Consider the following 72,089-nt stretch of genomic DNA (forward strand, 5'->3'; position numbering starts at 1 on the left):
TAGTGATCTGACAAATTTTACACTGGATGTCAGCTATCTAACGCAAACCCTCCTCCTTTACCCGGACTTGAGACTGGCTGTGTGTGAAAAAATTAGGACATTAAGTGCATCACATGCAGAGTTTACTAATACGAGGTATAGTTCATTGTAAATTCTAATTATGTAGGGTCTCACACCACTTCAGCGAGTCCCAAAATATTACTATAACTTTTTATAATTGATATGTTTCAAGTAAACTATTCGATTCGTTACAAGTCTTTTTTTGGTATTTTGAAATATTTTTGAGTTTTAAAAACTGCAACAAACATTTTGACAATTAAGAAGACAAGACATTTTCTCCTGTTATTTATTGTATAACCTTGACCAATTTTATTGAGGACTATGATCTTATACTTGCTTCAAAAAAATTATTATTGTTTTTTGTCATTAAAGATTTATATTTTCCTAATTATACAATAAAAAACAACTTACCTCTCATATTTTATCCTTTTCCACCCTTGCTCCTCCATTTTCCCATATGAGCATGGTTAAACATTTTTTTGATTGATTCAATGCACAATTAAGCACTTTATTTTGAAAATGAAATTTAGCTCTCACATAATAATGCCCTCTCTTTGAAATGGCAAGTGAGATAAGTGGCATAAAAAGGTTTTACAATTTGCCATTTTCTGCAGAGTAATTGTATTGTCTATTTTATTTTACTCACCCTTTTTCTATCATATGGATCCATAATTTAATATTTTCCTTTTTTGTATGTATATTTTTATTTAATAATAATAATAATAATAACAACAACAATAATAATAATAATACATGTGAGAAAGAGAATTAGATTTTTTTTGGAAGTACTTCTATTTAGGAAAAACATACTAACACATTCAACTGATGTTTCCTTATAACTTTTTTTTTGCGAATCTTGGAGTTTATTGGGGACCACATTAATATTAAATTTTAAAAGTGATTTTTTTTTAAATTATTGTAAAAATTCTTAGATCTCGAAGATATTAGACTTAGACCTTTATGATTCTAAAAAGTCGTAATGCCTCATCCACAATAAACTTTTAAAGTGAAAATTATCTTTATGGTTTTAATTCTAAAGCGAGAATTACTTTTACAATTTTAAGAGGCCATAGGCCCCTTCTGTGTTAAACTTTTAGAGTAAGAAATGCTTTTATGATTATAAAAATCTTTCTTTATCAACAAAACACACATAAAATCTTATATATTTGTGTCATGTGCACAACACATTAGCAATTAATAGATTTTTAGATAAAAGTATAATATGTCGGCTATTTATTGAATAAAGAGGGGGCAAATTTAAAATGGTCCTTTTCGCTTATAATGTTCTAAAAAGTCCTATTTAAATAAAAATTTAAATAATGAGTATATTGATAAATATAACTCGGGCCTGATTACCGAGTATAGGAAATTGAAGAGTACCATTTAGAATTGTAAAGCATGCACATTGTGCACGTCCTAACTAGTATATAATAAACAAATCGAAAGGTCAGTAAATACTTTAGAATATTATTTATGAGAATTTTAAAAAATAATAATTTTATTTTATATGTTAAAAAATCTAGTAACATATAGACTCATAATCTTTAGCAAAATACGTAATTTATGCTAAGTTTTTTATACTAAAAAACAGATGACCAATGAATTATGACTACCTTTCTTTCTTGCGGGTTTCGCCTTTTTTCTTTATTATGATAATTTCGAGTTCGATTCTATTTTTTATTATTTAAAGAACTCATCATATGTAAAGTTAATTTCATATTTAAGAAAAATCTAGCAATTATTCATCTAGAAAAAAAATGTGTACATGCAGAATTAACATATATTTGCTAAGAAATTAACCTTCCTATAGCAAGGAAGGTTCCATTTTAAAATTTACCAAAGAGAGTAAAGTACAGCCTGTGTACTAACGATTTTCAAAATTTTCCACTGCACGCGTGGTGCAATCTGATTGGTGAGATGAGCAGAGCGCAGAGCAAGTCGGTGCAGGCAATGATAAAAGGGTCAAAATGGGACGGATGATCCGAACGTTTAAAACGGGTTTGGATTTTACACAATTCAACCCGTTTATAAATAAGTCAATCCGAAATCGATTCTTTTATAAACGGGTTAGACGGTTCGGGTCGGGTTGAAAGCCTGAAACCCCTGGCCTAGCACGCACGCGGCGCTGGCTCAGCACTTCTCCGGCTCCGCCTTTCCAGTTGTCACTGTTCTTGACCCTTCACCCAGACACCCCGCGCTCCTCTGCTTCCTTCTTCCTCTCCTCCGCAGCTGGCAGCCTCCCTCTCTTTCACGGACCGAACCAGCCCCAAAATATCCTTCTTCGCCGCACGCCGTTAATTCAATCTTCGAACCAAAAGCCAGATCTTGCCACTAGAAAACCGAAGGAGCACACAAAGCAAATCAAACCAAACGAAGGCCAGAACTCCGCACGCCATCTTAATATCTTCCAACAATCCAGCTTCCAAGTTCTGAAATTTGAAGCTCCTCCCTCACAGCTTTGCTTGAGTGCTCAGACCCTCAACTTCTTCTTCTTCTTCTTCAACCGAGAGGGAGATCCGTTCTTAATTTTAAATTTTAAAATAAATAAATTATTTTTTTAAACGGTAAACGGGCGGGTTAGGTTTACATGGTCGTGATCGGTTTAATTCCGACCCGTTTATGATTCGACCCGTTTACAATTCGATCCGTTAACGACTCGCCCATGAATCCCTTTTTCCACCTAGACGGATCATAATCTCTCCCGTCGTCTCGGCTCTAAGAATTTGAAATTCAAAAACAAAAATCACTGGTTGCCTTCAAACCCCGTCCCCCCTCATTATTAAAAAACAAAACCCTAACATCCGCTCTCCAACGGTCCACTTCCACAGAACTCTACCCCTCTCTCTCTCTCTCTCTCTCTCTCTCTCTCTCTCTCTTCAAATTTGGACGCCTTTCAAGAACACTCAAACTTCTCATTTTCAGAACAAAGCAGATCGCGCATCTGCCCCGGTTTCTACGAAAGAAATTGCTGGTTTTTGCCTTTGGGAAGGTGGGGAAACAGTTGTCGGATCTTTCTTTGAGGTTTGTTTTCCGATCTCTGTTTGGATTCTCCTTATGTTGGGCCCTGAGTGTGTTTATGTGTGTGTGTGTGTGTTTATTTATTTATTTATTATTATTATTATTATGAGGAAATCGTAGGAAAAAGAAGGAAATAAAGTGAAAGAAAGAGAGAGTTTTGATTCTCTTGTCCATTCTGTTTTGATTTTGAAACGTGGAAAAAAATATTAGCTCCCAGTTTGATTTTCTTTGGTAACACTGGCAAGGAAACGGAGCTTTGTGTTTTGTATTTGGAGTTAGTTTCTTGCTAGGGATTTAGGTTGGACTGGTTCAACTAATCAACTCAATTGAGCTTATCGGTGATTTAACTGAGTAATTTTTACTGAGCTTGTATTGTTTGTAATTAGATAATAAAATATAATGGAAGGATGTCATATTTAGCTTGTGTTGAAGTGAAATGTGTGCGCTTATGCTACATTTGGTTGTACAAAACTCGTTTGAGGAAATTTCAATTTTTGTTTGCAGTTTTAAAAGTTTGATTTGAAATTATTTTTATGGATTTGATATCTATGAATTAAAATGTAGGCTGCATTTTAATTGCAGAATTGAAATTGATCTGGAATTTGACTTAGTGGGATTCAACAAGATTTGCTTTAACTTGGATATTGTTTCAGTGGATCTACTTACAGAATTTGAAATGGATCGTACCTGAAAGCAACTTGAGAGTGAATGGTTTTCAAAGAATAAAATTAGAATATGGGCATCTGATTCGAATTTGAAGGCTCGGAGCCTAATTTTGAACTCTGTCCTTTTTGTCCTTTTTGAAATTGTCTTTATGGATTTGATATCCATGAATTTAAATGTAGGTTGCATTTTAATTGCAGAATTGAAATTGATCTGGAATTTGACTTAGTGGAATTCAACAAGATTTGCTTTAACTTTTATATTGTTAGCGGATCTGGTACCTATAGAATTTGAATTGGACCTTACCTGAAAGCATCTTGAGAATGAATGGATTTCAAATAATAAAATTAGAACAAGGGCCTCTGATCCAAATTTGAAGGCTCCAAGTCTATGCAACCAAACGCATTCATAATTTTGAACCCTGTCCATTTTGAAGAAATAAAACAATGGAATTGGAACTGGGGCATTTTAGATAATAGTATTTTCACAGAAAATTGGCTATTAGTTCATATTTCAAAACTTGTAGCCATGTTTTGCACATGGGCACCACCACAGTTATGTAATTTGCTTTGCTCTCTCTCTCTCTCTCCCTCTCTCACACACACATACACTCTCTCTCTCTCTCTCTCTCTCTCTCTCTCTCTCTCTCTCTCTCACTTTTGTGCATGTGTGAATGTTCACTCAAAAAAAAAAAAGGAATGAATTTTTCCTGCATCCTCCCTGCATTACGTAAGCTGCTGTGATAACGCATATTAATAAATCGTGTAGCACATATTTAAAGGAAGATATTTGCTTTAGAGAAACTACATTAGGATTTCTCAAGGTATTCAGGATTCCTGAGTACCAGTGCATATTTCTTTGTTCAAGGCTTTTGTAATAGTTTTTTACATATGCTTTTCTTATGTGATTTTTTATGCATTTTTTGTTAATTTTTTGGTTCAGCAAACTGTCTTGTTTTTAAACGTATAGTTCCTTATGTGTAGGTTTCAAATTTCATCATTCTGGGAAATATTTATTGTTTTATGAATTATGAAATTTTGACTGTATTTGTTGCTATGGTTTTGTCATGATTTACTTTTTGAAACAATCTGAACCATACAAATTTTATCATGCATATAGTTTTAGGATGTTTTACAGTGATATTTTTTTTGACAGGTACAAACAGCTTCATTATGTCCAATACCCAAAATGATCCCCTTCTCCAAGTAGAAACAACATGTGGATCTCTTTTATATGAACTTCAGGTTTTATAAAGATCTTTCATATTTATTTTTATTTTGTTATCCTTGCCTTCATGAATGCATTTTACAAATTGCCTCATTAGTTGTGGGCAGTAATCTTGTTGACAGTTATCTTATTATTTTTTCCTGGTTTGCCACAATCAGATAATATGGGATGAAGTTGGAGAGTCAGATGCGGCAAGAGACAAAATGTTGCTAGAGCTTGAGCAGGAGTGTTTGGAAGTATATAGAAGAAGGGTAGATCAGGCAAACAGGAGTAGAGCTCAACTGCGACAGGCAATTGCTGATTCAGAGGCTGAGCTTGCAGCCATTTGTTCTGCAATGGGAGAGCTACCAGTTCACATCAGACAGGTTTGGACTGGGATAATACTAAACTAGATCCAATGACTGCAAATTTGTACTTAGTATTTAAAATATTGCCTTGGTGGTGATCTTAAAGTTTGGTTTGGTGTACCTTAGGTCATTGAAAAAGTGAAGGCAGTTTGTGGAAGTTCTAACTTCTCAAAGACTGAAAAACTATAGGATTAGAGGATGACTAATGACCAATTGTTACTAAAAAAGTAACCTAAGGAAAAAGTAAACTAAGGAACAAGAGCACAAAGCACTAGGGAGAATCAAAGCAGGCGCAAGAGCAAGAGCAAGAGCATGAGCATGGGAACTGTAAATTTTGAAATATTACAAGCTTGATATTGATAGTGCCCCTCAGAACCCTTTCATAAGGCATAAGTATAGTGTAGCAGCCTAGCAGGTGTTTTGTGGCCAAATGCCTTTAGTTGCTTTCAATATAGCAAAGTAGGGAAACAGTTGGAACAAGTTCCTGCACCCTAATGGGTGTTATGCTTGACAGCAATCAAGTTCCACACCCATTAAAGAAAATTAGGGTAGTTCACAACGGTTAAGTCTTAAGAAAAAAAAAATCTGTACTGAAAAATTGAATAAAGGAACACAGCTATAATTAAGTACGATATACAATTAGAGAAATAGGGTGAAATTTTGAAATTTGTTTCTAAATTTCAGTTACCTAAGAAGCATAAGAACAGTTTACAGGGCATCTTTTCTGTTTTTCAGTCCGATAAAAAATCTGGAAGTTTGAAAGAAGAACTCAAGGTCATTCTTCCTCAACTAGAGGAGATGAGGAAGAGGAAATGTGACAGAAGAAAGCAATTTCTCGAAGTTCTGGATGAGATACAGAAGGTCTCACATGAGCTCTATGGATCTGCCGAGTATGCATCTTCCATGACAGTGGTGGATGAAACTGACTTGTCTTTAAGAAGGCTCGAAGAACTGCAGAGACAGCTACAGGCACTTCAAAAAGAGAAGGTTTAATAGTTCGCTTCATTTTTTAGAATTAGCTTTAAATAGTGTCTGATTGTTTCTCTTTAAATGTTTTTTTGTCAATGATTTTATTTTAATTTCTTTTACATGCAGAGTGATCGTATAAAGGAGGTTTTGGACCAGTTGCACACTATGAACTCACTTTGCTTGGTGCTTGGTATGGATTTTAAGCAAACAGCGGGTGCTGTTCATCCTAGTTTAGGTGACCCTGAAGGGAATATAAGTAATGGTACAACTGAGCAGTTGGCGGTTGAAATACAAAGACTGAGAGAGATTAAGATACAGAGGATGCATCGGGTATGTTAAATTTTTGATTTGTTGAATGTTTGGTATGCTTTTTCGGGCATGTCCTTGATGACCTGTATAATTGTGGCAGCTTCAAGATCTTGCAACTACATTGTTGGAGCTGTGGAATTTGATGGATACACCAATTGAAGAGCAGCAGATGTTTCAAAATGTTACCCGTAATGTAGCTGCCTCAGAACATGAAATAAATGAACCTAACACACTTTCAATGGACTTCATTAATTATGTGAGTCAGAGTAGTTTGACATGTGTTTAGCACCAAGGGCATGGATTTGGTTCTATAGATCTTCATTTGTTGCTTAGCTATTTCAATGATCTGATTCAAATGGGGTGTCCTATCCCCATTCCCTATTATGTTTCATTATGCTTATATCTCCAAGCTACAAAAGGATATTTTTGGGGGGGAGTAAAAAATATGCAAATTAATTTTGCAGGTTGAAGTGGAAGTGTCTCGGCTGGAAGAGCTTAAAGCAAGCAAAATGAAGGAGCTTGTTCTGAAGAAGAGGTCAGAGCTGGAGGATATTTGCAGGCGGACACATTTGGTTTTAGAGGCAGATGGTACCATGGAATATGCAATTGAAGCTATGGAGTCTGGTATGAGAATTGTATTGTGCACAAATACTGTTTAACACACCGACGACTGCTTGGATGTTTTATGTTTGATTACTTATGATGCAGGCACTATAGATGCTGCTTATGTCCTTGAACAAATTGAGCTTCATATTGCTAAAATTAAGGAGGAGGCATTTAGCAGGAAAGAAATACTGGAAAAGGTTGAGAAATGGTTAGGTGCATGTGAAGAAGAGTCTTGGCTTGAGGAGTATAACAGGGTATGGTTTCTTCATATTTTAATTAATTTTTTGTTCAATTATATCTGCAATCTCTTAACTGCTACTTCTGATATTTACTCAGGATGATAACAGATACAATGCTGGAAGAGGTGCTCATCTCACTCTCAAGCGTGCTGAGAAGGCACGTTCTTTGGTTAATAAACTTCCAGGTATTAGGTTATTGACTGCTCTTCTTTGACATGCTGTTACAACAGAAGCCTTTATTTGGGGCATTTGGGGGCTATTGGCCTATTCTGATTGGGATTAAAATAGAGAAAGACTTGTAAGGAATGGGTAGGATTTAGAACCCATCAATTGCAGGATGCCATGTTATCAATTGGACCCATACATGGGAGAGGTATGGTTTTTGGTGTGGGTCCCAATGATAGGTGCCAAAGTACTTTAATGGGTCTAAATATTAATATAACATCTTGCGATTGGAAGGTTCTAAATCCCACATGGAGAAACCGTTTCTTGCAAGTATTTCTCATTAGAATAACTGAATTGCAACTTAAATTAGTGAATAGCTGCATTTGTTAAAAACTTAAAGCATAAAGTGTTCAAATTTTGTTGGTTTATTGTAAAACTGTTGAACATTGGAAACAAAATTGTCAACTTTAAGTTAAGGAGTGTTGTTTTCTTCCCAATTAACAATTATTATAATGAAGATTGTATATTTTAGCTACTGAGAATGCTAGAAGAGCTTTGTTGTGTGTGCCATCTTCTGCTATTATTTTCCTTTTTGTTTTAAATTTCTTGCTATCAAATTGCTTCCTTTGCTTACAATGTCTTGGTTTGCTATCTTGTTGGGATAGCAATGGTGGAGGCATTGGCTTCAAAGGTTACAGCATGGGAGAAAGAGAGGGGCACTGAGTTCACATATGATGGGGTAAGTACTTACCTCTGGGGGTTTAAGCTTCTTACAGGTTGATCCCAAATATAGCTTGCTCTGTGTTCCTTAATTCTGTGCAAATTCATTTTTAATTATTTGCTATTATTTCTGTTTTCTAGAGTTCTCTTCTTTCTATGCTTGAAGACTATACTATTTTGCGGCAAGAGAAAGAGCAAGAACGAAAGAGGCAGAGGGTATAGACCTGTTGTTTTACTTGATTGTGGATTCAATATGAGTGCTTTCTTAGGAGAAAATGTATGTTTATGACCTGTTTACATATTGTTTCTCTATTCAGGACCAGAAGAAACTTCAGGGGCAATTAATAGCGGAGCAAGAGGCTCTATTTGGGTCAAAACCAAGCCCCTCAAAGCCCCAGAGTGTCAAAAAAGCTACAAGAGTTTCAACTGGAAGTGCAAACTCTAGAAGGCTCTCACTGGGAGGAGCAATGCTTCAAACTCCTAAACCTGATCCACTGCACTCCACAAAGGCTACTCCCCATTCACGTCCAATCAAGAAGAATGATCGTTTGCACCAAAATGATCATCATCAACAGGATGATGAATTTGCAGCTTTATCAGCTGGTTAGTTTTCTCTTATAAGTAGTTTGAGACTACTTATTATAGTACTTTTCTCAGAAAAATATTTTTTAAAAAATACTTATTTTCCTTAAAAAAGTAATTTGGAAGAGTGAAATAAGTAATAAGTGTAAACCAAACACTATTTATTGGCACAAGTACTTAATTTAAGTACTTTCCATAATAAGTACTTATTTTTAAGAGGTTCCAAACGGGCTTTAATCTACTTTGTATATTTTAGTGCACATTTTTTTCCTTACGCACTGGAACCACCACCATAAGGACTATCTACACATTCCCCACAAATTTACAAATGTTGAAATTTAAAAAGGGTTTTTTTTTTTCTTGTTAAATGAATTTTTATATTTTTGGGCAAACAATGTGATCTTTAATCAACCTTAGGGGCATTTTTAGAAATGCTTCGTTATTTTCTTTTTCTTTTGTTTCATGAAAAATGCAAATAATAAAGAAAGAAACTGCATTTTCCCAAAAATTTACATTACACCATGCTTTCAAAAATAAAAATAAGAACGAAAAAAATTTCGTCAATTATGTTTCCTGGCACAATTTTTGATAACTTGAAAACAAAAAGGCGGGGAACAATTATTTTCCCAATCGCACCCTATATGAATATGAACAGCCTTCAAAGATGATCTTTGATTTTTTGGAATATTTGCATATCTTATATTCAAAATTTTTAGGTACACATTAGAGGACTGGACAATGTTGGCCTCTCTTTTAAAACTAGTGGAAAACTGATTTATGCACTTGGTGAACTGTACCGAGTATACTTGTTGCATGGCAGCGGCTGTTTTTCTGAAAGTTTGGTATCGCTCAGCGTTGCATTTATTTGATGCGTGTTGAGGCACAATTTAGACAGGAGCTGCAAATTTTATTTGGATTTGTGTTTTTCTTTAGGTAGGAGAGGCTTGGACATTGCTGTAGTTCCTGTCAAAAAGCATTCCTTTGGTGCTGTAAATGCTCGGGAGTTTGAATCGCCCATGATGCGGAAACCATTCTCGCCCATCTCTTCCACTGCATCATCTAAGGCCAATACTATAAACTCATTAGAAGATCTGAACAAGACAGAGTCTGATACATTTCAGAAAATACACCCAAGTAGCAATACCCCTATCAGTACTCCTTGCAAGGTAAGTTCCATTCCGGACGACGAGAACAGAACTCCCAAGACATTTCCGATTCCTGTGCCAACTACGCCTTCAACAGTGTCAGTTCCAATGCAGACAGCCATAACCCCGGCTCCTCCCACTGTTACTTGTGGATCTAGCACAGTTGAAGAGGTTCCTGAAGAGACTGAATACTCGTTCGAGGAAAGAAGAGCTGGCTTTGTGCTTCCCAAAACACAAATCAAGCCCGCGGTACAAGTTTGATTTATTAGAAAACTCTAGGCAAATCCGAAATTTCAAAGTGCTGTTACTGCTGGTGTTTGTTCTATTTTTGCGGTTTGGATTGGCGAGTGAGTAAAGTCAATTCTAATTGGCTTTTTCTAATTCCTGTACATAGTCTACGAGCATTGAACGTGGACTACTACTAAGGCTGCTGAAATTTTCCCCTTTGTCATTCTGAGCTCCTTTCCTTTGCAATATTCTTAAAAAGTGTAACCAGGGATATGGTGATGGCGGTTTTTGTACAGTGTCTATCAGCATAGTGCTTCCAAACTTAACTTTCTTTGTTTCCATGACTTTCAGTTTTTGGCGGACTTGAGTTCCAACTTTAAAGTAATCATTTTGTTCTTCTGATTTTAATTTTTTTACCCTACTTTTCATCATGGACCATTTCCTCCAGCCTACTTTGCTAGCATGGCTTGTGAACACTTTTATTTTTCTCTGTGCTGATTGGAGGAAGCAACTGTATCAAGTAATATTGCTTCTTTCATCCGTACCGCTTGGCTTCCATTTTTAAAGAATTGAAATTTAGGTTAGTGAGAGAGAAATTCAACTATGGTCTATTAAAGGAAACAATCGGCTTTAGAGTCTACTGAAAAAGATAGTCAAAAGAACCAGGCTTCGGTGGTTGGAAGCTTATCTCTTTTTGTGAGTTAGGTCTCCTAAATTTTGAATAACTTTTGCTTTTACATCTAATAGCAAGAAGTAGGAATTTCATGATTCGTCTTTCCTAAAGATGGTCAAAAAATATTGAACTGCAAATTTTCAAAAATTAACAGCGGGACAACTAAAGATCTAACTTAGTATTTTTATTCTTTTTTCTTTTATTACTATTTTAATGCAAAAGTTTGACATGTACCTAATTTTGGTGATACCTACTCAAATATAAAAATAATTGGTATCTTAAAATTTTGAAACTTCAAGTAGAGATTGGAAGAGGCCTTTTCACACTAAAAAAATGAAAAAATGAAATTACCGAACTTATGTCGTCGTGGTAAAAGACGTCTTCAAACTTTTATGAATGACATCGTCACTCGCTCTTTTTTCAGAACGTTAAGACGGACCCTTTTAATTTTATAAATAGATGAGGATTAAGAACTTATGTATCAGTAGTAGCGGGCTTCGGTTGAATTTTCTTAAACTAAATAAAATAATTGCAAAATCACAGATGGATGGATGGGTCTAGGGTTTTGGTTCTTGATCAAGATGAGAAGGGCGGGGGCTGGGGGGGTTGGTTGCCAACTCCTCTCCTGCAGAGCCAAGCAACCTCTGCACAGTGGCATGAACAGTAGATTCCAGAAAATAAAAGGGGCGTTTAAATTTTTGTAGTCAAACTTTAATTTACCTGAAAAGACAAAGAACAGGTCAGTGGTTGGAAAAATGGAATGGCTCCTACCTTAGCTTTACAGCTTTAAATAATTAAATGACAATTTTAAATTAAAAAGCAATTTTCTTTTCCCAAATTTCTTTATTTTTATATTCGAATTTTCTATCTCTGCCATTTATTAAATTCCTTTTATTAAATTTCCAAGACGGACGTGAACCATTTTCTTAACTAAAATCTATACTTTGAATTTTGCAGTTTAAAATATTAATTATTAATTAATTTTGCAATATTTTATCCATATTTTTCTTTTATTTTATTTTCCATTTTTCTACTTTTTATTTCCTTCTCCTCCTTTTCTGCAAAACCCTAAATTTCACAACCGCTTGAAGAAATTCTGAAATCAGATGAGAAATTTTGGTAATTTTTTTCAAAAATATTGAATAATTTTTTTGGGGTAATCTAGTGTCGCCATTGTAGCTCTGTTCATGCTCTGCAATGGCGAAAATTTAAGCCGGGAGTTTGGAGTCTGTTACATTAAGTGAATCCAACTCCAGAAGTTGCTGCAGTTAGCTCTAGAGTTATCCAGGTTCTTAAGCGGGTCTCTGAGTTCAGGTTTACTGGGTTCGAAGCAGAGTTTTTCGTTGTTGGGTTTTTGCTTTTGTGTTCGAATTCATTTTCCTTACGAGTATTGAATTTATTTTTTTGGTGTTTTTGTTGTAAGGAGGTGTTTTCGGTTCTTCTGAGTTTGATAAAAGTCTTAATCTTCTGTCCGTGGGTTTAGGGTTTTAGGTTCTGTTTCTGTTCATTCTTCTTCGTTCTTGAGTTTGAGGAGGCTTGGATCTTTGATGAGTGGGTTTTAGAGTTACTCTCTGTGGGGTTTACGTATGGAGGGGACAGAAGGGATGAGTTCTGGGGTTACGGTGAAGGGGGAGGAAGCTCCGGAGAGCTACCGGGTGGCGGCGAGGAGCGAAAACCCTACTCCATTTGTTGGATCAACAATGGCGGCTACGCCGCCGGTTAGTGTTCCTATGCCGAGCACAGAAGGGAAGAAGAAAAGAGGGAGGCCCAGAAAGTATGGCCCAGACGGTAGGGTCACACTGGCATTGTCTCCCATGCCGATTTCGTCGTCAATCCCACTGACCGGAGACTTCTCGGCCTGGGACCGGGGTAAAGGGCGGCCCTTCGAACCATCGTCGAAGAAGAAAAATAAGTTTGAGTTGGAGAGCTCAGGTAATGAATGGTTCCTGTTCTTGCTATCTGAAAATTTGAATTTCAGTTACTATATCTTCTTTTTTACTGTTACATTCCCGATCTGTTTCAGTAATTAGATTAGAGATGCGCTGTGATTGTGTTGGGTTTTGCTACAATTATTGATGGTTTCAGTGCTGCTTATGTTAAAAAGCTGGAGCTGATGGCCTGGATTCGAGGTGGGAGCTGCTGTTTGGGCTTTGGGGTTTGAGTTTTAGGCTTCTTAGGTTGTGTCATTTTGGCTTGAAGTGGGAGTGGGACCCTTACCTTAGATGTTCTCAGATCTGAAATTTATGGTAGCTGTGACAAACTAGGTTCCAACTGTTACTTGAAAACGAGTGACTCTCTTTCTCTCTCTGTCCCCCTCTCTCTCTCTCTCTCTCTACTTGCTAGAATCTGATACTTCTTGCCTTTCGTGGAGGAGAAAAGAGAAGATTGGGAAGAGAACTTGGTGTGGAAATTTATAACCTTGCCTGTTTGTTTACTTGGCTTATCCTCTTAGCTAACTGATGTGACTGTGTTTAGACCTGTCTTTACTGATAATAATCTATTAGGATCCTGCTGACCGTAGCTTGGGATACTTAGAAGCCAAGTACCTGATGATTTGCATGATATAAAGGGAGAAAAAAGAGATTTATACGATGTGGGAAATGAAAGAACACACTTACTAGCTACTAGTCTTCTTTTAATCTTTTATCTTTTTGGTAAAGGATATTTACTAGTCGGTTGTAGGATTTCGATTTAAAACAGATTGCACTTTTTTGAGATTATTTGTCTTTCTTGCGCTCTTGCTGACTCGAGTCTAGATTTTAATTCAACACTGAACACACCAAAAGGAAAAAAATTTAACTGAATACTTGAGAAATCTCTGCGCCTAACATTTCATACCTTCATGAAAATTTTATTTTAATTTTTTACAGAAATCAAACCTCAACACTCCTTCCTCTCTCTCCCTCTCTTTGAGAGGAAGAACAGACATGGTAATTATAGTAGATTAAAGGCTCATCCTTTTTGTGGAGATAGGGGTACTGTTGGACTGCTAATGTCTTGTGCTCTATGTTACTGTTTGATTGATTTACTTGTCATTTTCTGCTTCATTGGTTGAATAAATGTATTTTATGATGTTCTCTATGATTGTTAATAATGTTCATTGGCATAACCATGCCATTTGTATGCAACTTTGAGAATTGAGCGATGCTGATTTTTTTTTTCTATAAATATTATTAGGTGAGCGGATTGCGTACTCTGTTGGTGCAAATTTCACTCCTCATGTGATCACTGTCAATGCTGGTGAGGTATGCGTTTGAAACATATTTAGAAGTTAATTTCTGCAGGCCATTTTTTTTTAAAATGGGGAGGGCCTTTGGTCATAAGTTGACCACCTTGCTTTGGGAATCAATATCTCAACTTTGTTCAGCTTTAACCATTTTTATTTATTTTAAGTTTTCTGCGGCTATATTTTGGTCAGAATGTTCTCAAAGTTTAATGGAAAATATGATTTGAAACTCACTTTTCTTTTAAAACTTGGAGTTGTATACACATGCATGAACCATAGATTTTTTTTTCCCACGATGGAGTTGGATGGAAGTGGTGTTGGAAGGAGACATGGATATTAGAGAGAGAGAGAGAGAGAGAGAGAGATTGTGATGTGTGTGGAATCATAATCCTGTAGACAAAGGTGTAATTTAAATCTGGAATATACAACTTAATTCCTATAAAAATTGGATTGTAGCGTAAAATATCTTCTTAAAATGGAACAGGTGTCATACCAAAACACCTTGTCTCTTGATTAATTGAAGATGTTCAGTTTGAATTTCTCAGTATTTAGTTATTGGTCTTTTCTGTATATTTCTGTAATTATTGATTTTTCATCTGCTTGTTTTAGGACGTTACTATGAAGATTATATCATTTTCTCAACAAGGATCTCGAGCAATTTGCATTCTATCTGCTAATGGATCAATTTCAAATGTTACACTTCGTCAGCCTAATTCTTCAGGGGGCACTTTGACATATGAGGTGATTGATTTATTTTTGTATATTTGTGTTTTATGCAGTTTCTGAAGCACTATTGGATCTGCTTTTTTTTTAGTCTTTGTTCATTCCATTTGTGATTGCATGCTCTGTTTGTACGTGCTGTGTTTGTTTCTGAGGGTGTTGCAACTTGCAAGCTCTGTTAATGTACCTGGACTTGTAGAAAAAATAGAACTAGATTTAGTCTCTATAAATGAGACTTTCTATATATTCATTATCATTTAGAAAACTTAAAAATAGTCAACCAGAAAGAAACTATTTGTAAACGCTAGCTGGATAGCAGAAGCTGATTTGACATTTTGTGGTGTGCAAGTGCTTACTAATTTTAACCGCTTGAATTATTCCTTAATGTTAGATCTGTCTTTCTAGACTGTTAACACAGCCTAAAGAGATTTTCTTCTGAACAACATGGTATGTGTATGGAATGTTGGATGCATCCATACTTTGATATGCCAACTGGATGCAGGTATTTGTTAAGGTGAATGGTCCAGTGCATCTCTGTATGGATGCATATGCTTCTTTTTTGGATACAGGTTTGTTAAAATGCCCTAGTTATATCAGGATCAACATTGAAATTATGTATTCTTAATAGAATTTAGCGTGAATTTTGGGATGCACAGTGAGTTGGAAGTTATGATTATCAATAATTAAGCAACCGTGTGCCCCATCAAACCAAAAGCAGAAGCATATGTTTGAAAGGCTGGGTGATACGTATGGATTTCCTTTTCCCTGATCTGAATGGTATAAATTGAGCCTTTTAAACCAATCTCACCAACTGCTGTCAATGGTTTAGAGACTCTACTTACTAGAAAAAGGTCCAGTGATTCCTTGATTTAGTTAAATTCATAAATGTGCTATGTTGCTAGAGGCAAGATCTATGGGCCATTTGGTTCACAGAGTCTTTAAAGATTTGCGCTAATGTGATGCTCATCTCATCTCATTCCTACGTTTTTTAGAGCTGGATAGTGAAGTGACAGTTATTTCAAATTCCCTGGCAATGAAGGGTTCCACAAAACTTGGGAATCCCATTCTTATGCTTACCTATAGCTATCGTATGAAGTTGCATTCCCATTGGCATCCTATTATTTAAACATGCATGCCGCCTATGCTATCACACTCTATTATGATATTTATATTAATAAATTATCATCTCATTCCTACGTTTTTTAGAGCTGGATAGTGAAGTGACAGTTATTTCAAATTCCCTGGCAATGAAGGGTTCCACAAAACTTGGGAATCCCATTCTTATGCTTACCTATAGCTATCGTATGAAGTTGCATTCCCATTGGCATCCTATTATTTAAACATGCATGCCGCCTATGCTATCACACTCTATTATGATATTTATATTAATAAATTATATTATAATAAAAATGTTAAGTAATATTATTATGTTATAATAATCTACTATTAAATTATATTATAGTATATTACATTATTAATTACATACATTTGCTATTGTATCCATAAATGATACTTTATCCTATAATATATATATTTGTTACACACTATTATAATATATTGGGAAAAATACATTTACAGCCCCTAAACTATCTACCATATTACAAATTCACCCCCTTGACTCTTTAAATTGACAATTAAACTCCTTTAGCTATCTATTTAGTTAAACAAAGACCACTTCTATTAGCAAAAATGTTAAATCTAATGGACAAATAACATGTGCATGACTCATGTTTAATTTAATAAGTTTTTGGACAAAATTGCCCCCATAAGTTTTTGGAACATACAAATTAATTGATTTTAGAAAACATAAAGGACATTGAGACTTTTCGTTGAAATTTTCATATTTGGTTTTATTTTTGGACATTTTATGCATTTTGGTTGAATTGATGGGGGAATAATTGGAATTTGAGATTATTGGATTAGTATTTTTATTCCATAGAAATAAAAAAAAAAACAAGTCGGTGCAAGACATATCACGATAGGCTTCTCCACCACACTCATAGAAAAAATTTAATCTTGTGTTTGGGTGCATGGATTTTGAGGCTTGGATTTAGATTTGTGTGGCTTTTGACAGAATGTAGTATAAAATTTATCGAGTTTCTCTCAAATCCACACAAATCCAAATCCAAGGCCCAAAATTTGCATTTCAAAACACTACCTGAAGATACTCTTTCTTAGGCTTATAAGTGAAATTGTGTCCAAAAAATTTATTAGTCATACATGTGCCATTCACTTGATGTTAATTTGTTGGATTTAAAGATTTTTGCTAATAGAAGGGGTAGTTTGTAACTAAATAGATAGTTTAAGGAGTTTTAGTGTCACATTTAAACGTTAAGGAGGGCAATTGTAACATGGGCTGTGTGTACCAAATATATATAATATTAAATTAGTATAGTATTAATATATAAAATGATATTTTATTATGTTAAAAGAATAGAATATTATAATATTATAATATATATAATTATGATATCATATACTATTATGGTACTATAATATATACAACAACAGTACCATAATATATATAAATAATACAGCATAATATTATAATGTTAAAATAAATATCTTCATATATTATGAAAATGTGATTATTCTTTTTAATTGTTACATAGACAGGTCAAGTATATTTTGATAATCTTATTGAAATACAGGATAAGATTCTTATGTTGAACCAAATATAGATGTGAACCTCATATGTACAAATTGGGAAATCCTTTGATGCAAATCCAACAAAAATATTCCCTCGTGACATTACTATTCCCACGAATGTCATTCTTGAAGGCATCTTAGATCCCGTGAACCAATGATGTCTTAGGCTTGAGTTCTTTCTTTCATTTTATTAGATCTATTTATTTTAGAAACATCTTTCCTGCTTTACAATTTCAACTTTTAATAATTCAGTCATGAGTTCTAAAGTACATAAGTGCTAATTTTTTTTTTAAAGAAAAAAAGAAATCTGCTTTCATATTGACACCTATTCGCTTTCCTAACTTTTGTGTTATTTTTACCATGTCGTAACCAACTAGCTGTTGTTTGTGTCTTGTGACCTGCTGTGGTTTCTATGCATTTCTGGATATAAATGATTGCACAGTCATTCTTTTAATTTTTGCCATTCTGACATCTTTTGTATTGGCTGATTGGCATTCGCTCCTTAGTCTCTACTGCTCTGTGTTCAATGAACCAAAATCGATGATCTATTTGTGCTGCAACTTGGAAAAAAAATATTGATTTTTACCACATATTATGATGTGGGTCATGCAGTTTCCTCTTTGAAATATGAATTTCATGGAGAAGTTAGGCAAATCCTCTTACCTCTGGGATAAGAAGTTAGGAGAGCACTTCTCTTATATTTTTCAACTTTCTTGTTCTTTTATTTTTAGAGTGTCCCAGTCTGGGGCACAATAGCCTCAGCTGACTTAGTAAACGTATATGCATGGCTATTTTCTAAATGATTTTTCTTTCATTGTGTTTAGTGCTGCTTTCATTTTGTTTTTATTACTTTTAAATGCATTAGGGACTTTGTCTATTTTAAACATCTGAAGTGTTTGTGTTGGAAGGGGCATGTGCAGCTGAGAGAACATCCATCAATTCATTGTATTTTTTATGTGGTAGTGCTACTTTCTTAACAAAGTAAAAGGGAAACCTTGACGATGATATTCAATTGAAATGGACTCCACTTTGTGATAATTCATATATGTGTAGTATATGCAATGTTAAAAATCCTAGACTGGACTGAAGCAAGATGCAATTGGTTGAACTGTCAAACTGGAACTACATCAAGACTTGGATGGGGGATCGGAGATAGAACCTTGTGGTTTCAGACAACTAATCAATTAAAATTTTGGCTTTAATTGGGCATGCAATCTGCTGGAAGGACGGAGATTTAAGGGCTGTGAGAGACATTGCACACATTGTGAGAGACATTGCGGATAAATTTAGGACAGAAATTTAAGGGCTTTCATTGTGAGAGACACTGCATACAATGAACGGTGGTACTTGATTTGTTGAAATTGGATCTTTTAGTCAGAATTTGTTTGGAGTTGCACATTCTGTATGTCGGGTGACTTGGGTTTAAATTTGGAAGTGGGAAGACGGAGATTTAAGGGCTGTGGGAGACATTGCACACATTGTGAGAGACATTGCGCATAAATTTATCTAAGTCAGAAATTTAAGGGCTTTCATTGTGAGAGACACTGCATACAATGAATGGCGGTACTTCATTTTTAGAAATTGTATCTTTTAGTTAGAATTTGTTTGGAGTTGCACATTCCGTTTGTCGGGTGACTTGGGTTTAAATTTGGAAGTGGGAAGTTTATAGCCTTATAAGTCAGGCTGGTTTGATTGTATAATCATGGAGTTTTCGAATTGCGGCTAAAATTGTCGTAAAAGTATATTTATCCAGTGCTGCATATTCAATTCTTGATATGGTAAATTTGGGTTGTAAAAAATTTAGGGCTAGTTGGTAGGCTTGCTCCATTCCTAACTTGGCCCAAAAAATCCATCCTGTATTTTCTGGAATTCTGGCCATATTGTCTGTTAAAAACAGCCTCTAGTTTGTTTCACTTGAATCAAATTCTCTTTGGCAATCACAGTCTTTGAATTTACATGAGTCCCATCGATCCAGAGTGATTGACATACATGATTCAGTTTTAAACCCTAGGCAAATGTGGAGCTCGTTCGAGTGTTATTGCATGCAAGTCAGGTGATATTTTGATCAGGGGTGATCTCTAATAGGTGTGTTGTGGTTCTAAGAGATGCTTAGTAATCTGATGGAGTATGTATGATACCTTATGAGGATCAAAGTTTTTTTTTTTTTTTCCCTTTAGCAATACTATGATCATTTTTTTTTTTAAAAAATATTTTTCACAAAGATTTGGATTGTTTTGATATGTTTGAGTTTGAGGAAGCATCTGGAGACGCGACCATGGCATACAGAACCTGTAGAAGACAATGAAATATATAGAGTGCAAGTTGTACTCATAATTTGTGAAGGGTTTCCTTTTGTTGTGTTCTAGCTGGGGTTTGCTAGTAGCAAGATGCATGGTTGTTGGCATAGTTGTTTATGATGGATATGATTATATCTTGAAAAGGTTGAACGATGTAAAAAGCATTGATGTTTCCTTGACAGTGAATCATTGGATTGGCTTACTGTGAAGCAGCAAGGGCAGAATACCTTCCTGCAAAATTCTTCATAGTGACCAGTGTCAACATAGCACACGGGATCCCTAATGCAAAAGCCAACATGTGAATGAGAATGATCCTTTAAGGAGAAAAAGAAATGCTGGCTACAAACTGGAGATGAAATGCTTAGATAATTTTTTTTTTCTAATGTCAAAATGATGTGCTTAAAAAAAAGAAAAGAAAAGAAAAGAAAATACAGTATCAAAATGTTGCATCTGCTGTTGCTGGCAACAATTTGGTTGCTTTGTGCACAGGGTGTTATGTTCTCACTGCTAGGTTTTGATTGTAGTCAAATGTGTAATGAATTTCAGTGGGTTTTAATGATTGAAGTCAATTGTCTTAGAATCATTTAATTGTTTTTTCTGGCTTTTCCACTCTAAGGAATGCTTAAGCTTTTCCCCTTGTTCTTGCAGGGACGTTTTGAAATACTTTCTTTGACTGGTTCGTTCATGCCAACTGATAATGGAGGAACAAAGAGCAGATCTGGTGGGATGAGTGTTTCTTTGGCAGGGCCAGATGGCCGTGTTGTTGGGGGAGGACTTGCTGGTTTACTAGTAGCTGCAGGCCCTGTTCAGGTAAGGTTATATGGCGAGAAATCCAAAATAAAGTGTGACAACTAACAAAAAAAATATCCAAATTGGTTTTTAGTTATTTTAAGGGCTAACAGAATTATGGCATTTCACTAGAAGTAACTAATAATCTTGCGGTTATTCTCTATGTTTATGCATTTTCTATAAGTATGTTCTGGGGGCCATGAATCTCTCAGCACTTGCTTAAAATTCTTGTGTAATTCTAACAGGTGGTTGTAGGCAGTTTCCTACCTGGACATCAGCAGGAGCAAAAGCCCAAGAAACAGAGAACTGAGCCAGTGTCAGTTGCCACTCCAATTAGTGCCCACCCCATCCACAGAGAAGAAACAGAAGGTGGGTATGGAGGGCAAAAGCCAAGTATCACATCTCCTCGTGGAGATAACTGGGCTTCTTTGAACTCTGTGCAGGGCTCAACCAATCCTGCCACTGACAATAAAGCATCGTTCCCTGGAGGGGAATCTAGGGCACCCAACCATTCAAATTGCGATGCTTCTAGCTGATCTTTGCTGCTTGTCATCATTGTTTCTCCGGACTCAGGCAAGCATTTGGCCATACTCCCCTGTCTGACAGCTATATAGACTCATTGGCTATTTATTATTGCACGATGAACCAAGGATTAACACCATGCTGGTTTAAGAATTGTACTCTTTGTTAGGCACTAGGTAGGAGTTCTAATTAGTAGGTTTGTTCTGCAGCTGTTGTCATCATATATTTTATCGTGTTGTCTCACTTGTTGTTGTAGAATATTTAAATGTACCCTGGTTTGCTATTCTTCTTCTTATTATCTGTATTTGAAAGATTGTTTCTAAGTGGATATTGCTTTGATTGTGAGTTTCTTCCATGAAATTTAGCATATGTTTTTGTGGTACATTCTTTTCAGATACAAAATGCTACCTTCCTATTTATTTTGTGCACGTGACTTCTGAATCCATATAAAATTTTCGTCATTCTTCTTGCTGACTTAAGTTACTGGCATCTTTCTTGTTGAACCATGACAAAAAATTGAACTTGCTAGTTCTTCTCTTCAAATTTTGTTTTTTGATTATGCATTTTGTGAAACATTATGTTCATGCAAACCCTGAAAACCAGATCAATCTGCTTTGGCAACCTAAACAGTTATTTGGTTGGTTACACCCCTGTTCTACACTTTTACTCTCTTGTTGCTTTTTAGCAAGGCTTCGTGTCCCTCCTTTTGTTTTTTCTTTTACACTTTCCTTCCTGCAAATGCCCATAGGTATTAAACCACTTGTTGTACGTGAGAAAATTCAGGTTATTCTTGTCTCAATAGAAATGTTTTGCAAGATTGTGTTCCTTGTCAGCCCGCTGTTATCAATGGAGAAGGGAATTTGACATCCCAGTCCAAATGAAGTACTTTTCTATCCCCTCCAATGTTTGTGAATGACATCCTTTTTGGGGACAACTTATATATGTTTTTGGTAGAAAATATGTTGGGAAAAAAGAATAAAATGCAGTTGTGCCCTTTTTATGGGAGCTTTGATCAAATATATGTACAAAGAAAAAAAATAAAACAAGTAGAAGTTATTGTGCTGCTGCCAGTGCTCTTTTACTTTTTATTCCTCAACAACGTAAGTGTGAATCGAGGTCAAAAGTACAATTTTTAACATTTTAAAATTGAAAAATTTAAGAAGGCACTTTGCTCACTGTTCTCTTTTGAATTATTCAGTGTAATTTGTTTAATGTTTGATCAGAATAGCAATCCAATACATTAAGTTCAAACAAAAGTCCAGAAAATGATTTTATTTGCCATCAAGACTGACCGTCATAGCAAAGATCATTATTTTAAACTAATTTTTTTTTTTTTTTTTTTTTTTCTACAAGTAGCCCCCTCATTGTTACATGTACAAAAACTCTTCCTCATTATCACTAGAAAATTCATATTGGTTGCATACCAGTTCCCAGTTGAAAATTCTGTCTTTGGATTAAATGCGATGCCAACATTTCTGCCTTCCATGCTCTATTCACCTTTGCAATGAATTCTTCCACTCTTCTCCTCAGCTCATCTTCTTCTTCCCCGTTATTTTCATCATCATCCTCATCATCATTACCATCCCCAACATCATCGTGGTCACCCTCACCGTAACCATTATCATCAATCTGCATTTCTGTGTAATCTGAACCTCCAGCATTATTTTCATCATCATCCTCATCATCATTACCATCCCCAACATCATCATGATCACCCTCACCGTAACCATAATCATCAATCTGCGTTTCAGTGTAATCTGAACCTCCAGCAGCATCTGTCAAGACATTTTTCACATCACTGTTCACATGGATGAAATCATCTTCTGGAGTAGCCGCTTCTTTGTTCTTGTGTCCCATGCCCAGCATTGAGGAATGAGGAACAGCTGCGTCTTGCTCAAAGAGTGGAGCAAGTTTTGAGCCAACGAGGAGACTGACTATTATCAAATTGCAGAAACAGAACATAAAGAGTGAATTGGAAGCAGCCAGGATCATCAGCTCAAATGTGAACTCAAACATGGTTAATGCCTTGATAGAAACAGGAGAGAGAGAGAGAGAGAGAGAGAGAGAGAGAGAGAGAGAGAGAGAGAGTGAGAGAGAGAGATTTGAGTTGAGCAGAATGGGAGGGGTTGAACCCCTTTAAAGGTTTGGTTTGAAGAGGTTTGCAGGGGAAGCTTTGCTACAGAATGAGGTGAGTGTGAAAGCTAGAGAGAGTTGACATATGAGATGCCTCTATTTTATTCCGTGGTATATCAGTGTATGTGGGAAGCTTCTTCAGACAGGGGCTTCTAATCAATCACGAGTCCAACTACCATAGAGCCCTTCTCTCACATGGCAAACTCAGTCTTTTAATAACTAAATAACCTCTAAAGTCATCCCATTGACATCACCAAACCAAACTACCCATTTATTTATTATGCTTCCTCTTTTTCTCTCTCTTTAGATTGAAACATAGAGTGAGAGGGCATCTTGTGGGGCAAAATTTAATGTTAATTATTAGTTTGTGGAACACTTCGACCATGACAATGTTGCCTTTTGACTGGGCGAGGAGTACGCTGTTTCATTCATTTATTTGCAAGTTGTAATACGTGTGATGCATTTACGTTTGAAATTTGAAAAATATTAGAAAAAGAAAGGAAAATAGGGATAATTTTACTTTTTCATGTTTAGTTACCAAGAAAAGTGAAAAAGAAATTAAAATTTTACCAAATTTAGTCAACAAAATTTTAATTTTAAACATCCTTAACATTTAGTTTTTATTAATTTTTTAATCATATTTGAACAATTTTTAATTTTTAATGGTATTTGATATAGATAAAAAAGATAGGGAAAAGTAAATTTCATTCTTATTTCCCTTTCCTTTCCTTCCCTTCCCTTTCCTCAAGTAAATTTGTTACGCCCCGAACCCGGCAGGGGTCTCGGGTGCTATTTTCTAGAAATAGTTTACAGCGGAAGTAAATAAAAACCCCAAATATTTTATATACATAAGTACTAAATAAATTTAATACAACAATATCTCTAATATCAAAATTTATCCTTAAAAATTCTAAAATGCAAAAACACATTCTATTTATTCTAAATAGCTCCTTCAATCCAACTCACGCTTTCGCTATACCATTCTGATTTTCGATATGCTCCTCAAGGTATTTGTAATGTATGATAATAATTGGGGTGAAACGACGCTCAATAAGTAAAAAAATTTATTATCAGTGTGTGGCTAAGTTGAGCTTTACCGTGTAAAAATTAATGTAATAATTAATATTTTATATCGTAACTGTTAAAAACCCCATTTTTCATAACTTTACATCATTTATAAATTATTTTCATCCAAATAACCGTATGCAATATATATATATACTTCCCTTTATACTTTTCCTAAAAATCATCATTTTAGCCCTACTAAACGGGGTCTTGTTCACATATATAAATACGTATATACTTTCATTTATTGTAAATCATCGTGTAAGCCCTTTAAATGTGGCCCTGTATATATATGCATACTTTTCCTTCAAATTATCATATAGGCCTATTAAATGACCCTAATCACATAAATGTTGACTTTTTGAGTTCGATCCTGTTTTGATTATGGCAAACTACTCATATCTTATATGTGCATTCAATATGTGAACATGTTTACATTTCAGCACGGATATAAGATACTGGAAAATGGAAGCCATGAGGTGCAGAAAGCTTATATCATACACATGGCATATTCTATGAAGACAAAAGAGTAAAGAAGAAGAAGAAGAAGACATATATGTTCTTAAAATGTAATTGCATTTAAGTTTTGGGCTGTAATAATGCATATTATGCATGATGTGGATGAAAGCTCAGATGACCGTAGACAGACCTTAGGGGACCCAATCGTTAATCAAAAACCTTTTTCATAAAAGTTAAAATCATACAAAATTTTTAAAATTACTTTAGAGTAAAAAATAGGGCCAAACTTAGGTTTTATAAAGACCTTGGTCGACTAACCCTCTCATGTAGAGATCCGAAAAATTTAATTTATGAAAATAATAAAGGGAAGAGAAAGAAAAAGAAGAGGAAAAGAAATTTAAAAAGGGGCATCAGCAGGGACTCATCGATGAACCCATTGTCTTCGTCGACGAACGTCCTTCTTGGTCTCGTCGACGAGTACACGTGTCTCGCTGACGAGGAGATACTGAGAGCAGAGAATTTCAAATCATTAAGGGTTCGTCGACGAACCCATTATCTTCGTCAATGAACGCCCTTCTACGACTCGTCGACGAATACACGTGTCTCGTTGACGAGACCACGTGGACAACTATCTATATAAAGGTTCAAATAGGATTTTTAGCAAGAAAAACATATCTCCCTCACTTTCTCTCTCTAACTTTCAGTTCCTTCCTCCTTCTCTCTTCGATTTCGAATCCGTTTAGGCCCGTTTCGACGATCAGGAACCACCACGATGATTTAGGGGTGATTCTCTGCAAATTGATTGGAGCGGATTGTTGATTTGAGGTCCGTGGGCACCACTCTAAAATCAAGGTAAGTAAGTTATTTTAGGGTTTAAATGAATATTTCGAATATATAGACCCGGGAAATGTATTAGATGATAAATATACTGGGGTTAAGTTGACTAAACTAGGGATAATGCAATTTCATGGTTTGGAGTTCTGAACCCCGCGGGCGTGATTTAGGGGTTTTCAATAGGCTTCTCAGGAAACAGGTAAGGGGATAGATTAAGTCAGGTATTTTCAAAAAATTTATTATTGAATATACAACACTTGATTCAGAAATTTATATATGATTTAGTATAGTTTTTGGGAATACTTATGTTGAATTGAGAAACTTTTGAAAATAGATATAATATTATTTTGTCAACAAAATATGTTTTTCTCAGGCCAGATAATTTATTACAGCGTAGTACTCACTTGTGTGTGGCATGAGTATAAGTTTTACTGTAAATAATGGTATGTCAGAATATTATATGAATTCACAGTATAAACATGATTTGACGACAATTTTTAGAAAAACTATAAACCGTATAAAAATTATATTTTCAGTATATTATGATATTCAGCCAGCGCTGATGTTGTGATATTCAGCTAGCGTAGATGCCGTGATATTCATAAATATTATTATGACTAATTTTACACAGAATCATGAAATAGTATATACAACTACATATGAAATATACTATATGATAGTAGAATCCTGATGACTTAGTTTAGTTTTAGAGCACGATATTGTAGCTATTCAGTTTAGTTAGATAGTGCCACCACACGTCTCAGATAGACTGTTGGTGTATGGATAGTCGATTGAGCCCAGTATAGTAATGTGCCCCCCTGACAGTCTGGACTAGGCTGGGCAGGCCAATCGTACTTACAAACGAGTCAGTTTTGGCTTAGCATGGTAGGCCAACCATTATTAGGTCCTGCATATGAGCCGCACAACCCAGTCATGTGGGGGTAATACATAACATCAGCTAACTATCCATCCAAGGTATGATTTCAGTAATATACAGATATAACATATGCTTTGTATGTATATAGAAATTTAGTATGACACAGTATGTTATGTTGAAATATGATTTATTCAGACTTATACAAAACATTTTTACTTGACTTGTCAAATGCAGTTAAATTATGTATAAATTTTCCTTATTAGATACAGTTTATCACGAACAATATATGTTTATAACACAATAATACTTATGTTGTCACACACTGATATTAGTCTATCTCCTTTACTGAGAGGTGTCTCACCCTAGCAATACAAACATTTTAGAAAACCCAAATAGACGAGCGGAGCGAGTTTCGAGATAAAGGAGGTTGTTAGTGCTACCCTGGCTGAATGGTAAGTAGTTGGGTTGAGATCAAAATGAATTTTTGGGGTATGACCCTAGGATATTTATGGTCCTTTTTGGGATGCATATGTATTTTGGTTATAGTAAAACTCTGATATTGTATATAACGTTAAGTACATCATGGTTTCCACTGCATAGTTGGTATGTATGTATGAACAAGTTTATCCCTGGTACCCCTTTGGGTCTGGGTTGACTTTGATTATGTTTTATGGTATCACAGTAGAATTATTATTATCTTAAATTAAGAATAAGGACGTCAGGTTAATTGATGATATGAGATTTTATTTATATAAATATATTAGTTATGTTATGAAGATAGAGTCCTCAGACTATGTTTATTTTATTTTCAGGATGGACCCTAGGGGTAACAGTGCTCACGCCAGTGGTAATGATGGTATAGGGCCCTCTAGTATGGGCGGCGGTGATTCAGATGCTATTCTGCGACCACTGCAGACCAAGGCTGCACTATAGAGTAGTTCACCAAAATGAATCCTCCGACCTTTTCAGGTAGTATAGACTCAATTGCAGTAGAGAACTGGGTGCAGGAAATGGAAAATATATAGACTGTACTGCCTTGCACCGATAAGTAGAAAGTATTATATGCCACCTACAGACTGACAAGGTAGGCTAAGCATTGGTGGTCAACTGTGAGACTTCTGGAGGAGCAAAGACCGGTACCTGTAGCTCTGACCTGGAGCTAGTTTAAAGAGATATTCTTCGATCGATATTTTCCTGCCACTACTAGAGAAGCAAAAGTGGAGGAATTCTTGAATTTGAACCAGGGTGTAATAACTTGCTTATTTTACCATTTTTTTTCCATGATAATAAAACCGATATAAAATACCTAGCAGATCATAGTTAACTTGAACTCGTGGGTACCAGGGATACATCAGAAATACAGAACGGAAGCCTAAGCAGCAGGAAACATAAAATCATATATATCTCATAGTATCATTCAACACAATACCAGAGTTTACTACATACATCATAAAAATACACATAACACAAAAATGTCCAATAGAGGTGTAGGGTCACCACCCACAAAATCCATCTGACCCTAACAAAACACTTACCCTTCAGAAAGGGTAGATCAGTTATAACTACCTCTGCGGAGCTTTATCTGCTCTTCTATCTGGGGCTCCTGAAATATTCATATAATTTAGGGTGAGACATCTCTCAGTAAGGGATAATAAACTAATACCAGTGTGTGGCAACCTGAGTATTTTCGTATTATACATAAAACCATACATAAATATAATTAGTGAAACTGTCTATATCATGTCTGGGAAAAACATATTTAATCATATCATGATAGAACATACTGAATTTCCATAACATAATTCGTCTCGTATAATAATAATACAAAACAACCCTGAAAGGTTAACTGGCTGATGTCATGTCTTATCCCCACATGACTGGGTTGTATGGTCTGAAGGCGGGACCTGATAATGGCTGGCCGACCACTGCCAAGTTAAAGTAAATGTCTAAAATTATGATGGGTCTGCCAGACCTGGTCCATACACCAGGGGCGCCAACACTTCAATAAACCACACCGACTATCCATCCTCACGCTGCCCCGTATGACGGCGATAACACTGACATCATAATGATCATAATCACATAGCTACGGTACCGAACTTGTGTAAGCCTAAACCAAACCAACCAGGTTCTGATAACATATAACATATTTTCAAATTGTGATTCATTGATATTTCATATTAATAATTGTCAAATCAATATCATCATATCACATTTCATTCATAACATGAAAATCATCGGCTCTTACGCCGGCATTTCGTATTTTATTAATCACGGCCCGTACGACATATCAAATATCAAATAAATGGCTCGACCCATACGCCAACATATCACATAAACTCTCAGCCCGTACACCGATATATCATATAAAAAGGCTCGACCCGTACGCCGGAATATCACATAAATCCTCGGCCCGTACACTAGTATATCATATCAAAACTCTCAACCCATGCACTGGTATATCATAATAAAAACTCTCGGCTCGTACGCCGGTATATTATTATAAAACTCTCAACCCGTACACCGGTATCTCACAATTGGCTTATGGAAATGATATATTTTTAAATTATTATATGTATGTTGGGGAAAAACCAGGTATATGGATTTGAGTAAACCCTAGAAAAGATTATACCAATATTTTCAACAGAATAAAATAGTTTTCCAGGAAGATTATTATATAATGAAATATTTACTCAAATTGTGTGGCATAAGTAATGAAATTATGACAGAGTTATTTCAAAATTTTGATATGATAGATTTATACAGAAATTATGATATGACAGATTTATACGTGATTTACAAAATTATAGATTTATTTTCAAAATTCATGATATGATAAAACCTATACAGAATTCATGATATGACAGAATTATACTGAGTTATGAAATGACGACTTTAAGCCGAGTTATGATATGTTATGTCGGTTTTACACTTATACAGTTAAAATATGACCCTTTTTTTACCGATTATGATTTGACAAAATATGATGTGACAAAGAAAACATGATTTACACAAGTTTATGAAATAATGAGTATGAAATGAGATTACAATAACAATTATATTATAAATTGTACTATATGATATCAGAGCCCTGATGGACTAATTATGTTCAGAGCACGATAACGTAGCTAGCTAGTAAGGTACTATAGTGTAACCCTCCTGTGTCTGGCCCGAGAAGTATTTCGAAGAGTAGGATGGGTTTGGACCAGAATGGGTGTATAGATCAGTCAGTGCAACCACACTTCTCAGATAGAGTGTTGGTGTTGGATAGTCGATTGACCCGTGAAGTGTTACGGAGAGTAGGATACCCCTTGGGGCCGACTCGTGAAGTGTTGCGAAGAGTAGGATGGGTCCGGACTAGGCTGGGTAGGCAATCGTACTTATAGACTTTATGTTTGACTTAGCGTAGTAGGCCAGCCATTACTAAGTCCAGCTTACAGGCCATACAACCCAGTCATGTGGAGTTATTACATGACGAGATATATGAATGTCCCAGAAAAAGTGTTATGTATGTATAAATATATATCAAACGATTTACGTACACAGAGAAATCTATGATAAAGTATGTTTATGTAGGAAAGCATGTATGTTTCCAAATATATATATGGAAACAAATATATATATATATATATATATATGTATATGTATATGAGAATATATTACGTGATTTACCTGTTAGAGTTAATTACTTAAAGGTTATAAGTTATGCTTCATCATAACTCATGTTGCCACACAGTGACAATAATATATTCTGTCTTATTAAGAGGTGTCTAACTTCTATAATCTTTTAACATTTCAGGAAATCCAGGGAGCCGAACTTAGAGAGCTCCAGACAGGATTAGTTAGTGGGATTTGAAGATAGTGCTAGTAAGACACTAGTATGTATATGTATACGGATATGCTTTGTATTACCTTGGGTTGTAGTATTATTTGGTTTTGGGGAGAGATGTGTCTATATGATATGATGGTTCTAGTACTCTGGTATTGTATTCGGAGTTTATGTATATGTTTTCACTACATGTTTTATTTGAGATATGGACAGGTGTATGTGGTACCCATTGTGGGTTTTCGGGTTACTATAGTATGGTATTAGAGACATGTGTAGATAGGATAGCACACCGAGCCCCATCGGGTTCGGGGCGCTACAATTTATTTAGCAAAGAATCAAGGGTATCATGCTAGAACCAAGCATATTTTTGTGAGGTTCCATAGGGTTTGGGAGTTGATTACTTCAGGTGAACTTGTATTGGAGAAGGTTCACGAGTCTAAAAACGCAGCGGATATTTTGACAAAACCGGTTACTAGTGAAAAGTTCAAGCATTGCTTGAACTTACTCCATGCCTCCAAGTGATAGAAGGGAGACAAATCCAACCAAACGTTTCAAGATCAAGGTGGAGCAATTAGATATGTTTTTCAGGTTCTCCTAAGGGATGTATAATCGCTAAGGTGGAGATTTTTGTATTTGTATGTGTGGCTCTTATACTTGTTGGGGCTCATAAACAAAGAAAGAAGAAAAGCATATGGATTACATTGGTACTGCACAGCAGGAACTCGTCAACGAGTGTCCTGTACTCGTCGATGAGTAGATACCGAGAGGCTGGGAATTCCAGAGTTTTTCAAATACTGAGAGCAGGATATTAGAAATGTGAAGACTCACTGATGAGTGATCTTATTAGTCAACGAGTGGCTTTCTCTGTCTCGTCAACGAGTGCATTTGGGCTACAAGAAAGAATTTGAATTTTGAATTAGAATGTTGGGGTGGTTGGGTATTTGGAGGGAAACCTCCAAGGGGTTGTTATGTATACCCTTCCGGACATGTTTTGTATAGAGAGAAATCATTGTGTGAAGTGTATTGTGTACTTCCATATTTCTTAGTGAAATTCTTATGCCGATTGCTCTCATGGATGTAGGCTTTGCCGAACCACATATATTATCGTGTTGGTTTCTTTATTTGCTTTCCAAATTTTGGTTGTGTATGAATTGTGTCTTGTGGTATTTTGTCATTAGGTGCAAGCTTAATTATTCCGCTGCCCATCCTATACTTGATTTACACAACATGCCAAATTAAAATATGACCGTTAGATTATTTATACGATTCAAATCGCACGACTTGATTTTACAAAAAAATAAAGTGCTAAGTGCTTGTGCAAAAATTCATTGTGCTGCTGCTGCCAGTGCTCTTTCACTTATCCCCCAACAACGTAAGTGTGAATCAAGATCAAAAGTACAATTTTTAACATTCTAAATTTGAAAAATTTAAGAAGGCACTTTGCTCACTGTTCTCTTTTGAATTATTCAGTGTAATTTGTTTAATGTTTGATCGAAATAGCAATCCAATACGTTAAGTTCAAACAAAAGTCCAGAAAAAGATTTTATTTGCCATCAAGACTGACCGTCACGGCAAATATCATTATTTAAACCAAAATTTTTTTCTACAAGTAGTCCCCTCACTGTTACATGTACAAAAACTCTTCCTCATCATCACTAGAAAATTCATATTGGTTGCATACCAGTTCCCAGTTGAAAATTCTGTCCTTGGACAAAGTATGATGCCAACATTTCTGCCTTCCATGCTCTATTCACCTTTGCAATGAATTCTTCCACTCTTCTCCTCAGCTCATCTTCTTCTTCCCCGTTATTTTCATCATCATCCTCATCATCATGGCCATCCTCAACATCATCGTGATCAGCCTCACCGCAACCATTATCTTCAATCTGCGTTTCAGTGTAATCTGAATCTTCAGCAGCATCTGTCAAGACATTTTTCACATCATTGTTCACATTGCTCCACTCTTGGTCAAAGAGTGGAGCAAGTTTTGAGCCAACAAGGAGACTGACTATTATCAAATTGCAGAAACAGAACATAAAGAGTGAATTGGAAGCAGCCAGGATCATCAGCTCAAATGTGGACTCAAACATGGTTAATGCCTCAACGGAAACAGGAAACAGAGAGAGAGAGAGAGAGAGAGAGAGAGATTTGAGTTGAGCAGAATGGGAGGGGTTGAACCCTTTTAAAGGTTTGGTTTGAAGAGGTTTGCAGGGGAAGCTTTGCTACAGAATGAGGTGAGTGTGAAAGCCAGAGAGAGTTGACATATGAGATTCCTCTGTTTTTTTCCGTGGTATATCAGTGTATGTGGGAAGCTTCTTCAGACAGGGGCTTTTCATTATTTACTAATCAATCACCAGTCCAACAACCACGGAGCCCTTCTCTGTCTCTCCAAGTGCCTCACACGGCAAACTCCTTAGTTCTTTAATAACTAAATAACCTCTGAAATCATCACCAAACCAAACTACCTATTTATTTATTATGCTTGCCTTTTTCCCTCTCTTTAAATTGAAACACAGAGTGAAAGGGCATCTTGTCGGGCAAAATTTAATGTTAATTATTAATTTATAGAACACTAATCGACCATGACAATGTTGCCTTTTGACTGGGCGAGGAGTAGGCTGTTTCATTCATTTTTTTGCAAGTTGTAATACGTGTGATGCATTAAATAGTTTTTAAAAAATTATTACAGTCCGTTTGAAGCTTTAAAAATATAAGCAAGGAAAGGAAAATAGGGATAATTTTACTTTTTCATGTTTGGTTATCAAGAAAAGTGAGAAAGAAAATAAGAATTTTACCAAATTTAGTCAACAAAATTTTAATTTTAAACATCCTTAACAATTTTTTTTTTAATTTTTAATCATATTTAAACAATTTTTAGTTTTTAATGGTATTTGATATAGACAAAATAGAATGAAAAATGAATTTCATTCTTATTTTCCTTTCCCTTTCCTTCCCTTCCCTTTCCTCAAGTAAATCTTCATCCAAACTGGTCCAGTGAAAAATGATTCTTTAAATTGTTAGTAAAAAAAATAATAAAGGGCAAGTGGGGTGACAATAAATACACTAATTAAAAAATCATTTACAACAATAAAGTTTACATTTGGTTTGGGAATAGTATGAAATATAATAAGAATGTAATGAAATACTATTGGATGTATAATTAAGAAAGAGATCACTCATGAATAGGCACGTGCTACTCTTTCCAACACGGAATAACAAAGGAATAACTATTCTTATGATGAAATTTGAGAATTGTTACTTTTCGTAATAAATCATAAAAGTTACTATTTTCTTTATGATGACAATAGGTTTTTACGTGTAAACTATTAAATCTTTATATTATATTATAAATACTATGAACTATACAACAACAACAACAACAAAAGCAAGCGTTAGTCTCACTAAGTGGAATCGACTATATGAATCATTTTTTGCCAATTTATGCAATCATAAATCATTTTTTTTTATAAATTCAAGGATATTAAATTCTTACTCACTATTTCCTCCCAAGTTATTTTAGGTCTACCCCTACCCCTTCTACTGTCCCCCATAGTAATTAAGTTACTCTTCCTCACAAGAGCACCATGTGGCCTACGTTGCAAGTATCCATACCATCTGAATCGTCCCTCCCTTATCTTATCTTCTATAGGAGTTACACCTAACTTACCACGAATATGTTCAATCCTTAATTTATGTTTCAATGTTATACCACTCATCCATTTAAGTATTATCATCTCAACAACTTTTACTTTTTGGATATTATGTTTCTTCATCGCCTAACATTCCGATCCATATAACATAACTGGTCTTACAGCTATCCTATAAAAGTTTTCTTTCAATTTTAAGGGTATTCTACGATCACGGAATACACTTTAAGCACTTCTCCATTTTATCCAACCAACTTTAACTCTATGCCTTCAAACAATTTCTCCTTCAATTTGCATAATAGATCAAAGGTATCGAAATCTATAAGTGTTATTTATTTCTTCATCATCAAGTTTAACTTTGTTTCCAATATTCCTCCTATCATTACTAAAATTTCATTTCATATATTCTGTCTTATTTCTACTTATCCTAAAACATTTAGATTCCAAAGTTTCTTCCCATAATTCTAACTCAACCTCTACTCTGTTCCTAGTTTCATCAATTAATACAATATCATCTACAAACAGCATAAACCATGGAACCTCCTTTTGAATAATTTTAGTCAATTGGTCCATTACTAAAGCAAAAATATAAGGACTCAAAACAGATCCTTGATGTACATCTATGGTGATTGGAAATTTTATACTTTCTCCATTTATAGTCCTTACACTAGTCATTACTCCATTGTACATATCCTCAATGACATTGGTATATCTACTACATATACCTTTTTTTTTTTTTTTTTCTAAAACCCTATAGAACTTTCATGGGTATCCTATCATATGTTTTCTCAAAGTCAATAAATATCATTTACAAGTCTCTTTTCTTTTCCCTAAACTTTTCCATTAATCTTATTAAAAGATAAATAGCTTATGTGATAGATCTCTCAAGCTTAAAACCAAATTGATTTTTTGAGACCTTCGTTTCTAACCTTAATCTTTGTTCAACTACTATTTCTCATAGTTTCATCGTATGACCCATAAATTTAATTCCACGATAGTTATTACAATTTTTAATATCTCCTTTATTTTTGTATATAGGTATTAAAGTGTTTTTCCTCCATTCATCTGGCATTTTCTTAGTTTTTACAATTGTATTAAATAAATTAGTTAACCATATAATTCCGTTATCACCTAAGCATTTCCAAACTTTTATTGGGATGTTATCTGGTCCCATAGCTTTCCCATTTTTCATCTTTTTTAGTGCAAACTTAATTTCGTTAACTCCAGTTTTTCGAATAAATCTCATATTTTTAGTCTTTTCCTCATTTAAAAATTCTAAGTTTAAGCCTTTTATTTGGTTTTCATTAAACAACTTACTAAAGTAACTTCGCCATCTTTCTTTAATGTCTTCGTCCTTAACCAAGACAATATCATCCTCATTTTTTATACATTTTACATTTCCTAGTCCTTACTCTTCCTTTCTCTAACTTTAGCAAGTTTAAATATATCTCTCTCCCCTTCTTTTGTACATAATTTATCATACAAACTATTAAATGATCTATATTTAGCTTCACTAACGGCTTTTTTTTGCATTTTTTCTTGCCTCCTTATATTTTTCAAAGTTATCTATATTTTTACATTTTTACCACGTTTTATGCCAAATTCTTTTTTTCTTTATGATTTTTTGTACATCTTTATCCCACCACCAACTGTAGGAACCTGAACCAAGAAAAAGAAAAGAAAATAAAATAAATAAAAGAGAAGGAAAAGCAAAAAAGAATGGATATGGTTTGGTTCATCACCAAACCGTCGACAGCTTGAGGCCATCTTAGAAAACCGTCGACGATTACAATAACCGAGAGTTTTTTTTAAAAGAATCGCAGGGCCAAACCTTCGATGGTTCCAGGAAATTGTTGACGGTTTCGTGCAGGCCAGCTTGCTTATTAATAGAACTTAGGTCATTTTTCATTCAAAATTTCAAAACCTCTCTCTCTTTCTCTGTGCTAGGGTTTCGGTTCCCTCTCTCTCACGCGCGTCTCTCTCGCTCCTAAGGTCTCTCGAGGCTCCGGCTAGCTCTCCGATCATCTCACTCGTCTTTTTCGGCTTGCAGGCGGCCTTCTCCTTGCCGTATTTAGGAACCGGGGGATTATTCCAGGGTGCGGGATAAGCAGTTTTTTAGGAACAGGTAAAGGCAATAGATTATGTCAATTTTTTCTTAAATTTGAACCGATTAAACTTGAGTATATGAACTCGTGTATATTATATATGATTTTCTGAATGATTCAGCCATATGAAACAGATAGTTTTACTTATTATATGTATTTGGGGAAAAACCAAAGTGAGTAGGGATGATCATCTTCCTTTCCTTATTAAACAGGTATTTTGATTTGAGTAAAAATTATGAATTTTCAGCAAAAATGTATATTTTCCCGGGCAGTTCATTATATCATGATTTATCAATTTAAATTCGTGTGGCATGAGAATTATTTATATGCTACTGCACAATTTACGGTATTATACGATGGAAATGTGATTTATACTTATTGATGGAAATACTGGAAATGTGGTGGAAATGGTGAAAATTTGAAATGACGGCTGAATGCCGAGATTGATATGACGGCCAAGTGTCGGGTTTTGATATGATGGTTAAGTGCTAGGTTTTGATACGACATTTATATGCCGGGTTTTTATACGACAGGTTTTATACTGAGATATGAAATGAGCTATATAATAGTTTTTATTACTTAAATTGCATTATATGGTTTAAGAACCCTGAGGACCAAATGTGATGAGAGCACGGTACCGTAGCTAGTATGTGAGATAGTGCGACCACACTGTTCTGGATAGAAGTGTTGGTAATGAAACGTCGATTTGGCCACGAAAGTGTTGTGTATCCCCCTAGAGTCTAGACCAAGTTGGGTAGGCAAATTGGACTTGCAGACATGAAGTTTGACTTAACCTTGTGGTAAGCCAGCCAGGATTTGGTCCAGTCTTTGAACTACATAACCCGATCACGGGGGTTTATACATGATGATGTTGTATGTCCAAAAGGGGGTTTCTTCTTCGCATATATGTGAATTTATGTAAATGAGGTTATTTATCAAACCGTTTTATATTATGAAAGATATGTGTACTTTCAACTGTATAGGTGTGAGTTATATTGCACAAATGTCATATCTATCAGATAAAGTAAATTTAAAAATACGTTTAAGTTCACTAAAACTCATGTTAGCCACACACACTGATACCAATCTATTCCGTCTTATTGAGAAGTGTCTCATCCTAGTAAATATATCAATTTTTCAGGACCTATAGGAAATCGAGTATATGAGCTCCGGGGGGGACCTAGACGATCTAGCCGAGAGTGGGCTTGGTAGGTTACTATTTTGTAATGTTTAGCTGTTTTTGAACATTATGGGTTGTATAATGTTTTGGTAAATTTTAGTAAGACTGGTTGAGAGTAGTATCCTAGTATGTATGGTTGTATAAGTATATTTTACTTTCGTTGGTTGTATGTTTATATTAAATATGGATGTTGATATGGTGGTATCAGAGTATTATTGGGTTATTTATGGAGTATTAGCACTTTGGGCTTCACTGGGTTCAGGGCGCTACAGTTGTGGTATCAGAGCCTTGGGTTCTAGGTTCTGCAGACTCTAGAGGAATAATACTACTAGAGTATAGGAATGAGTGGTGATAAGAGTAGGAATGGGTAGCCTAGGCACGATAAAGTGGGTCAAGTATAGGGTGGGTAGTAAATCCAAGTACCTAAGAGGTTGGGGTTTTTTCTGATAGCCCAGAGATAGAATTCCCTTGACGATCTTCTGTGGTTTTCCTGAGGCAACGGTCTCAGAAAAATCATGGCAAACCATTGACGATTTTTTTTTTTTTTTTTTAGCGGTAAGGCTGACCCTTAGATTGGGGAATTGGAGGTCAAATGATTTAGTTATGTGGGAAAAAAATCATCAGGAAAAGTCTAAGTATTGTAGTACGAGAATGTAGGGAACCTTATAGTTTTAGCTAATTAGTTGTACTAGTCTTGTTTTGACAATAGGATTCTAAGAAAATTACTCCTTGCCCTATTTTTCAGGATGAATCCCAGAGATAAGGATGTTGATGCTGAAGGGGATAATAATGTGGAGGATTTCAACGAGGAGGATATCGATGCCTCAATAGTGCTGCAAGGTCTAGCCCGACAGCTTAGGGCAGAGATGAGGTGAGACTACAGAGGGCAGGACTACCCACCTGCAAACCGAGGCTGCACCATCGAGCAATTCATCCATATGCATACGCTGGCATTTGCAGGAGGAGCGGACCTAATCTCGACTGAGGATTGGGTCCAAGAAATTAAGGAACTTCTGGTTGTCCTACATTGCACCAATAAGCAGAGGGTGCAGTACGCTACTTTCAAGTTAATTGGGGAGGCTAAGCAGTGGTGGAGAGCAGTGAAACTGGTGGAGGATCAGAGGCCAAGGCCTGCAGTTACTACCTGGAGTTGTGATATTTCCCTGCTTCAACCGAGGAAGTTAAGGCGGAGAAGTTTCTAAATCTGACTCAAGGGCACTTGACCGTACAGCAATATGCGGCCAAGTTTGTGGAGCTATCTCGCTTCGCCCCCTACATGGTCCCAAACGAGTCGAGGAAGGCATGGAGATTTGAGAGAGGACTGAGACCAGACATATATGAGCAATTTGTGGCGTTTCAAGTCTAAAGTTTCTAAAATCTAGTTAATAAGGCCACGGTGTTGGAGACCAGTCTTTAGAGGAGTGCGGGGATAGCGAACCAGAGGAAGAGGCCCTTGCCTCCTAGTTTTTAGACAGGCACCAGTTGGGGTACATGGAGGAGGCCTGGTGACTACGCGGGTTAGCAATAGGAGGTGGGACCCTGAGCTCCTCAGGGAATTCCGTCACACCTTCCAAGCCCCAAGTGTCATTAGAGGCATTAGGGCGAGTGCTGGGGTAGATCAGCTGGCTATTATCGATGTGGTAAACCTGGCCACATAGCATGAGACTGTTGTGCACCGCTTAGTGATGCACCTGCACCTCATCAGTTTCGGGGACATAATCATGCATCCCGAGGTGGCCACCAGAGGGGCACCACCCAGGCGCGGGTATATTCACTTACGCCGAGAGATGCATAGGACGCTGGCAAGGTGGTGATAGGTACTATTTTATTTTTGTTGGATAAAACTATTGTGTTGTTGGATTCAGAGGCAACACATTCATTCATGGCTCGAAAATTCATTAAATTGTGTGGGATAGAGGCTCAACCACTAGGCCTCGATTTATCAATAGTTACACCAATAGGGACTATAGTAACGTGTAGGAGGGTACTTAAAAATTTTTCGATTAGTATTCAAGGGAAGACGTTGCCTGCTAATCTGATAGTTCTTGACATGCACGGATTTGAGGTCATTCTAGGAATAGACTGGCTAGCTTTCGGTTATGCCAATATCAACTGCTACAAGAAAGAGGTAGTGTTTAGACCTCCGATGGAGCAAAGGTTTAGATTTTTGGGGTCATGTGTGCGCGCCTCGCCAACAATTTTTTCAACCACGTAGGCTAAAATGTTACTCTTGAATGAGTGTCAAGAGTACCTAGCTTGGGTAAAGGAAACACCAGAGGGGGAAGTTAAGCTAGAGGATATTTCAATAGTAAGGGAGTTTCCTAACATGTTTTCGAAGGATTTTCTAGGGTTACCTCCTGAGCGTAAGGTGGAGTTCTTTATTAACTTATCTCCGGGAACAACGTCAATCTCTAAGGCTCCATACAGAATGCCTCCAGCAAATTTGAAAGAATTAAAGGAGAAATTATAAGAATTGTTGGATAAGGGGTTCATCAGGCCCTCTAACGAAGTTAAACGGGAAGAATGTGAGATATGTATGGATAGATGAGTGTGAATAGAGTTTTCAAGAGTTAAATCAACGACTTGTCATTGCGCCAGTATTGACAATTCCTTCAGGAGAAGAAGGTTTTTTAATCTACAGTGATGCTTCGCATAAAGGGCTCAAATGCATATTGATGCAATGGGGAAAGGTTATTGCATATTCTTCTCGGTTACTCAAAGAGTACAAGAAGAATTATCCTACGCATGACTTGGAGCTAGCAGCTACGGTTTTTATATTAAAGATCTGGAGGCACTATCTATACAGTGAAAGGTATGAAATCTTGACAGATCATAAAAGCCTTAAGTACATTTGCACGCAGAATGAGTTAAACATGAGACAAAGGATATGGCTTGAGTTGATAAAGGACTATGACTGCTCCATCAGTTACTACTCAGGGAAAGCTAACGTGGTAGCTGATGCTTTAAGTCAGAAGTTAGCACAATAGCAAATCAGGATAGATTTGGAAAGGCTTGGTGTGGAATTTGTGGAAGGTAACCATTAGGGGTTCATTGCTAGTCTGGTTTTTCAATCAACCCTACAGGGAATAATTAAAGCCGCTAAGATGAAAGATGCAGAGTTAAGGAAAATTATGGAGAAAGTACAAAGTGGTTTAGGAACAGGTTTCAATATCTCAAATGACGGAATTTTGAGGTTTTACACCTAGTTGTATGTACCTAAGGATGTAGAGATTAAAAGGATAGTTCTAGAAGAGGCTCGTCGCTCTCTCTAGACTGTACATCTAGTGAGCACAAAGATGTATGGGAATCTGCGAGAATTCTTCTAGTGGAACAATATGAAGAGAGAAATTGCTCGATTTGTGGAATAGTATTTGATATGCCAACAAGTGAAAGTAGAGCATTAGAGGCCAGCGAGACCACTGCAACCACTTTGTATTCCTGAGTGGAAGTGGGACACATATCTCTATGGACTTCGTAACGGGGTTGCCTTCAGCGTTGCATGAACAAAATGTTATATGGGTAACAAGGGATCGTCTGACTAAGACTGCACATTTTGTTCCTATTAAAGTTAGTTACTCCATGAATAAGCTGGCAGAGCTATATGTACAGGAGATAGTCTGACTTCATTGCATCCCGGTATCTATTGTATTTGATCGAGATCCACGGTTTACCTCCCAATTTTGGAGGATTTTGCAGAAGACCTTGGGATCTCAACTGAATTTTAGTATCGCATTTCACTCGCAGACTAATGGACAATCAGAGAGAAGGATTCAGATATTAGAGAATAAGTTGCAGGCGTGCATGCTAGATTTCGGTGGTAGTTGGATTCAATTTTTGCCACTTGTAGAGTTCGCCTATAATAACAACTATCAAGCTAGTATCGAGATGACACCATATGAAGCGTTGTATGGTTGAAGGTGCTGATCTCCAATGTATTAGGACGAGATTGGTGAACGACAGATTTTGGGACTAGAGCTTATTCAGCAAACTTCCAAGAAGATCAAATTAATCAGGGATAGAATTAAAATAGCTCAGAGTTAGCAGAGGAGTTATGCTGATACTCACCGAAGAGACCTAGAGTTTGGGATAAGAGATAGGGTATTTCTAAGGATTGCTCCGATGAAGGGAGTTATAAGGTTTGGAAAGAAGGGTAAGCTAAGCCCTAGGTACATCGGGTCATTCGAGATTCTAGAGAAAGTTGGTCTGGTTGCTTACAAGATAGCATTACCCTCATCTTTGTCTAGGATTCACAACGTCTTTCACATATCGATGTTGAGAAAGTACGTCCCAGATCCTTCGCACGTGATAAGCTACGAATTCTTGGAAATCAAAGATACCTTATCCTATGAGGAGGTACTAGTTCAAATTTTAGATCAGAAGAAACAAGAACTTCGTACTAAATAGATTCTGCTAGTAAAGGTACTTTGGCGAAACTGCGCAGTGGAAGAAGCTTTATGGGAGTTGGAAGAGGAAATACGTTGGAAGTACCCGTAGCTATTCAGCGAGACCCAACCCTAGGCAGGTAGGTACGACGATTTAGGTAAGAATTTGATTGTATATATACTGTGTTTTGTATAGGTTGTCAAGTTAAGCTTAAGTGTTTGTAATCCATAGATTTCGGGTTTAGTGTTTGAGTGGTATTGGGAGAATTTTTTTGATCTACTGGTAATCTCCCAAGGACCATTATTGTAACCACGGTATTCCTCCGCCATAAATGAGGGTAATTAATAAATTTGGGACGGGACTGCCGTATGGGTGGCTACCGACTCTTCCTAGAGTCAGATGATCGAATCAATAATTCCAAGAGTGAAGTATGAGGTAACAAATTTTGAGAACGAAATTTTTATAAGGGTGGGGAGGATGTAGAAACCCGAACCAAGAAAAAGGAAAGAAAATAAATAAAAAAGAAGGAAAAGCAAGAAATAATGGAGATGGTTTGGTTCAGCACCAAACCGTCGACGGTTTGAGGCCATCTAAGAAAACCATCGACGGTTACAACAACCGAGAGTTTTTTTAAAAGGATCACAGGACCAAAACGTCAACTGTTTCGTGCGGGCCAACTTACTTATAAATAGAACTTAGGTCATTTTTCATTCAAACTTTCAAAACCTCTCTCTCTCTCTCTCTCTCTCTCTCTCTCTGCTAGGGTTTCAGTTCCCTCTCTCTCTCTCACACGTCTCTCATGCTCCTAAGGACTCCTGAGGCTCCAGCTAGCCCTTCGATCATCTCCCTCATCTTTCTTAGCTTGATGGCGCCTTTTCCTCGCTGTATTTAGGAACCGGGGAAATATTCTAGGGAGCAGGATAAATAGTTTTTCAAGAACGGGTAAGGGGAATATATTATATCAGTTTTTTTCTTAAATTTGAACAAATTAAACTCGAGTATATGAACTCGTGTATATTATATATGATTTTATGAATGATTCAAGAATATGAAACAAAAAGTTTTACTTATTATACATATTTGGGGAAAAACCAATGTGAGTAGGGTTGATCATCTTCCTTTTCCTTATTAAGCAAGTATTTTGATTTGAGTAAAAATTATGAAGATGATCAGACCTAATTTTCAACAAAAATATATATTTTCCCGGGCAGTTCAGTATATCATGATTTATCAATTAAAAGTCGTGTGGCATGAGAATTATTTATATGTTACTGCACAATTGAATTTGAGTTTTTACGGTATGTGATTTATACTGATTGATGAAATATTGGAAATTTTGTGGAAATTGTGAAAGTTTGAAATGACGGATGAATGCCGAGATTGATATGAAGGCTAAGTGTCGGGTTTTGATATGACGGCTAAGTGTTGGGTTTTGATATGATGGCTAAGTGTCAGGTTTTGATATGATGGTTAAGTGCCAAGTTTTGATATGACGGGTGTATACCGGGTTTTGATACGACAGGTTTTATACTGAGTTATGAAATAAATTATATAATAATTTTTATTACTTAAATTGCATTATATGGTTTAAGAATCCTAAGGACCAGATATGATGAGAGCACGGTACTGTAGCTAGTATGTGAGATAGTGTAACCACACTGTTCTGGATAGAAGTATTGGTAATGAAAAGTCAATTTGGCCACGGAAGGGTTGTGTACCCTCCTGGAGTCAGACCAGGCTGGGTAGGCAAATCAGACTTGTAGACATGAGGTTTGACTTTGTCTGGTGGTAGGCCAGCTTGGTCTACGTCCAATCTTCAAACTGGACAACTCGATCATGAGGGTTTATACATGATGATGTTGTTTGTCCAAAAGAGGGTTTCTTCTTCGCGTATATGTGAATTTATGTAAATGAAGTTGTTTATCGAACTGTTTTATATTATAAAAGAAATGTGTACTTTCAACTGTATGGGTGTGAGTTATACTGTACAAATGTTATATCTGTTAGATAAAGTAAATTTAAGAATGCGTTTAAGTTCACAAAAACTCATGTTAGCCACACACTGATACCAATCTATTCCGTCTTACTTAGAAGTGTCTCACCCTAGTAAATATATCAATTTTCAGGACCTACAGGAAATCAAGTTTAAGAGCTCCAGGTTTGGACCTAGACAATCTAGCCGAGAGTGGGCTTGGTAGGATACTATTTTGTAATGTTTAGTTGTTTTTGAACATTCTGGGTTGTATAGTGTTTTGGTAAATTTTAGTAAGACTGGTTGAGAGTAGTACTCTGGAATGTATGGTTGTAAAAGTATATTTTACTTTCGTTGGCTTTATGTTTATATTAATTATGGATGTTGATATGGTGGTATCATAGTATTATTGGATTATTTATGGAGTATTAGCACTCCAGACCCCACTGGGATTGGGGCGCTACACCAACTCTCTTTGCTATTCAAGAATCTTCCCTTTAATTCACCTAAAATCTCTTTTGCTATCTTTTTAATAGAACTAACTAATCTATTCTAAAGAGTATTTGTATCTATCTCATCCTCTATGGTCCAATCCCCACCTTTGATCATTTTATCTTTAAATTTTATTATATTTTCTCCTTTTAGGTTCCTCCATCTAGTTCTCTTGCACTGATTTATTTTATCCTTTTTCTTTCATTTTTTTAATACATATATCTAGCACTAAGATTATATGTTGTGTGGTTAGACTTTCACCTAGAATAACTTTACAATCCTTTCATAATAAACAATCTACCCCCCTAGTTATAAAAAAAAAAATCTTATTGACTCCTATTTTGTCCACTTTTAAAGGTTATTAAGTATTCTTCTCTCTTCTTAAAGCAAATATTCACTATACTAGAATCATACGACATAGCGAAATCTAAGATCATCTCTCTAGACTCATTTTTGTCTCCATATCCATATCCTTTATGTATCCTCTCATAATTTTTATTTTCTCTTCCAACGTACCCATTCAAATCTCCTCCTATAAATATTTTCTCAGTCCTTAGTATTCCTTGTATAATACTATCCAAATCTTCCCAAACTTGTCTCTTAAGATTTTCTGCTATGCCAACTTAAAGAGCATAAGCACTAATGATATTTATTATTTCTTGTCCTAATACCATATTAATTTTTATAATTATATCCCCTACTCTAGTTACATCCACAACGCTATCTTTTAAGTTTTTGTCTATAATAATGCTTACTCCATTCTTATGATTTTCTTTTCCAATGTACCAAAGTTTAAATTCTGATTTATCAATTTCTCTAACTTTCTCCCCCACCCACTTAGTTTCTTAAAAGCAAATTATATTAATTCTTCTTCTAATCATTGTATCCACAATTTCCATGCTTTTACCCATAAGTGTCCCTATATTTCAAGTTGATAATCTAATCCTAGTTTCTTGAACTAACGTCTTTAGCTGCCCACATCCAAAATGATGCAGGAACTCTCGCATATTTGACATTGTACCTGCGTGCCGACACAGTGCGTCGCTTCGGGGCGACAACCTAGCCCACCCTCGCCTACTTTTCACTACATCCGGGTGGTTCAAGTGCAACGCCACGCTCGTAGGGGACACCCCAGCAAATATTCGGTAAGGATTCATATCGTAGTGATGTGACAAATTTTACGTTGGCTGTCAGCTACCTAACACAACACACCTCCTTTACCCGGACTTGGAACCGACTGTGTGTGAAAAAATTAGAACATTAAGTGCATCACAGGTAGAGTTAAATACTATGAACTATACATAACCTAATTATAAATGGGAACAAATTTGTTCATCATTTTGAGGATCCAATCAAAGATTTAAAAAGAGAGTTATTTAGTGTTTAGTAAAAAAGTTGTAAGGTATCTAAAAGCATTTTAAATGATTAAAATAGTATGTATTTTTAGAATATATAATTAATATATTAATAGTTTTGCAATATTTAGAAAAAAAAATTAAGTAGAGGAATAAAATTAAATAATTTATTAGAGAAAAACATTATAATAAGGTATGATTTCTTCTCCCAAATAATTCAAATATCTTTCATTCATAATCTATCGCACATAATTTATTCTAATTAAAACACATTAGTCTCTTTTCTATAAGGCATCCACATAGTCACTCTACGTTTTTCGCTTTCCATAATAAAGATTAATTTTTTTTAAAAAAAATATTTACTAAAACATTATGGGTCCTTCCTTTCTTTAATAAAGGAGATTTTAATAATACCAAAATAATTTGTTTTAAAAAAAATTACCTAGCCTTAAAAATTGTTTCCCAAAAAATAATTAATTCCAAAAACAAAGAGTATTCTATTGTCTCAAATCTAAAATTAATTATAAAAAGGACTTAATGTAACAACCCAAATTTAAAATGAAATTTAAATGATAAGGAAAGGAAAATAGAAACCGGAAACAAAAGGAGATCGTAGACTTCGTCGACGAATCCCCTGTATTCGTTGATGAAGGCTTTAGAGAATTTGTCGACGAACACAGAGTTTCGTCGATGAGAAAATACCGAGAGGGGTTCTGAGGCAGCCTGAATTTCGTCGACGAATACAGGGTCTCGTCGACGAAATTTGTGAAGGACTCGTCAACGAAATCCACTGATTCTATAAATATGGGGAAATCCAAAAATTTAAGCTTCTTAAAGAAGCCAACGCTCCCTCTCTCTCTCGCCTTCGACTCACTCACTCTCTCTCTCTCTCTCTCTCTCTCTCTCTCTCTCTCTTCATTTTTGGGCTGTTTTTACGCCGGATCAACGATCCGAAGTCACCACGATGCTCCTGGCGGAGTTCTCTCCAAATTTGCTGGAGCAGATCGTGGGAGAAAGCTAGTTGAAAATCATCCCAAAGTAGAGGTAAGGCTTTTTAAGCCATATTTGGTTTTGCGCTAGTTAGAAGAAATGTTGTGCGCATGAAAATACTGAAGTTTAATACTAGGGGGTTTTCAGTTTCAGAATATTGGTCAGGGAACCCCTCAAGTGTTAAACTTGAATGCTTTTGGGTGAAAACTTTCTACTCAATATGCGGGTTTTGGACAGTTGAGGAAAATATTATATGCTTAGAAATACTGAACTTTAATTCTGAGATTTTTCATTTTCAGGGTGTTGAGTTAGGAACCCTGCAGGTGCGGGGCAGTTTTATTAGGGGCTTTCCAGAAATCAGGTAAGGGGATAAACTAAGCTAGTATTGTTTTGAAAAAATGTATATATATATATATATATATATGTGTGTGTGTCTTATATTTGCAAAATACTGTGAAAATGATCGTATGTTGAATATGTGGAAAATCTACTATGTGGCATAAGTAAAAATGTTATGAAATGCTGTTTTCTGGGAATGTGGATGAGATGGATTTTTATGAAGGAAAACCGACGTACGAGCCGAGATTTTTATGTGATTTGTCGACGTACGGGCCGTGCTATGAGATGTGAATTGCCGGCGCACGGGTCATGTTATGTGATTACTGTTTGCCAGCGTACGAGCTGTACTATGTGTAGCTAGTGTACAAGCCGAGCTATGTTAAAATGTGTAATACTAACGTACGGGCCGATGATTTTCATGATACACGTATATATGTGAAATGATATAATTGATGTGAAAATAAATGATATAAGATATTTATGTATCACAGTTTCATTATATGTATATGATATCAGAACCTGGTTGGCTTGGTTTAGGTTAGCACTTGCACGGTACCGTTGCTATGTGTCCATGGTCCTCGTGATCATGATATCTGTGTTAACGCCGCTGTACGGAGTGGTGTGAGATTGGATGGTCGATGTGATTATGTTTGAGGAGTATACTGTTATCGCCCCTAGTGTACGGACCAGTCTAGGTAGACCCATCGGACCTACAGACTAGACTATTGACTTGGCAGTGATCGACCAACCATTGTCAGGTCTCGCTTTCGAGCCACACAACCCAGTCATGTAGGGGTAATACATGACAACAGCCAGCTAACCTCTCAGGATTGTTTTATGTTGTTATTATTATTATTATGACATGAGCTGAGATATGTTATGAAAATGCAGTATGTTCTGCCATGTTGATATATATATATATATATATATATATATAAATGTTTTCTCAGATTGATGAAACAGTACTAAATGTGTTATATATGAAATATGTTGAACACGAATTACTCATGTTGCTACACACTAGTATTAGTTTATTTCCTTTACTGAGAGATGTCTCGCCCCTAAATCTTATACATTTTTCAGGAGCCCCTGATAGGAGAGCGGGAAAAGCCCCGCTAATCTAGAGCAGTATTTATCCTCTTTGGAAGGGTAAGTTTTTGGTAGGGACAGTTAGAATTTTTTGTGGGAATTGTTCCTAGATTTATTTTTGAGATGTATACATACTGAGAGATAGTGTTTGTAGTACTCTGATATGATGTATTGTACATTATGATGAGATGTATATAGTTTTATACTTTCTGCTGCGTAGGCTTCTACTGTATGTTTTGTTATATCTCTGGTACCCACGGGTCCAGGTGGATGTTAACCTACTGAGTTAGATTGTGAGATATGTAGTATTGATTTTATGTTGATATTATTATTAAAAAAAAAAAAAATGAGCAGGTCGTGACACTTAATTTCTTAAAAAATTAATTCTATTGTCAAAACCCTTTATTTTAGATAATACAATACAAAATGGCCAAGTATAAGGAGGTTCCAAAATGTCAATTCTAAATTCTAAGATTTTTAATTTTTAAAAATTTAAAACTAAATATTTATTGGATGTTATATCGTCTTCTGAAAATTTATTGGTCCATTATTATAGTTTAAAGAAAAAACTGTAAAAATCAATTCTTACATATTTTGATCTCCCGCACACACGCCCGAAACATCTCTTAATTATTTATCCAAAAATTCTCTTTCAGTCAACCCTTTCTACCTCCATCACGCCAAATCACATTTAACTTTCCAAAATTTATACCCTTGAAAATCCTTGCATTTAAGGGTATAAAGTCATATATACAAATAGTAGTTGAGGGTTGAAACCATAAGACAGTTCTTCATTTGATAATAAAAATTAGGCACGTGCTTCATGAACGCAGACACGTTGCTGAACCACATAAATTCATGTTTTTCATTGCCCTTTTAATTTTCTTTTATTTTCGTATTTGTTGTGTATGTTCGTGTATAATCTTAGAGCATAATTTTACAACACAAGTATTTTGTTTTTTTTTTTCTTGAAGAATTTAACCTTCATAATATAGATTATCACAAATTGAAATGTAGTAATTGGAAAAGGGCAAGGAGAGAAATCATGAGGTTAGAACTGTAAAACATTCTATATCAGCCACTAATATCTAGCATATCTTTACTCCAAAGAACATAATATATTCTCCATATTACTTGAATACTTTTAAGTATCCTTCTCTTTGTTATTATTTTTTTATTTTTTACCATGGGATATTCCTTTACTATGCATATTTATTTATTTATTTATTTATTCAAAAAGCTCTAATTTGAGAAGTGACTTGGATGCCCAATATTTTATTTATTTGTCTATACCCATTTTAATCAAAACTTGCTATATATGCATCTAGATTTTTTATAATAATATGGGTCTTTTTATATTTAAAATGTTCAACTTAGCCATCAAAAGATGCTCAATTTGGCCAAGAATCAATACTAATTTTAAAATTTTAAAATTTTCAATTTGGAAAAAATTGAAAATTACAATTTATACTATATTATTATTATTACTATAATAATGTAAAAATATTATTTAATTATTTTAAAAATTATTATTTACATGATTTATGCTTTTGTCAGGAAAATCTTAAGTAACAATTAAGGAGCTGTTTGCCAAGAAAATCTTATCTATTATACAAACTGTTAAATGATTTGTGTTTATCTTCTTTAACAATCTTTTTTGCATCTTTTCTCGTTTTTTTTATACTTTTCAAAGTTATCCATGTTTCTATATTTTTATCACGTTTAATATCAAATTCTTTTTTTTTTTTTTACAGTTTTTTACAAATCTTTATTCCACCACTAACTTTCTTTACTATTTTAGAAACTTTCTCTTGATTCACCTAAAATCTCTTTTACTATCTTTTTAATAGAGTTAACTAATCTATTCCAAAAAAATATTTATATATATCTTATCTTCAATAGTCCAATCCCCATTTTGATCATTTTATTTTTAAATTTTATTATATTTTCTATCTTTAGGTTCCACCACCTAGTTCTCTTATACTAGTTTATTTTATTATTTTTCTTTTATTTTTTAATACATATATCTAATACTAAGACTCTATGTTGTTTGGTTAAGTTTTCACCTTTTTTAATACATATACCTTACACTAAGACTCTATATTGTGTCGTTAGACTTTCACCTAGAATAACTTTACCATTCTTGTATAATAAAATATCGACACTCCTAATTTTTTTTTTTAAAAAAAAATCTATTTGACTTCTATTTTGTCCACTTTTAAAAGTTATTAAGCATCCTTCTATCTTCTTAAAGCAAGTATTTATTCTAATAAAATCATATAACATAGTGTGCCCCCAGGCACAAGCTCAGGTGGTAAGGAGGGATGTCAAATAGCCTTGAAAGAGTGCTACGTCTGGTGTTCGATTCCTGCTAGTTGAGTGAATATCCACGATTTACATCCTACGCAGGTGAAGGGCACTGTCGGTGTAGGCGAGGTTTGGCACCGCACCTGGGGTCCAATTGGGCTCGTTGGTGGTAGGAGTCCCTCGTTACCGAAAAAAAAAAAAAATTCATATAACATAGCGAAATGTAAGATCATCTCCCAAGACTCATTTTTGTTTTCATAACCATATCCTCCATATATCCTCTCATAACCTTTATTATCTCTTTCAATATGTCCATTGAGATATCCTGCTATGAATATTTTCTCAGTTACTAATATGTCTTGTATAATATTATTCATATCTTCCTAAAATTGTCTCTTAAAATTCTCTACTAAACCAACTCGAAGAGCATATGTGCTGGTGATATTTATTATCTCTTAACCTAATACCATCTGAATTTTTATAATTCTATCATTTACTCTGTTTACATCAACAACGTTATTTTTAAGTTTCTATCTATAATAAATTCCTACTTCATTCTTATATTTTTCTTCTCCAGTATACTAAAGTTTAAATCTTGATTTATCAATTTCTTTAACTTTCTCCCCCACCCACTAAGTTTCTTGAAGGCAAATTATAGTAATTTTTCTTTTAATCATTGTGTTCACAATTTCTATACTTTTACCCGTAAGTGCCCATATATTCCAAGTTACTAATCTAATCATAATTTCCTAAACTAGCTTCTTTACCTGCTCACATCCAGAATGATATAAGAACCCTCGTATATTTGACACAACACTTTAGCGTCGACACGGCGCATCGCTTCAAGGCTACGACCTAGCCCACCCTCACCCACTTTTCACTACACTCGGGTGGTACATGTGTAATGTGTCGCTCGTAGGGGACGTCCCATTAAATATTTGGTAAAAATTCATATCATAGTGATTTGACAAATTTTACATTGGCAGCTACCTAAAGCAACCCTCCTTTACTCGTGTTTGGGACTGACTATGTGTGAAAAACTTAAGACATTAAGTGCATCACAGGTCCTAGTTTGGTTGGTTGCTGGTGTTAGCTTGGGAGGGTTTTTCTGTACTCTCCCTTTTATTTTATCTTATAACCACGGTATTCTTCCGCCAAAAGTGAAGGTATATTAATAAATAAATTGAGGTATCATCCTCTTTTTGTTAAAAAAACAAAAACAAAAACAAAACAAAAACAAAAAAAGTGCATCACAGGTGAAGTTATCTTTAAATCAAAATATTATAAAAATATGATTAAAATAATAAAATTACAAATAATATACATTAAAAAATTACTATAATAAAAATAAAATTTATTATGATTATTTTACTTAATTGTTCTACTGTCAAATTTTACTTTACAGTAAAAATTTTATTAGACATGACAATTAAAAAATAGTAAAATTATTTTATAATTGGATTTATTTATTTTTTTTAAAATTTATGTATATTTTTCTTTTAATTATATTTAAATTCATATGATCATTTAATTTTAATTTTAAAGTGTATAAAATGAATAATTTAATCCAAAAGTATTATTTCTGAATATTAAAAATTCTAACAAAGAAATGGGAAAACAATTAAAAACTATAAAATTTGGGCTTCAATTTTTTGGCAAATAGCTAAAAATGGACAACAGAAAAAAATATTTTTTTTATGATCTGTTTTTTACTGTAGAGAATACCAAACAAACTCTAAATTTTTAATTTTTAATTTTTAATTTTATTAATATAATTATTTAAAATTTGAAAATTGGGCTGTTTATTTTATTTAAATTATTTATTATTATTTTCAATTTTGGAAACATAAAATTTTTAAAAAATAAAATTTCAAATTCAACTATTTATTTAAAAATTATAATTATAATTATAATTCTATTATTATGATTTCTTTTCAGATAATAATTGTTGAATGTAGTTTGGCACCTGAAAGCAACTACGTTGTTTTAGAAACAACTAAATTCATTTCCCTTGTTTGTTTTTAAATTTATTTGGCATCTTAAAATTTGTTAGAATTATTTTTTTTTCCAAAAATACTAGCGAATACTAAAAGTCTATTGAAAATTATTTCAAAAAAATGAAAATGTATGAAAAGTGTTGTGAAGCCTATGTCTAATTATATGCTTAAATTTTGTAAATAATCACAAGAATTAAAAATATATATTTTAAAAAATTATAGTAAATAACTATTTAAAATTTAAATTTTGAAATCACATGTCATGTGTGTGTATTATAATTTTGTTAATAATATTTTTTTTTAATCCAAACATAGTACATTAAGGGTTTGTTTGACATTATTGTTATTTTTAGTTTTCTGTTTCTGTTTCTCTATAATGAGAAAACATATAATTTCTTTTGTTAGTTTCATGGTTCGAAATCGCGGTCGCGGGTAACGTCGCGAAACGGTCGCGGGTGTCGCGGGTCGCGGGAGACGCGGGTGTTACGTAACGGGAAGCGGGCGTAACGGTCGTGAATTTTTTTCACACATGCACAACCATGCCAAAATTAAAAAATAAGCATGAAATCCATTAATACATGATTTTTAATGAATTTTGCAGGCTTTCATTCACCCTACAAATGCTTTTTAATAGGCATTATGATTTTTATATTAATTTTAGTGCGCTGTTTACAAAAAAAAGCATATTTTTTTATAGTTTACATTAGTTTAATGAGTAAAAAGATGTAGAAATGTAAGAATCAATTAATTAAAGTCATAAAGTTACTAAAAATGAATCAATACTCAATAGACTTAATACTCAATAAGTCAATATACACATTACAGTGATTACACATACATGAATTTAAAAAGTGATTAATATCAAATATCAATAAATAGTTGAAAATACATAAATACAATATTACAAATTTATAACATAACACATGTCACCACCAAAAAGAATGACGTGGAGGGTCTTCATAATTTGCATTTGTATCTTGAGATTGGGATGGGAAATTATCTCCCCATCCTTGTGGAAATACATAGTTAAATGAACCCAAGTTTGCGTCATTTTGTTGTTGCTCTTGAAAATGTACTGGTGATGAAAATTCTCCTGAATAATGTCTATAAGTTGGGGCAGGGGCTGGCTCTGGGTAGTGTGTAGAAGAAGACTCACTAGATCCTGAGATTCCTGATCCACTGGGATAAAAATGTGAGTCACGAGATGCATAATATGGATATGCTGGATGAGATCCATATGATTGTGATGATAAACCATCTAAACCAAAGTCGCCAAAACTACGAACCACACCATATGAATCTTCAGTAGAATCGCTAGGGTCACCACGAGCACTCCTTCTCCTGGGTTGTGAAGATTGGTTCCTTGGAGGAATACCCAAGTCATAATTTTCAGGTATGTCATGTAGTCCATAAGGATCAGAAGGATATATATCCCTTCCAAATGATGTCCCTGTATCATATCCATAATTATATTCTACACCGCCGCCTCCACCACCACCACTGCCACCCCCCCCCCAACCCCAGCTCCAGCACCACTATTACCATCATCATCACTTGGTGGGCTCAAACCAAGATTGTCATCACTTTGTGTGCGTTCAGGACTTGAACTTGAATCATCATGTGCGTTTATTGGTGGTTGATCACCTCCTTCTGTAGTACCACCAACCTCTTCATTTAACCAATTTGAATTGTCCTGACCGTCGAGTAGTGGTGTCTCTCTCTCCTCTAACCATTGACTTAAAGGATCATCTTCTTCGAAAATGTAGTCCAAATTGATAGGATTGAAACCCTCTTCAATTTCTCGTTGGCTTCTTCTCATTGTACGTCTTAACTTTAACCTCATGTTGTAATGTACGAAAACAAGTTTTTGTAGTCTCATGTACTTTAATCTATTTCTTGTTTTCGTATGGATGAGGCTAAAGGTGCTCCAATTACGCTCACAGTTCGAAGCTGATGTGGTCTGGCTAAGAACTCTAATTGCTATTCTTTGGAGCTCAGGAGCACACAAGCCATAATGAATCCACCATTCAGCTGCATGAATAATTAAAAAGAGTTTTATGTTAGTATAGCGTATTTCAAAAGTCAAATTTGAACACAAAAAGAGAAAATAGAGTAATTCTCTATTATTTAGCTATATAGCCATATTTACCAGGATTTGTTTGTTTTACTGCCCTTTGAGCCAACAGGGTTCCAAAAGTCTCCTGCCTATCTCGATATAGCAACAACTAAAAAAGGATGATTGTGAAATATAATTAATTAATTAGATATATTAATAATTATTCTTAAAAGTATTATTAAATACTAGAACAATTCATTATTCAATTTAATGGAACCAATACTTACTTGATTAATAGCCCGAATTTGAGTATCTATATCGGGTACCAACTTGGTTATCACTTTTTTAACTCCATCCATGACTTCTCTAACAACTTCAGGAGAGGGTGGGGCATCATAAAGAAATTGTGGGTTCAAAAAATACCCTACAATTAAATTTAGAAACATATTAATCAATAGTTTTCTAATGCAACTATGCATAATTTAAAAGTTAAAATAATAAGAAATTGTATTTGATTTACACTTACCAGCAGCGTGCAAATCTTGGTGCAACTGAAAACTCCACCGGTTGTCAATAATTTTCCAATAGTCTTTGTAAAACCGGCAATCTTTTTGAATGGCCAACTTCGCCCTATCAATTGCCTCGTATATGAAGCCCATGGTTGGTTTTTCATCACCATCAACCAATTTAAGAACTTTCACCAAGGGTTCTTGCACTTTAATTATATCAGAGGCCTTTTGCCAAAACTCTTTGCTTAAGATAATTTTCTTTGAATCATATGCTGGGTCTGATTTTGCCATTCCAAACCTTGAGTTTTTCCAAGCATCAGATGTAAACATTTCCCTTAGTGCTTGTTTATGCCTGACAATAGTCTCCAAAGCAATGAAATTTGTGGCAAATCGAGTGATGGCAGGGCGAAGTAACTCTCTATTATTTGTGAATTTCTTCATGAAATTCACTGTCCATGTGTGGTTGTAAATAAATGAGGTTATTGTTCTTGCATCTTCTAAGACCTTCTTCACGTTACTTTTCTTACCAATATCTTCAAGAATAAGGTCTATGCAATGAGCTGCACATGCTGTCCAATAGAGATTGGGCCTCTTCTGCATTAATAATTTTCCTCCTGCCTTCATTGCAGCTTCATTATCAGTCACTACTTGGACAACATTCTTCTCTCCAATTTCTTCAACCACCTTATCCATTAATCTGAAATGAAATTATAAATTCAATAATTACTACTATTTAATTAAAAACATGCAAGTCCATAATACTATTTGCATATACAATTAAAATTAGAAAATTACCTGAAATAATATTCAGCTGTTCTGCTTGGCACATCAGAGGTATCAACTGATTTATGAAACACGGTGCCTCTATCGCAATAAACTAAAAAGTTTATAATGTGTTTTCTAGTTGGTCATGACCAACCATCACACATAAGTGTTACACCTCTTTCCTTCCAAATTCCAGCAAAAGAAGCTATATAATTTTCATTTCTTGATACTCTTGTTCCAAATAAATTTCAGATATCTCATAGGGTGATGGACCCTTCACCCCCTTTCCAACCTCTGCAGCAATATCAAGCATAGGCTGCATAAATGGAGAGTCAGCTACATTCGCTGGAATCCGATTATAAATTAGGAATTTTCCAACCGCTTTTCCTAATTTACTTCTTAAACCTTTCAGTAACTTTGTGTTGAGTTTTGGTTGTTTCGCACTCTTGCTTCTTTCTAAAATAGGATCCATTGCCTTTAGTCTAGCTTCAGGGGCATCAGGATTGATCCATTGTCGTCCACTACCTCCAGCTTCTCGACCACTATAAGATCGAACTCCTGCTCTATTGAAACCACTGGTAGCACCACTGCCAGAGCCACCTCCCTCTTCATAAATATTACCCCTTCCAGTTGTTCTTGCTCGAAATCTTTGTCTCTCTTCCCATTGTTGTTGTGATCGCATGCTTTCTTGTCGAGCAAATCTCATACTTTCTTCTTCCAAGTCTTCTTCATCGCTCAAATTCTCAAAATCTCCTCTAATTTGGGCTTCTGCTTCTTCTTACCTTTTTTGTTTATCTCTTTTCTTCTCAGCATACTGTTGTAGATGTTTCATCATTTGTTCTCTTACTTGTGTGGTCACATTTGAGCATCCAGCTACTTGACCCTTTTTATATGCCAAGTGTTGTTTCAAGCGTGTAATGCCCCCTTTGATTATCTTTCCACATAACTTACACATAATAACATGTCTATTACCGTCTACCGCAGTACCAAAATACCATCCAATATCTTCACTAGGTAAGTTTTCATTTCCTCTATCACGTGACATATTGATAGACTTAATTTGATGATCTCTACACAAAATATAAAGAAAATACAAAGTTACAACCTTCCTACAATGACAGGAATAATATAATTAGTAATTTAGTAAATATTAAATAATAAGTACTAAATAGTCCTAATTTTAAATACTTATTACGTAAAAATAAGTATAATATTTGATTAAAAAAAATAAGTAATGTTTATTATTTTTATATATAAATAAACAAAATTATAAAATATTAGATATTTTATTACAAAAAAAATATATTACTTTATATTTAAAAAGATATTTTCATTATTTTTTATAGCTTGATTTTATTTTCATTTATAACTATAAGAAATTAACAGGTGAAAAAGATTTTTGCTCTACTTTCATATACATCATAGCATCACAAATAGAGATCCATACATTACAAATTGACTATTTAATTTTTTAAACATTTTCTCAGTATATGGATTAAAATATTAGATATTTTATTACAAAAAAATATATTCCTTTATCTTTAAAAAGGTATTTTCATTATTTTTTTTAACTTGATTTTATTTTTATTTATAACTATAAGAAATTAACATTGTAATTTTAAAGGTGGAAAAAACTTGCTCTACTTTTATATACATCACAGCATCACTAATAGAGATCCATACAGTATAAATTTTCTATTTAATTTTTTGAGCATTTTCTCAATTTATGGATTAAAATAAAATTTTTCTACAAATTCCAGTAGTAAACTAGTAATTAGCAAAAATCTGAATTATTAATATATTAACTATTAGGTTAAAATGTTTTTTATTAAGTTATCAATTTTTACTTTATTTGATAACTGAAAAACAAAAAAATAGATCATGTAACGATTTATTTTACCTAATTTTAAATTTAACGTCAAAATGATATTTTAAAACTTAAAAAATATTTATAAATAGGAAATATGTGATAAAACTAAATTTTCCTAATTACCTTTCAAAAAATATAAGACAATTAAAATATTTATAAATTAAGAAAATTTTATTTTACATAATTATTACTATTTTTTGATTTTTTACTCTATTAAATTACTCTTTTTTTAATTCAATTTAACAAACATAATTTACAACAAATTATAATTAAAAAAAAAACATAATAAAAAGTTTAAGATGTGGGAGATTTCTGATCTTTGAAAAGAAAAAAAAAACAAGAGCTGCATCTATAGGCAAGGCATAAGACTAGAAAAAAGTATTTTTTGTACTAATGTTGTATCTTGGAAGTCTGTAACCATAATACTATTAGTCTATTTCTAACGGTGTCAGCTTTCAAAAAATGTTAATGCGATACCATATAAATGAAATTGATATTGTATATGAATATAATAATTTACAACAAAAAAAATGCTGTTAGGGGAAATAATTATGCAAAATGTTGTTTTACTCACAAATATAAAATAGCATAGAAATAGAACATGAGAAATTGTCCACTCCATATTTTTGGAATGCCATGTCATAGTCATTTATTTTAAAATAATATATATTTTATATGCAATGAAACCAAAAGGAAAGAAAGAATACGTAAAGAATGAATAAAAGTATGTTAATCAAAACAGAATATGACATGCTTAAATTGTTTAGGAACCAATTTGCATATTAAATGAATCTGAAATTTTAAAGCTTTTTACTCTATTAAATTACTTTTTTTTTTTTAATTCAATTTAACAAACATTACTTACAATAAATTATAATTAAAAAAAAAACATAATAAAATATTTAAGATGTGGTTGTGGGTATTGAGTGTTATTGAAATAAAGCTTATCTCATACGCGAGATGAGCAGAGGGCAGAGAGTCTGAGACTCTGAGTGAGACCGAGAGAGGGGAGGCGACTCGGAGGATGGAGGAGCCTCGAAGCCTCGAAGCTTCATGCGACGACTGGCGGAGGGCTGGCTGGTGGCTGCGAGTGCGACGACGCCGACGACTGGTAGAGGGCTGGCTGGTGGCGGCGAGTGCGACGACTGGCGGTGGCGGATGAAGCTGCCTTCGGCCACTCTCAAGCTTCGAAGAACTTTGTTAGGTTCAGGATTCAGGAAACGAAGGCTGCGAAGATGAGTAACTCAAGCTTCGAAGGAGTGAAGGCGTGAAGCCTTCTTATAGCTTCAGCGGCTCGGCCAACAAAACTGCAAGTAAGTATTTTTGTTCTTTGAATGTTAGATTTAGGTAGATTGAATGGTAGATGGGTGCTTGGGACTCCGGAAAGGGGGAAAGGAACGCTGCGCAGCAGAAAGCAGATTCTGCAAGTTATCGGTATGTAACGGTCCGTAACGGACTGTTACGGAGTGTAACGTAGGGGTAACGGCTGTTACGGACCGTTACGGCTGTGAATTTTTTCCGAACCGCATTATCGGCCCGGATCGATTTCGGAGCCCTTGATTTACGTTACGTATCGGCCATTACGTTATGTAACGACCGTTATTTAAAACCATGGTTAGTTTTCTATTTCTGTTGTCGATTTTTAATTATTTATCAAAAAAATTAAAAATTAAATTTTATGATTTTTAGATGTATTGACAGCCAGTTCCCAAAAATTTTAATATCCATAAATATTTTTTTTGACTAAATTATTCATTTTACACACTTTTAAATTAAAATTAAAAGATCATATGAGTTTAAATATAATTAAAAGAAATATATACATAAATTTTAAAAAATAATAATAAAATTAATAACAAAATACTGTTACTATTTTTCAATTGACATGTGCAATAAAATTTTTATTGCAAAAAGTAAAATTTGAAAGTAAAACAACAAGTAAAATAATTATTATAAATTTTATTTTTATTATAGTACTTTTTAAAATGTGTATTAATTATAATTTTATTATTCTAATCATATTTTCATAAAATTTTGATTTAGAGATGAAAATGAGAATTTTTCATATATATATATGTACTGTTAAGGGGAGTGTGGGTAGGAAAAAATATACAAAGTGTAAAAGAATGTGTGAGGCCGAGACGTTTGAGCTTGAGTTAGAGTGCGGTCTCCTCCATTATATTTTTTTTATTTTCCATGGACGTAGGTCGAGTTTGGTCAAACCACGTATTTTTTTTGTTTTCTCTATGTGATTGTGTTGTGTTTGTGTTCTTGGATAATCCCCTTTCCCCCTAACAACTAGTATCAGAGCTTGGAGAAGGTGAGAAGCGTGATTGAAAATTTGAGCTTACCTTCGGGTTCGGCGACGTCGAGACGAAGCTGGGACAGCAATCGCAAAGGCGTGAACAGAATCCTCACCGGAAAGTCTTCACGCGCCCAGCAGAGGCGTAACACGCTGCCATATTAGCTCCTCGAGTTGCTTCCCCACAAAAAATCGTTCGTTGTTGATCGTGTCGAGCTCTCAGCCGCGAGGAGTGGTTGCCTGGTGTGCGAAGTCCTCTATTTTTTATTTTTTTTTCTCTGTGCAGAGGCGGAGCATGGAGTGTTCTCTGTGCAGAGACGGAGAAAGGTGAAAACAGGAAGAAAGAATCTTCCCCAACAAGTCACAACAAACAAAAATAAAATAAAATAAAGGTGAGGTCTTTTATTATAAATTAAAAAAAAAAAGGTGGACACTTCATTTATTAAACAAAAGTAAGGAGGGATACCTTTTTTTTTCCCTGCACTAATAATTGAACCAAGCAAAAGCGTGTAGAAAATGGTGTGCGCCACATCACTTCACACGTGGCAAGATTCAATTTGTCCACGTTGCAAGTGGGACCCACCTGCCACATCATCATTGAGGTCCACATATAACAGGTCAAACCCATTCCCAACTATTTTGGTCGTTTTGGATGCATTGTTGCAGTCAATTTTCCCAAAATCAGCCTCTAAGTTGTTATTTTATAATGGATGACAATTTATCCAAGTTCGGCATAGAGAAATTTGACGATTGGAATAATTTCAGTCTATAGCAGAATACGGTCAAAGATATCTTGATTCATCGTGACTTGATCAAGCCACTAATCGGGAAGAAGTTAGAAAATATCAAAGATGATGATTGGGCGGAGATGGAAATGAAAATGATTAGTACTATTCGTTTATGTCTGTCAAATGAAGTTAAATATTCTGTGTTAGATGAATCATCACCTGTTGAACTACGGAAAAAATTAAAACATAGATACATGTCAAAATCTCTAACAAACAAATTATTTATGAAGAAGAAACTCTATCAGCAAAAAATGGAGGAAGGGGTAAATATTTTTGACCACATAAATGACTACAACAAGATCATGACGAAGTTAATGAGTTTTGGTGTAAAAGTTGAAGAAGAAGATAAAACACTTCTTCTCCTAGCATCTCTACCACCTTCTTATGATAGTCTTGTCACAGCATTGCTTGTTGGTAAGGAAACCTTGAATTTGGAAGAAGTGATGGCTTCACTATAAGATACTGACACCCTCAAAAAGCCAACCGTTAACCTCCAAGGGCATGCCTTGGTCACACAAGGTGAGAAACATACCAGAAGCAGAAATCAAAACAAAAATCAAAATAGTGGAAGATCGAGAAGCAAACAGTCCAAATCAAAAGCTCTAAGAAATTCCAACAATAATCAGAACAAAAAAGCAAATCGAGTGTTGGAATTGTGGCAAAACTAGCCACTACAAAAATCAATGTCGATCCCAGAAGAAGGAGCCAGAAAATAAAACCGAAGCAAATGTCGTCTCTTCTTCAAGAGAAGAAGATGCATTGTTATGCTCTTTGGAAAAGAAGGGAGAGTCTTAGTTATTAGACTCTGGAGTCTCGTTTCACGCAACAGGCAACAAAGAAATGCTTAACAAGTATGTACTCAAAAATCTTGACAATGTTTATCTTAGTGATGACAAACCTTGTGAAATTGCAAGAAAAGGAGAAGCAAAAATAAATTTGACAGGTACCACCTGGACTTTGACTGATGTTAGATATATCCCTGATCTCAAGAAAAAATTTAATATCTGTTAGACAGCTTGCAAGTGAAGATTACACTACAACTTTCTGTGGCGATAGTTGGAAAATTTCCAAAGGCACAATGGCATGCTTGCGTGATAAGAAAACCGGTACTCTTTATATGACCACAAATGCTTGCATGTCTATTTCAATTGTTGCAGGAAATGAAGATTCATACCTATGGCACCAGAGACTCGGTCACATGAGTAAAAAAGGTTTGAAAATCATGAACTCAAAGGGAAAGATACCAGGTCTCCAGTTAGCTAATATTGATCAATGTGGAAGTTGCATTCTCGGCAAACAGAAAAGAGTCGGCTTTCAAACATACGACATAACTCCAAAGAAAGATAAATTGGAGCTTATGCACACCGATGTTTAGGGACCAATCCCAGTTTCATCCATTGGCGGGAAATCCTATTTCCTCACCTTTATTGAAGGCCATTCCAAGAAGGTATAAATCTGAAGTGTATGATGTTTTCATGAAATGGAAGGCCATGGTGGAAAATGAAATAGACTTAAAAATCAAAAAGTTGAGATCAGACAATGGTGGTGAATATGAAGATAGAGAATTCAAAAGGTTTTGCTACAAGCATGGGATCAGACTTGAAAAAAAAGTGTCAGGTACACCCCAACACAACGGCGTAGCAGAACGAATGAATAGAATCTTGACTGAGAGAACCAAAAGTATGTGATTACAAGAAGGTTTACCAAAACAGTTTTGGGCAAAAATATTCAGCACAACTGTTTTTTTAATCAACCGAAGTTCATCAGTACCATTGCAGTTCCAATTACCAGAGGTATAGAGCAAAAAGGAGGTAAAACTTTCACATTAAAAAGTTTTCGGTTGCGTTGCTTATGTACATATTAGTGATCAGGTTAGGGGCAAGCTTGATCCAAAATCTCAAAAATGCACACTCCTTGGATATGGTAAAGATGAGTTTGGTTACTGCATTTGGGATAACCAAAACAAGAAAATAATCAGGAGTCGAGATTTAGTTGAGTTGATTTCATTTTGAGACTTCATGTTTTAGAAACAACTAAAATCATTTCCCTTGTTTGTTTTTAAATTTATTTGGCATCTTAAAATTAGTTAGAATTATTATTTTTTTTTTTTCCAAAAATACTAGCGAATACTAAAAGTCTATTGAAAATTATTTTAAAAAAAAACGAAAATGTATGAAAAGTGTTGTGAAGCCTATGTCTAATTATATGCTTAAAGTTTGTAAATAATCACAAGAATTAAAATTATATATTTTAAAATATTATAGTAAATAATTATTTAAAATTTAAATTTTGAAATCACATGTCATGTGTGTGTGTATTATGATCTTGTTAATAACATTTTTTTTTTTTTAATCTAAACATAGTACATTAAGGGTTTGTTTGATATCATTGCTACTTTCAGTTTTCTGTTTCCATTTCTGTAGTGACCCGAAGAATAATAGTATTTAAATAATAAAGAGGAAGAGAAATGGAAACAAAAATAGAAGGAGGCCATAGATTTCGTCGACGACATTGCATTTTGGAAAATTTCAGGAAATTGTCAGGCTTCGTCGACGAATACAGGGATTCGTTGACAAAGGTCTTCAGGATCTCGTCGACGAGGTCTCATTTCGTCGACGAGAAAATACCAAGCAAAGGTTTTGGGCTACTCTGAATTTCGTCGACGAAGTGTAAGGTTCGTCAACGGATTTGCTGAAGGACTCGTCGACAAGGTGACGTGTCTCGTCAACGAATCTGGCCTTATAAGTAGTGAAAAATCATATTTTTATACAATTTCAGTCCTCCCTCTCTCTCTCCTCTCTCTTTCCTACGGCCCTCTCCCTTATCTCTTCGATTTTGGCCCCACCAGTTGCTGGATCGACGATCCAAAGCCACCACGACGCTCCTGGCGAAGTTCTCTGCAAGTCTGCCGGAGCGGATCATTGGTGCAACAAAGTTGGATTTCATCCCAAATTCAGGGTAAGGCGTTTTAGTCCATTTTTGGCCTTATGACAGTTATAAGAAATGATATAGACAGAGAAATACAGATATTTTGTTCTAACAAATGTTGTTTTCAGGGTGTTATGTAGGAGGCCCTGCGGGTGTTAGGCTAGTGTACCATAGAGGCTTTTCAATAAACAAGTAAGGGAAAAATGCTATACTAGGTATTTTTAAAATATTATACAGTTTATTAAATTATGAAAATTATGTATTAAAGTATGGTGTGGCTTGAGAATATGAATATAGTACGGAGATATGTTTTACGAATTTCAGTACCATGATTTTATGAATTTCAGTACCATGATTATACGAATTTTAGTACCGTGATTATACGAATCTCAGTATCATGATTATACGAATTTCAGTACTATTATTATGCAGTTTTCAGTGTTATGATTATACAGTTCTCAGTACCATGACGTATGGATTACAGTTACAGTTTATTCAGTATCATGGTTATGACAGTTATTTCAGAATCATGGTAATTCAGATAGTTGTATATAGAAATATATTATATAGTATCAGATCCTGTTGGACTATGCAGTTATAGAGTACGATACCGTTGCTATAGATATTATGTTATGTTATGAGTGCAACCACCTATTTAGATAATATGTGGTAGTAGGTCGATCACCTAGGCCCTTGACGTGGACAGACTCCCCATCAAATATGGGTTGAGGTGGGCAGATCAAACCGATGAAGTATAATGATTTACCCTGGTCGGCCAGCCAGTATAGATCCCGCTTACAGGCCGCACAACCCTATCATGAGGGGTTAAATCATGACACACAGTTATCTACAGGGAAAGTTTTTAGCTACTATTACGTATATACAGATTTACAGAAACAAGGAACTTACTTATGTACACTAAAAGTATTTTGAATAGTAACCTATGATACTGTTATGTTAAGCAACATGGAAGGGGGTGGTGGATTTTATCACTTGTACTGTATTTACATATTCAGTTATACATGATAAGATGAAACCAGATTTTCATAATATTGTAGCTCATTTACCACACACTAGTAATAGCATATTTGGTCTTACTGAGCGTTGGCTCATCCCAATATTGAATCATTTTTTTCAGGTGATCCAGGTAGACGAGCAGACCAGGCTAGCAGATAGAGGGGCTTCAGTAGTGCCCTGCCAGTAGATAGTGGGTATGTTTGTGGAGGATTTTTGTATATCTCAGTACAGTTGAGGGTATTTTGGGAAACTGATATATGTGTATATTTTGGGGAAACATGTTAGTGCTCTGGTATTGGTATTGTATATATTTACATATGGTTATGTCTATGTGATTTCTACTTCTCGTTGCTTAGGTTAATGATTGGGTTTACTCCCAGTATGGTATTAGAGTATGTAGATTATCATAGTATAAAAAAATAAAAAATAAAAACCCAGTTAATTAAGCAGGTCGTGACAGTTTCTCTATAGTGAGAAAACATATTATAAAAATGCGTTTATTTCTATAGTTAGTTTTCTATTTCTGTTCTCGATTTTTAATTGTTTGTTAAAAAAACTAAAAATTAAATTTTATGGTTTTCAAATGTTTTGATAACCTGTTCCCAAAAATTTTAATATGCATAAATATTTTTTTTGACTAAATTATTCATTTTACACACTTTTAAATTAAAATTAAAATTAAAATATCATATGAGTTTAAATATAATTAAAAGAAATATATACATAAATTTTAAAAAAAAATAATAAAGTCAATTACAAAATACTATTACTATTTTTCTGTTGACATGTTCAATAAAATTTTTATTGTAAAGTAAAATTTGAAAGTAAAACAATCAAGTAAAATAATTATAATAAATTTTATTTTTTTTATAGTATTTTTAAAATGTGTATTAATTATAATTTTATTATTTTAATCATGTTTTCATAAACTTTTGATTTAGAGATGAAAATAAGAATTTTTTTATTAAAATTTTAATTTGTATTAATTTTATAAATATTAACCAAACAAGTGCTAGTTTCTAGTTTTTAGTTTCTGTTTTTGATTTTTTATTTTCATTACTGATTTCCGTTTCTCTAATTTTTTACAGTGATACTAAACGATCCCTGAGAAAAGGTAGTCGAGTATCATTGATTTTGCATCTTATTTTAATAATATAGTTTGATGCAAAAAAAAAAAAAAATGGCAATGTGATGGATGTAAGTTACAAGTTCCAAGTTCGCTTGAAATCTTCCAAAAATATAGCAATATTACAACATAGCCCCTAAGATTTTTATTATTTTCCCTATAATAATACCTAATGTATTTTTTAAGTGTCACACTTAGATTTGTCAACGTCTAACTATTGACCCACCCATGTGGGTGCATTTATTTTTTACTTGGGAAGATACAGCTTGTGGAGCATACGCAACCTCGAGCATGCATTTCGTTTTTATTGTTGCTTCATCTCAATGCTTCTCTCTGGCATATATATACACACTGTTAAGTGATGTGTAGGTAGGAAAAAATATACAGAGTGCAGAAGAATAAAGAGAGTTGTGTGTGAGGCAGAGAGGTTTGAGCTAGAGTTGAGTTAAGAGTGCGTTCTCCGCCTCCATTGTATTTTTCTTATTGATCATACAATGAGACTCCCTCTCTTTCGTGGACGTAGGCCGAGTTTGGCCGAACCACGTATTTCTTTTGTGTTCTCTATGTGATTGTGTTGTGTTTGTGTTCTTGGATCATCCCCTTTTCCCCTAACAACTGGTATTGAAGCTTGGAGAAGGTGAGAATCGTGATTGAAAATCTGAGCTTACCTTCGGGTTTAGCGGCATCGAGATGAAGTTGGGACAGCAACCACAAAGGCGTGAACGGAAGTCTCACCGAAAAGTCTTCACATGCCCAGTAGAGGCGTAACGCTCTGCCATATCAGCTCCTCGAGTAGCTTCCCCGCAAAAATTGTTCGTTGTTGATAATGTCGAGCTCTCAGCCGCGAGGAGTGGTTGCCTGGTGTGCAAAGTCCTCCATTTTTTTTTCTCTGTGCATAGGTGGAGCATGGAGTGTTCTCTGTGCCGAGATGGAGAAAAGTGAAAACAGGAAGAAAGAATCTTCCCCAGCAAGTCACAACAACAACAAAAAAAAAGGTGAGGTCTTTTATTATAAAATATATAAAAAAAAAAAAAAAGGTGGCCACTTCATTTATTAAACAAAAGTAAAAAGGGATACCTTTTTTTTTCCTGCACTAATAATTGAACCAAGTAGAAGTGTGTAGAAAGTGGTGTGCGCCACATCTGGCAAGATTCAATTTGTCCACGTCACTTGTGGGGTCACCTGCCACGTCACCAGTGGGATCCACTCGCCACGTCATCATTAGGGTTCACATATATTGGATCAGACCCATTCCCAACTATTTTGTCCATTCTGGACGCATTGGTACAGTTAATTTTGCCAAAATCAGCCTCTAAGTTGTTGTTTTATAATGGATGACAATTTATCCAAGTTCGGCATGGAGAAATTTGACAGTCGGAACAATTTCAGTTTATAGCAGAGTACAGTTAAGGATATCTTGATTCAGCGTGACTTGATCGAGCCGCTAATCGGGAAGAAGCCAGAAAATATCAAAGATAATGATTGGGCATAGAGGGAAATGAAAACGGTTAGTATTATTCATTTAGGCCTGTCAAATGAAGTTAAATATGCTGTGTTAGATGAATCATCACCTGTTGAGCTATGGAAAAAATTAGAATAGAGATACATGTCAAAATAATGGTATTTAAATAATAAAGAAAGAGGAAAATGGAAACAGTAACAAAAGGAGGCAGCCGACTTCGTCGACAAGGGTTCTTCAGGATCTCGTCGACGAGGTCCCGTCTCATCGACGAGAAGATACCGATAAGGATTTTTGGAAGCCTGAAATTCATCGACGAGGGTGCAAGTTCGTCGATGAGGTGACGTGGCTCATCGACGAATCCCGTAGTATAAATAGTGCTTAAACTCAATTTTATGTAGAAATTTCAACGAAGACTCTCTCTCTCCTCTCTCTATGGTCCATCTCCCATTTTTCTTCGATTTCGGCCCCGTTATCCGTCGGATCGACAATCTAAGGCCACCATGATGCTACTGGGGAAGTTTTCTCCAAGTCTCCTAGAGCGGATCGTCGATGGGACGAAGTTGGAATTCATCCCAGATTTAGGGTAAGGTCTTTTATTCGAAATTAGGCTTTTCGACAGTTGTAGGAAATGACATATACGTAGAAATAGTAATATTTTGTTCTAGAATTTATGATTTTCAGGGTGTTGAGTGGAGAACCCTGCGGGTATAAGACCCATTACAGTAGGGAGATTTTAGCAGAAATCAGATAAGAGAAATATGCTATGCTAGGCAATTTTAGAATGATTTTCAATATGAAATATATATTTTACCAGATTATTATTCACAACATAAATTATACAGTTTATCAATTATCTATTATATGTTTTAAATCATTGTGTGGCTTGAGAATATAGATATAGTACAGAGACATGTTTTACAGTATTTTTCAGAGATATGTTTTACAGAGTATACAGACAGTGAATATATTTTATAGTAATTACAGAATACCACGATTATATAGTTGATACAGATACAGTTTACAATACCATGACATACAGTTTTATAGTTTATTTCAGAAAATACAGTTGATACAGATATAGTTTATCATAGCATCATGGTTGATACAGTTATTACAGAATAATGGTAAAACAAATAGTTGTATATAGAAATGTATTATATAGTATCATACCCTGATGGACCATTACAGATTATAGAGCACGGTACCATTGCTACATACAGTATATAGAGTGCAACCACCTATTTAGATAATACGTGGTATAACAATCAATCGTATAGAGCCCATGAGTGGACGGGCTCCCCATCAGATATGGGTTGAGGAGAGCTTATCAGACTGATGGAGTATAGTGGTTTATTCTGGTCGGCCGGCCAGGGTAAATCCCGCCTACGGGCCGCACAACCCTGTCATGAGGGGTTAAATCATGACACACAGTTATCCACAGGGAAGTTTTCAATTATTACTATGTTTATACAGATTTACAGAGACCAAAAATATATATATTAGAAGTATCTTGAGTAGAAACCTAAAGTACAGATATATTAAACAACAGTGAAAAGGTAATGGTTTATATTACTGGTATTGTATTTACAGATTCAATGATACATGATTATATAGTAATAGAATTTCACAGTATTGTAACTCAATTGCCACACACTAGCAATAGCATATTTCATCTTACTGAGCGTTGGCTCATCCCATTACTTTAACATTTTTTAGGTGATCCAGATAGGCGAACAGATCAGGCTCGTAGATAGAGGGGCTTCAGTACTGTCCTACCAGTAGAGTGAGTATTTTTTTAGAGTAATTATGTATGGCCCTAGCCAGTTGAAGGTATTTTGGGTAATAGTCTTATATGTATATTTTGAAAAACCTTTTAGCACTCTAGTATTGTATCTTGATGATGTTTATATGGATTCCGCTTCTCGCTGCTTAGGTTGATGATTGGGTTTAATCCAGTATGGTATCAAAGCATAATAAATGTTATAGTATGTATATAAAAAATAAAAAATAAAAAATAAAAAACCCTAGTTAAATAGCAGGCCGTTACAATTTAGTAACAAAGCCTAGGTTGCTAGGTTCTGTAGACTTAGAGTGCAGCAGAAGTAATACTAGAGTATAGGAAAAGGATTTGAGGTTTGTTCTGTGTCTGGGTACAGGATTATCATGGTGGTTTCTGTCATGACCTGCTCATTTTCACATATATTTTTTTTTTATAACATCAAAACATAAAATCAATATCATACATCTCACATTCCAGCTCAGCAGGTCACCATCCACCTGGACCCATGGGTACTACGAATATAATAGAACATACAGCAGAAGCCTACGCAGCAGAAAATATAAAATCATGTACATCTCATCATAATGTGCATATATATACCAAAGTACTACAAACACTATCTCTCAGTATATACATCCCAAAAAATAAATCTACGGACAATTCCCACAAAAATCTAACTGTCCCTACCAAGACTCACCCTTCCAACAAGGGCAGATAACTGCTCTATATCAGCGGGGCCTTTCCTGCTCTCCTATCTAGGGCTTCTGAAAAGTTAATGAAATTTAGGGGTGAGACACCTCTCAGTAAGGGAAATAAACTAATACTAGTGTGTGGCAACATGAATAATTCGTGTTCAACATATATCATATATAACACATTTAGTACTGTTTCATCAAATCTGGGAAAACATATATATATAATTCAACATGGCAAAACATACTGCATTTTCATAACATATCTCAACTTATGTCATAATAATAATAATAACATAAAACAATCCTGGTAGGTTAGCTGGCTGTTGTCATATATTACCCCCACATGACTGGATTGTGTGGCCCGAAGGTTGGACCTGACAATGGTTGGCCGACCACTGCCAAGTCAATAGTCTAGTTTGTAGGTCCGATTGGTTTACCCAGATTGGTCCGTACACCAGGGGCGATAACAGCACACTTCTCGAAATTAACCACATCGACCATCCAATCTCACACCACTCCATACAGCAACGTCAACACAGATATCATGATCACGAGGACCATGGACACATAGCAACGGTACCGTGCAAATGCTAGCCTAGACCAAACCAACCAGGTTCTGATATTATATACATATACTAAAACCGTGATACATAAATATCTCATATCATTTATTTTCACATCAATCATATCATTTCACATATATATGTGTATCATGAAAATCATCAGCCCGTACGCCAGTATTACACATTTTAACATAGCATGACCCGTACGCCGGCAAATCACATAGCACAGCCCATACGCTGGCAAACCATATAGCACGACCCATACGCCGGTAAATCACATAGCACAGCCCGTACGTTGGCAAATCACATAGCACGGCCCGTACGCCGGCAAATCACATAGCACGGCCCGTACTTCGGCAAAGCACATCCATATATATATATATATATATATATATATAAACATCTCGGCCCGTACGCTGGTTTTCCATCATAAAAATTCATATCATTCACATTCCCAGAAAACAGCATTTCACAACATTTTTACTCATGCCATACAGTAGATTTTCCACATATTCAATATACGATCATTTTCACAGTATTTTGCAAATATAAAACATATATATTTATAAACATATACATTTTCCATAAATCAAATGATAACTATATATATATATATATATATATATATATATATATAAAAGTATTTTCCAAAACAGTACTAGTTTAGTTTATCCCCTTACCTGACTCCTGCAAAGTCCCTAAGAAAATTTTCCCCGTACCTGCAGGGTTCCTAACTCAATACCATGAAAATGAAAAATCTCAGAATTAAAGTTCAGTATTTCTAAGCATACAATATTTTCCTCAACTGTCAAAAACTCAAATATTGAGTAAAAAGTTTTTACCCAAAAGCATTTAAGTTTAACACCTGAGAGATTCCCTGACTAATACCCTGAAACTGGAAACCCCCAGTATTAAATTTCAGTATTTTCATGCGCACAACGTTTCTTATAACTAGCGCAAGACCAAATATGGCTTAAAAAGTCTTATCTCAACTTTGGGATGATTTCCAATTAGCTTTCTCCCACAATCCGCTCCAGCAAATTTGGAGAGAACTCCGCCAGGAGCGTCGTGGTGGCTTTGTATCGTCGATCCGATGACCGGTGGGGCCGGAAACGAAGAGAGAAGGGAGAGTGAGTCGTAGAGAGAGAGAGAGAGAGAGAGAGGCTTCTTAAAAATGATATTTTCCCCTGATTTTTCATACTTATAAAACAGAGGATTTCGTCGACTAGGCTGACCTTCGTCAACAAGTCCTTCACAAATTTCATCGACGAGACCTGTATTCGCCGACGAAATTCAGGCTGTCTTAGTACCCCTCTCATTATTTTCTCGTCGACAAAGTCCTGTGTTCGTTGACGAATTCTCTTAAGCCTTCGTCAACGAAACCCTGTGTTCGTCGACAAAGCTTGGCAGCTTCCCTTCTTTCCCAACTTCCATTTCCCTTTTCTTTTATTGTTTAAAGACCATTTTATTCGGGTCGTTACATCCTCCCCTCCTTATAAAAATTTCGTCCTCGAAATTTACCGTTCACATAACTCATCATCCCTTAACCAAAAAAAAAAAGTCTACTCATTTTATTACCTACCCTCACTTATGGCGGAGGAATGCCGTGGTTACATTCCGAGTCTTGAGAGATTACATATACACAAGAAACCATTCTCCCAAAAATAAAATACCACACTAATTAATCATTACATGTACCTACTACAGAAAACTACTTAACTATTTACATTTATCCACTCAGACCTCTTGAAATAAATGTGGATACCTCTGCTTCATCTGCTCCTCGGACTCCCAAGAAGCCTCTTCTACCACATGATTCCTCCACAAAACCTTTACCTGAGGAATTCTCTTGTTACGTAACTCTCGTACTTTCCTATCCAGAATTTGTACTGGTACCTCCTCATACCCCAGTGAATCACTAAGCTCCAACTCATCATAACTGATGATATGAGAAGGATCTGTGATGTACTTCCTCAATATAATGACATGGAATACGTCGTGGATCCTGGACAACATAGGTG

General features: G+C 35.0%; 3 protein-coding genes and 1 long non-coding RNA gene across 6 annotated transcripts; 2 read left to right on the forward strand and 2 right to left on the reverse strand.

The window, feature by feature from the left end:
- Positions 1 to 1,832: 1,832 nt before the first annotated feature.
- Positions 1,833 to 10,686, forward strand: LOC131146332 (65-kDa microtubule-associated protein 3). Its single transcript, XM_058095881.1, has 13 exons — positions 1,833 to 3,081; positions 4,897 to 4,985; positions 5,127 to 5,333; positions 6,051 to 6,302; positions 6,411 to 6,614; positions 6,694 to 6,849; positions 7,058 to 7,217; positions 7,302 to 7,453; positions 7,536 to 7,623; positions 8,269 to 8,342; positions 8,465 to 8,539; positions 8,641 to 8,926; positions 9,839 to 10,686. Exons 2-13 carry the CDS (start codon positions 4,914 to 4,916, stop codon positions 10,309 to 10,311), a joined length of 2,199 nt encoding a protein of 732 aa, XP_057951864.1. The 5' UTR covers positions 1,833 to 3,081; positions 4,897 to 4,913; the 3' UTR covers positions 10,312 to 10,686.
- Positions 10,687 to 11,708: 1,022 nt separating this feature from the next.
- On the forward strand, positions 11,709 to 21,536 carry LOC131146333 (AT-hook motif nuclear-localized protein 1). Of its 2 annotated transcripts, XM_058095884.1 has the most exons (6): positions 11,832 to 12,883; positions 14,129 to 14,196; positions 14,787 to 14,918; positions 20,492 to 20,653; positions 20,878 to 21,001; positions 21,076 to 21,536. In XM_058095884.1, exons 1-6 carry the CDS (start codon positions 12,538 to 12,540, stop codon positions 21,096 to 21,098), a joined length of 855 nt encoding a protein of 284 aa, XP_057951867.1. In that variant the 5' UTR covers positions 11,832 to 12,537; the 3' UTR covers positions 21,099 to 21,536. The 2 variants fall into 2 exon arrangements, with proteins under 2 accessions (XP_057951865.1, XP_057951867.1); XM_058095882.1 differs by having other exon boundaries at positions 11,709 to 12,883; positions 20,878 to 21,536.
- An 863-nt stretch (positions 21,537 to 22,399) lies between these two features.
- Positions 22,400 to 23,342, reverse strand: LOC131146334 (uncharacterized). Its single transcript, XM_058095885.1, has one exon. It carries the CDS (start codon positions 23,168 to 23,170, stop codon positions 22,562 to 22,564), a length of 609 nt encoding a protein of 202 aa, XP_057951868.1. The 5' UTR covers positions 23,171 to 23,342; the 3' UTR covers positions 22,400 to 22,561.
- Positions 23,343 to 58,200: 34,858 nt separating this feature from the next.
- On the reverse strand, positions 58,201 to 66,547 carry LOC131146335 (uncharacterized). Of its 2 annotated transcripts, XR_009134308.1 has the most exons (3): positions 66,237 to 66,547; positions 59,759 to 60,016; positions 58,201 to 58,714 (listed from the first exon to the last, which is right to left on the reverse strand). It is a non-coding gene; the product is annotated as an uncharacterized LOC131146335 (long non-coding RNA). The 2 variants fall into 2 exon arrangements; XR_009134309.1 differs by lacking the exon at positions 66,237 to 66,547 and having other exon boundaries at positions 59,759 to 60,063.
- Between the last annotated feature and the right edge of the window lie 5,542 nt (positions 66,548 to 72,089).

This window comes from Malania oleifera, chromosome 13, assembly GCF_029873635.1.
Source record: "Malania oleifera isolate guangnan ecotype guangnan chromosome 13, ASM2987363v1, whole genome shotgun sequence".
Lineage (NCBI taxonomy): Eukaryota > Viridiplantae > Streptophyta > Magnoliopsida > Santalales > Ximeniaceae > Malania > Malania oleifera.

Bases quoted from the DNA above. Each gene is read 5' to 3' on its own strand.
- LOC131146332 (XM_058095881.1), top strand. From the start codon at position 4,914: ATGTCCAATACCCAAAATGATCCCCTTCTCCAAGTAGAAACAACATGT. The intron at 7,454-7,535 runs GTATGGTTTCTT...ATATTTACTCAG, and splicing joins GGCTTGAGGAGTATAACAGG to GATGATAACAGATACAATGC. The intron at 8,540-8,640 runs GTATAGACCTGT...TTCTCTATTCAG, and splicing joins AAGAACGAAAGAGGCAGAGG to GACCAGAAGAAACTTCAGGG.
- LOC131146333 (XM_058095882.1), top strand. From the start codon at position 12,538: ATGGAGGGGACAGAAGGGATGAGTTCTGGGGTTACGGTGAAGGGGGAG. The intron at 14,197-14,786 runs GTATGCGTTTGA...TGCTTGTTTTAG, and splicing joins TCACTGTCAATGCTGGTGAG to GACGTTACTATGAAGATTAT. The intron at 20,654-20,877 runs GTAAGGTTATAT...TAATTCTAACAG, and splicing joins TAGCTGCAGGCCCTGTTCAG to GTGGTTGTAGGCAGTTTCCT.
- LOC131146334 (XM_058095885.1), bottom strand. From the start codon at position 23,170: ATGTTTGAGTTCACATTTGAGCTGATGATCCTGGCTGCTTCCAATTCA.